Source organism: Eumetopias jubatus, unplaced genomic scaffold (assembly GCF_037043125.1).
Source record: "Eumetopias jubatus isolate StellerSeaLion01/CBP00866 unplaced genomic scaffold, mEumJub1_p1.0 scaffold_4, whole genome shotgun sequence".
Lineage (NCBI taxonomy): Eukaryota > Metazoa > Chordata > Mammalia > Carnivora > Otariidae > Eumetopias > Eumetopias jubatus.
The window spans coordinates 52,022,338-52,083,285 of NW_028274810.1; the positions used below are offsets into that span (position 1 = coordinate 52,022,338).

A 60,948-nucleotide genomic window follows, 5' to 3' on the forward strand; every position below is an offset into this window, starting at 1 on the left:
TGTCTGTCTCTGTTCAATCAAATGCAATCTCCAAAGTAGCACATTGAAGGGAATGTGCAATGAATACTAAAAAAGGAAACCTGAACCTGCAAATACGTGGCAAGCTGGCAGCTTCTTAAAATCCTAATCTCCTCATTTAATGAAATACAAGTGATTTTCAATTTCAACAACTAAGACAAAATAAATCTTCTACATTGACTACCAAAGTAAAATGGGGGCCGAACTTCATTTAAATCCAGATAAGAAGAGGTTTGTGATAAGTATCACATCATCTAGTATCCAGTGAATATCAAATTTTGCATGTTTACTAGGAAGTCCTGAACACAAGCAAGAGTAGGGTGGGAATTGAGGGTCAGTCCTATTTACTAGGTGGACAAGACTGGTCCTGCACTACCTAACAGTGCATCTTTGCAGGTTCTCTAGTGCTCTTTCCTCACCTCCTCTTTACTCCATACATCTACTGCCTACCAACATTCCCTGATTCTCTCTCCTCTCGCGTACCTCATATTCCCATACTTGCCGCATCCATTTAGGCATCTATCCCTCCCCCCACCATTCTTATATGTGTGTAAGGATCATCTATACAAAAGGAATTATTACAGGAATGGGCTTAATAGTGAAAAATTGTAAACAATCTAAATGTCCGTAAACAAAATAGGAAAATATATTAAAACACGTTTATTCTATGAAATACTATTTAACTGCTGAAAGGAATAAGATAAAAGCTATATATAACAACAAGTGAAGATTTCCAACATATATTGCTAGGTGAAAATAGCAAGTCACAGAGCAATACCATATGTTAACCATTTGGGTTAAAAAAAATGGGAAAGAAAAACATTAACTTGTTGAGAGTCACTACTTTAGATGATGGGGGTGGGACACAGGAAGCAGGGGTGTGAAGAAGTACTGTCACTTTTCACTCCATTTACATTGGTATTACTTAGATTTTTCAAAGTGTTTTTTCGTGAATTACTGTGTAGCTTAAAAATTAACTTTAAAATGTCGCTGTTGTATTCTTTCTCACTTCTAATAATATTCTCAAGCAGGATATGAACAGAAAGAAAACAGTCAGGTTTATTGACTTCCGTATCTCACACTTGGGCTCCAGTGTTTGACTATGATTTCCTTCCTGTGCTCTGACAGAGTCACTAATTTTAGGTATGCCTTTATGGTTAGAAACTGCATTTTGTTTTGCTTGAATTTTTGAACCAATAATCTCAGGAAAGAACTATGTTTCTGTAATACTTGTGTAGTATAGTGGTTTTTTTTCTTTTCATAAAGCTAGGCCAGAATCCTCTTACCATCCCAAATAAAAATAGACCATTTAAGAATAAGTTCCTAATTTGTTGTTAAATGCTAATTATGAGAATTAGACAATAAGTTGTTTTCCTGAATATAAGCATAAAGGAAATGCATCTTCAGAAAATTGATGGAAATACTAGATATAAAAGATGCAGTGTATCCTAAATTAAGTTGAAAAATGAAATTAGCAAAATGGCTAAAGGAGTTTTAACATGAAACATTAATTGGGATTTAATGGTATAATTTTAGCAGTGGGAAAGAGACATAATAACATTCTATCAATCCTTCGTTGGAGTTCCTTGTAATATTGCCTTAACTGTAGCTTCCAAGAATGTGTTACACAATCCACTCTATGAATCAGAATCCAATTATTTTATATTGGTTTTTCATGCTTTTACCCAAGAGAAATTCATAAATTGTTTTTAATTACTTCTTTTATTTTAAATCAATAGTGTCTGCCAAGTGGATAACATTTCCCATTAAAACATCACCTCCTATAATTGGTATAATTACTTTGTAAAAAGATAAACCGCAACACAATTTGACAATCGTTGGGTTTATAAAATCTAATTATGTTCACTACACAATATTTTATTCTCAGCGATCACAAAAAGAGCAAAATCTTGAACAAAACCCAAACATTTATGATAAAGTAATTGGAAAGAAACAAGTTAATTGTTGCATATAGAACTGCCTCTATGAGCAGTCTTTGAGAGAGAGATCCTTTTTATGCAGCTGTTCAGGAAGTAAGGAGGTTTGAGGGCGTTCTGGTCCCCTTCACCTGGGCTGGCAGTCTTCTGGCTGGAGATGGAGGGTTTGGTACAATCCCAGGATACAGGTTTTTCAAGGAGGGCCAGAACCCAGGTCACGCAGGTTTGGAAGAGAGAATCCCCAGCCTGGGATTTTCATCCTGCAGGCATAGGCTGATGCAGAAAAGGGTTGTTGGAGACAGGCATGACCTTCAACATCTGTTTCAGCAGTTGCTTTCATCTATTTTAAATTTTGGGCTTCTGCAACAGATTTCATTTGGAGAAAGGGTATCAGTTGCTAAAATTTATTTTTGAAAAACCTCTGCTCTATGCCACGGTCACTTGCTGCCTCTATGTCAAAGGGAGGATGACTGGAAATATAAGAAAAGAAAAAAAGCTGGGAAAATGCTTTGATTGAACCAGGAGCACATTACATGAGAACCACATGCTAAAACTCATAAGCCTTTTTATATCATCAATTGTATATCTAACTCTGGTAAGAACACATTCCTAATTTAAAAAATGATAAAACACACGCACACACACACACACACCAAGAAAACAACCTCAAACTATACTTCACTTGTACCTCCCCCTATTGCTTCTATATAAGAAAAGGGAGATAGAGTGTGAGGAGGATTCTAGAACAGGAGGAAATCAGATGTCCCTTAATCAGCTTTAATATTGTCTGGAACTGGGGTTCCATTTTGCTTCAGCATTACTGAAGATTAATCTGCTTCTCTGTATTTGTATTTCTTTCCTCTTCTTCCCTTTCAGTGGTATCTTGAGAGACTTTTTCTGCCTCTTTCTTTCTTCCTCCTGCTCCTTAACCCATACCAATAAGCGTGACATCTCCATTTAGGAAGTGGCAATTTACAAACATTGTGAGACTCAGAGAAAGAAAGTTAATACTAAGCCAGATGGAAAGATAAAAAGATATACACTTGTCCCCCAAAATCTACAGAAGGTTCTGGCTGAGAATGGGGAGGTGGCAAGGGGGTGGGATTAGGGCCAACTTGTACAGGAGACAAAGAAGTAGAGATATGAGCCACTGGAGAATTTTTCTATAGAGGGAATTTAAAGTGGCAAGCTGATTCTCACACGCTGGCTCCTACCTGTGATTCAGACGGCAACGTCAGTGTCCCTCCCTGGGAGAGAGCTTCCCTGACTGCCCAGCAAAAAGTGGCCATCAAATCACTCTCCACTTTTTTTTTTACATTTTACCTCTCTACGCCACATTTATCATTATCTGGAATTTTTCTTCTTTATTTTTTCTTCCTCTCTCCAGCCTTATCCTTATCCCCTTCCCCACTAAAATGTAAGCTCCTTGAAGGGCATATACTGTCTGTTTCTTGCCCCTAGAATATAAGCCCCAAGGCTGCAGGGACTTGGCTGGTTTTATTGACATCTGTATTGCTCAACATGCCTTGCACATTTAATACTTCAGGGGATAGTTGTTGAATAAAAGAATCATGGAAAGAAAACTGTTTCTTACTGACAAGGTTGCATTGTGATGAAACAATTGAAACTTTCCCTGAGTTGGAGCAATGGCAGGTATGTTGCCTCCATTATAGGTATAGCCTCAGTTTTTAATCTATTGGGACCAACAGAGGCTAATGGTAGAGATGGAACTAGAAGTATCTTCTCTGTGCTAAACAGTGATGTGGGTATGGAAGAGACACCATAGGAAGAGAAAGGAACCTCCTTCTCACTCCAGGGGACAAGAAAAAGTTCTAAAGGAAGCGCTCACTGCAGTGGAAGCATACATAAATCAAATAATGCTGCAGTCCCTTAAGCTTGACAAAAGCTTTTTTGATGTGTGGCAGATTACAATTATACTGAAATACACTATGAAAATATTCTTCCTATGTTAACAGATGTCTTCATCAGGTTGGTAAACATCAAAGATTTGTCTCAGTCTTTTGCTATTTTTTTTAAAAGATTTTATTTATTTGAGAGAAAGAATGAGAGAGAGAGAGAGAGAGCACATGAGAGGGGGGAGGGTCCGAGGGAGAAGCAGACTCCCCGCCGAGCAGGGAGCCCAATGTGGGACTCGATCCCGGGACTCCAGGATCATGACCTGAGCCGAAGGCAGTCGCTTAACCAACTGAGCCACCCAGGCGCCCAGTCTTTTGCTATTTCTATCCCAAGTATGACCTGCCTTTTTGCTTCATTATATTCTCCCTTCGAAGAAGAATAAAGGAAAGGCATATGATCATTTACAAGTCATGCTTAATATTAGCATTTCATTAGTGATTTAAAATATACTCCTTTTAGAATATGTAAAGTACAACAAATATACACATATTTTAGGATAAACAGAATAGAAATTCATAGCAAGGGGTATGTTTTTTACATTGTGAATAGTAATGTTCCATTTTGGAGCAAATGGCTTTAGTACATGATAAAGTAAAATAAAGATTGTCAATGCAAAAAAAAGTGAATTATAACAAATTGCTTATATGCTGGACATTAAAGTATTCATAGATAGAGCAACCATATGATTTATCTTCCAAATGGGATGCCTCTAAGAGTGAAAGAGTGCACTGGTCATAATTAACACTGGGTCAACAGACCATAAGCCAGCATAAACCAGGGAGTATGGTCATCTTCCTCATGGGGATACTTAATGACAACACAACTGCTTTTAGGGTTTTTTTTAATTAAAAAAAAAGCCAAAACAAAACAAAATAGCTTGTTCATGTGCTAAACACACAGTAGGCAACTGGTCCTTTTTTTGATTAACTACTCAATTTGTTATAATAAAATTAAACTAATCTGAATATAAATTATTATTGTTGACAACTGTTTAGAAGAAAAAGAGAAACTCAGTGGGTAGTCTACCCTATTTTCAAATTATTCTGATCATTAGAACATTTTTTCCTTGGACCACAAAAATTAATCAGAATAGAGAAGTCTGTGGGAGGCCTGGGTGTCTCAATCCGTTAAGTGACCGACTCTTGACTTTGGCTCAGGTCATGAGCTCAGCATCTTGAGATTGAGCCCCATACTGGGCTCCTCACTAAGTGTGGAGCCTGCTTGTGATTGTCTCTCTCCCTCTGCCCCTCCCCACCCTGCTCACGCACTCTCTCTTAAAAAAAAAAAAAAGGAAAAGTCTGCTGAGTACCATTTTCAACTGAAAAATATGCATTTCATATTTTAAGATCACCTATCTCTCAGTATTGACCTGGGTGGCAGATACAGTTCACCTCCAGTCCTAGACCTTATTGAGTGTAGCTGTCAGGAGCACCATGTTGAGAGGACTCTGAGGTTACCTTAAGGCTTAGCAGAAAGGCTTGTGGTAATCAGTTAGTGATGTCTGCAGGAGACACGGGCTATAGGGCAATGGTAGTTGTGGCAAGAATTGCCATCCCAGATTTGGACAAATACTTGTTTTAACAATAATTTTCTGACATATATCTAATATATAGTCGATTACAAAAGGAATAATTACAACTTGCTGATACTGCATCTGCTACTTCAGTTCTGCCATAGTGTAATTAATACACCAACTACACCACAGGACGACAATGCCATCACGCTTAACTTGAATGAAGACAGCAGTTTCATCATGTCATCACATCATTGTTTTATAACTCTCTTAGTCCAAAATCAAAATAAAGAAAAATCAAATCCCTAATACCTGAAAAGAAAGTAGTAGAAAAAAATAATACAACCAACATGCCAATTAATGCTCTCTGATTCTATTCTTATTTTGTTGTTGGGGACTATATTTTTACCTACCCAAGAGAATTTTAAGCCATAAAATGAAAATTAAATTTGCTTCTCCCATTGCAAACAAACATTAATGTCTCAATTTTTTTTTTTAAGATTTTATTTATTTGACAGAGAGAGACATAGCAAGAGAGGGAACACAGGCAGGGGGAGTGGGAGAGGGAGAAGCAGGCTTCCCGCCAAGCAGGGAGCCCGATGTGGGGCTCGATCCCAGGACCCTGGGATCATGACCTGAGCTGAAGGCAGACGCTTAATGACTGAGCCACCCAGGCACCCCATAATGTCTCAATTTTTAAGAACTATTTTCAACGTTTATTTCACCACCACATATCTTGTATTATTTATCCTTCATACAACAGAGAGATCTGTTCTGTGCCTTGCAATGAGCGGAAATAAAAAGGATATAATTGTTGATACTTTTTAAAAAATACAGAAGCTGTACCTAATATCGGTGCTTCCTTTGTGACTATGAAGTATGTTCCATCTTTGGATCTTAACTCTCTAACTTTAAAAAATAGGGCAGAATTAAACTAAAGAGGAGATCCAACTTCAGATTACAAGGCAGCTTTCCTATATTGACTTTGACTATGCAGCTCTATTTTTCCAAGAGTGAAATCGTATTGAAGTGGTTTTCGAAAATATTTTGTGGAAAATAAGAATTAATAGATGGCAACTCCTCATTCATGACCCCCAAACAGGAAACAAATTCGTCGGGCAACAGGGTCTGTTCTGGAATAGTTTCATTGGGTGAAGCATTTTCCAAAAGCATGGCAGTTTCTCCCTCAACTGAGTTTTGTATGTCCAGAGGATTGCATTCTCCTTGATTTAAAATGAGGCTTAATTCTTCAAGAAATAGTGTGTTGCTTAGCGAATTCCTACTTGAGACAGAAAAAGCAAAATTAGGGTATCTTTTAAACCTGGCATTTTCCCCCAGGTCTAAGGAATCAGCCGGTGGTTTGAGAGTTGAGGAAGATGTGTCATCATTTTTGCTGAGATGGTTTCCTCCAGTGAGAAAATTTGAAATCTGGGGTTTATACCCAGTGCTGAGACCAGGAATATACACAACTGTAGTGTTGGTGAGTAGTGACTTCTGCAGGCAGTCTCTTGTCTCCAGGGATCCCGTATTCTTTTCTGTCTTGTAGTCTATGGGCTTCTGTTCTTCTGGGATTTCTATCTCTGTAATCACCGGATCAACATATAGGACCTGTTCGCTGGAATTATTATTCATAAATTCACTTTTTTCCTAGGAAGAAAGATTTTATTTTTATTTTACAAAAGGCATTTAAAGGAGCTAACTGGATAATTAAATAAGGACTGGAATCCTGCTTTCCCTCAGCTTTCCTTTGCCCTCCCTCTTCTGATATTGTTTCTCTTCCCATACAGTTTCCTCCTTTTGTTATCCTCCTCTATTCCAAGTCTTTATTAAATTCTCCCACGAGGAGACTGAAGAAAGGAATAATAAAAATAATCCCTGTTTTGCACACGTCTTGGTTTAAAAATTTTAAAGAGAAAGATGTATCTTGCATATTAACTCGCATACGATTTCAGGGCCTTTTAATATTTGGAAGTTCAATGTGTTGGAATATTTCTTAATATCATGGAGCATTACTACAAGAAAATATCTCATTGCTTAAATAAAAGAAAGGAAGGTGGGAGAATCCTGTTTTGCTTCTATTTTCAAATAAGGTAATAATAAATGCTTTGTGCTGAGGTTCTAAAGGTGTGCAGCTACTTACAATTCAGACAGGAACAGGAGGGTCAGTGAAGAAGGTTTTCATTTGTGTAAAAGCCTGATGACTCTTCTGGGTAAGAAAATGACTCGAGGCCTCACAACTGATGGCTGGCTTCTGAAGGCAAATAACTCCCACCCAATGCTGTTATAAAATGATAGCCACTTGGTATCAACTGAATGTTCGTGTTCCTACAGAATTCATATGTTGAAGCCCTAATCCCTAGTGTGATGATATTAAGTGGTGGGGCCTTTGGTGGGTAATTAGGTCGTGAGTATGGAGCTTTCATAAATAGAATCAGTGCCCTTATAAGGCACTCTCTCCTTCTACCCTGTGAGGATACTGCAAGATGGTGGCTATCTTCAGGAGAGCTCTTACCAGGAACTCAGCCTGCTGGTGTCTTAATCTTGGACTTACCAGCCTCCAGGGCTGTGAGAAATAATGTTTGTTGTTTAAGCCATACAGTCTATGGTATTCTGTGATAGCATTGCAAGCTGAGTAGAAGACTGCCCCTTAGTCTTTGGGCAGAAAACAAAACTTCATCTGAAGGTTTGTTTCTAATTCCAGGAGCCCAGAATGGGAAGGAACTCTGGCAAAAAGAAAGACCTTGAATAAAGCAGCATGAAGTGTCTTTCAAATTTTCTTCAGCCTCAGCCTTCTTAGGGAACATGCCAGGTTTGGGTTGGGAAGGGCAGACATGTAGTCAAAGGTCAGATGAAAGTCAAAGAAACTAGACTTGCAATAAGAAACGAAGATTGCAAGGTGGCTGTGTTCTGTAGAGGGAGGTATTTTCCTTACTTCAGGCTGGCAACTGAATGATGTGGGTGGGAGTCAGACTGCAGTGAAGGACACAGAAGAGCAACAGGGACCATTCCAGAATGAAGGCAATAAAGGAAGAAGAGGACCTGACCACAACAAGGTCAGGGACAATTATCTGAGCCACAGAAAGTCCCCAGTCCCCTTGGATAATAATTAGTGGAGGAACAAGATAGAACTAGCAAGTGGAAGGGATATAAGATTACAGTATTTATTATCTGTAGTTTGATGAACATATGCTTGTCCTTCAGTTACTTGTTAACTATGTACTTCGTCACATATGTGGGTTCAATTGTTCTAAATCACCCCTCCACTATTAGGCAACATTACCTCCTTCAAAATCAGCCATGTGCACACCCTTTCTCACCTTCAAGTATCCAGAGACAGGAATCCTCCCTTCTGCCTAAGGCGAACCTTTCCATCTCACCCCTTTAGACCATCCCCTCCCCTCTTCTTCACAGTCTTGTTGGATCAATATTCCCTCTTTCTCTGTAATAGTCCCTCTTAAGCCTGTCAAATTTAGTATAAACATGCTTCTGACTCACATCCCTCCGAAGCTACTGTTGTTCATTCACTGCACGAGGATATGAGAGCTGACCACGTATCAGCATAGCTCCTTTCTCTACTCCCTTTTAGAAGAATGTCTTCATTCTCAACCTCTGCTTCTTCACTTCCTAATCACTTCTCAACTCACCAGTGACCTCCCCCTTGCCACATTCCATGGAATGTTACAGACCCTCTACAAAGTGGTCAGCACCATGGGTCCTTGCTTCTTGACACTTTGCTCTTAACCTCATGATGTTCATTCTCTGACCTTCCTCTTCTGCCTCTCTCCTAGGACCTTGTCTATTCCAATGGAAAAGCCCTTAGTTACTCCTCATTGTCTTTAGCAGTAGTTTTCAACCACTTAACAGTGTTCTCAACCTCAGCTGCAGAGTGGAATCACTTGGGAAGCTTTGGATAATACTGATGCCTGGGTCTCTCCATGCCCTCCCTCCCTCAGAGATCCTGGGATGTGGCCCAGGCATCAGGATTCCAATATGTAACCAAGGCTGAGAACTACTACCTTAGGGATTTCTCTGGGGTTGGGTAAGGAGTTGATTAATGGGTTCATAAGAGTTCCAAACAAAGCCACTTTTATTTGTTTTATAAATACTTGTCTTCCTCACATCTTTAGAACAAAGTGTTTCTAGGGGTGTCTGGGTGGCTCAGTCATTTAAGTGTCCAACTCTTGGTTTCTGCTCAGGTCATGATCTCAGGGTCGTGAGATCAAGCCCCGTGTTGGGATCTGTGCTGAGCATGGAGCCTGCTTAAGATTCTCTCCCTCTCTCTCTCAATCTCTCTCTCTCTCTCTCTCTCTGCTCCTCCCCCTCCACTCGTAAAAAAAAAAAAAAGAAAGAAAAGAACAAAGGATTTAGAGGGCAAAATTAATTTTTTTTAAAGTTTGAACATTGTTGTCAACAGAATGAAGTCTGAGTTCTGTAAAGTTCTGTAACAGGACCTTTTATGATCTGATCCCAGTCACCATTCCAGCAATATACCAACCACTCCTCACATCAAGCTTTTCAATAAAGCAACACCTAACAAGCTCTTCTCACTCTGTGCTTTTGCTCATGCTGTCCTCTCTATTTTGAATGTTTTCTGTTTCTCCTAAGCAACTCCTTCTCATCTTTCCATATGCTTCCCGTATACCCCCATCATGTTTGGTCTCATTTCTGTCACTGCACTTACATTAATGCACTGCAATGCTTGGATGATATGTCTGTCCCATCAGCTGGGTTTTGAGCCCCTTAATGGTGAAACCAGACTACCAAAAAGTAGAAGGAGCACACATAGCAGAATCTTTTCCCTTCTCCATAATCAGCAGCAGTTCCTCCATACTTGGCAAAGTCCCCTATAGTCTCCGGGTCTTCCCAGCACACCTTTCTCTTCTTTTTGAGATGGAAACCTGGCCCAGCCCTGGTGACACCATCTCCCACAGTCCTCTCACATCTATTTTCTCAAATCCACTGGACCTCAGGAGTGAAGCAGATCTCACCTGCTTCTCCAATCTCATGTAAAACACAAGCCTCTTTGTGTCTTTGAGCTGCATTTTATTGAGCTTTTCTACCCGTCTCCTTTTGTCCCCAAAGTCATCTATCAACTATTGGCCACCAGGTGACTGATACCTGGCCCACAAGCTTCCTCTTCTCTTTTCTCTTTTGAATAGCATTGTTTCTTTCTTCCTTCTCTCTTTCCTTCCCCTAACTTCATGCCCTCATCTCTAAGTATAACTTGAAATATGTGTAATTCTGTCTTGACATATGTTTATACAGTTATGCTAAAATGTACACACATTTATGTATTTGAACAGAAATTCTATTCTAATTATTGGATTGCACTTTTACTCTTAGCTGCCACTTAGTTTTTATTTGATGGTGTTTGGTTACCTGTAGCATTTTTACAACATTACTGTTTTCCATATTAGGAATATCTTCATGAAGCCACTTTGGTATTAGCAATAAGATTCTTCTTTTAATTCTAGGAAATAAAAATGACACATTTAGAAGAAGCATTTTACTTAAAGATTGGTGCAAGCCATCACATAGGAGGCCAGGAAATCAACTGGAATGGAATGCATAAAACTTCCTGATGCAGATTTCCATCTCCTACTTTAGAAAGTTAAGTGGGAAGTTGATTCACTATCTTTTCAGATTTCCTCCTCCCTCTATTGCTCCGCTTTTCTCTAATGAGCCAGAACATTTCAAAACACTCACACTAGATTCAAGGTAAGTGGGAGAACCACCCTGGAAGTAAAACTGTACGCATGTTAAATATGGCTAACCATTATAAGCAGATATCAGTGTGGAAAGGTTTGGAAAATGTAAGGGATATTTTGCAGAGCTTTCCAAGTCAACCATAGCCACAGAAAAATATTGAAGAAGAGAATGCTATATAATAAAAAGGTATAATTCTAGCTCCTCTAATTCTGAATTTGTACTGATTTCATACAGGGTTGAGGTGATAGGGATGGCTCCAAATGTTGTTTATGTGGATAGAGTAGGAGGCTGCAGAAGTTGTCTTGCAGTTGTATGGCACAGTGAGAATACTGGTTTTTCCCTGGGCTGTGTGCTTATTAAGGAACACTAGGGTGGGGTGATGGAAAGAAAAGGGAGAAACTGTGAACACCCCGCTTCTTCCCCAAGCTACCCTTGGCACTGCCACTGTGTCAGAAGCACTTTCTGTATTTATAATACAAATTGACTTGAGCAAAGGTTGCAACAGGAACTTAGACTAAACTGGTCTCTGGCACATTTTTACCTGTAAACAAGTACCTGTTAGCAACAGGTCAAACTTGTTTATCTGTTTAAGCAGGTTTTCTAAGGACTTTTACTGAGTAACAACCAATATCCTGAATGAACTTTGCTCGCTCAATTTGACCTTCAACTGTAGGGTAAAAATAATTTCTTTACACATATTTATATAATGTTTTATGATTCAGCTTTTTTACTAATTCACACTCTCTTTCTATACTTAAAATTGGACCAAATTAGTAAGTTCATGTTATTACAGAAAAGTTTTTATACAGCATGCTGATAACAGTGAGAATATCTATATATATGTGTGTGTGTATATATATATATACACACACACACACACACACATACATATATATACATATATATATATTTACCCATTTTTGGTTTCAGTTTAGAATGTTTTCCAGTTTTGTTTCTGAAGTAAGGCTTTTATAAGTAATGTATAGTTATAGTAAATAACAGTGTCTGTTTATATATAAAATAGTTGTATTGAAATGGTCTCGTTTCATTTATCTTTTTAAAAGGAATACTTATTTAAATAATTAAATTAGCAAAGAATTGTCCTATTTTCTTATTTGTCATTGCCAACTGGAAATTAATTTTTAGGTTATTGTAACAAGCTTAATGCTATTTAAAATTTCACAGTATCTTTGGACAATAACATAAATACTAATATTTTTATGTCATACAAGTTCAAACATTAAGAGGGGCTTTATAATCAAGTATGTTTTTAAAACTACCTGAAACAAAGTTTTATATTAGTTTGCCCACCTCATAATGATATCAGGGATATATTTATTAATGGGTAATTTAAATTTTGAAATATCACTAACTTCTGAAGGAAAAAGCCTACTTTGTAAATTTAAAAAATCACAAGTGTACCTTACTTAGAATAGCTCATTCTAAATCTTCCTACTGCCTTTTGATTATAAATTTAAAAGAAAGAAAAATAATGTCATGAAGCAAGTGATGGCAAGAAAAACTCAGTGCCATCAGTTAAAGAACATTTGTACAGTTAAAATTTGTGAGTTGTTAGCTGTACAAGGAGACTGCCACATCAAACAACTGTGTATTCACAGATTAGAAATACTCAACACATCTAGTAAAATTTAGAAAATTGAAGGCTTTGCTTTCCTCAAAGCCTCATTTATCCATCACTAGGCATTGATCTTTACTAATTCCATACTGGAAAACAGTGATCGAAGGCCAAGGAGAATGGTCATGGGAGCTGGTTGCTAACACACCAACACAACTTGTATCAAAGTGATGAATTCAGATGTTGCCACACTTCTCTTCACACTGATTCAGAGGATTTGTTTGGGTAGGATTCGAGGCAGGTTATGACCTAACCGCTTTAAAGAATCCAGGCACAGTGAGCAGGCTGTGTAGCCTGAGAATGTGGGTTGTGATGTCAGCCAGGTCTGGGCTCCTGACTTAATGCTTAGTGACCTTGGGCCAACCACTTAACCTCTTGAAGCCTAAAGTAAGTGATCTGTAAAATAAGCCTTTGGGTTTTCCCAGCAGGGTCATCATGAGGTCATCATGAGGATTACATGAGCGACATGTGTCAAGAGTTTGGCATGGGTTGGTAATCATTAAACACTACTCATTTTATTTTTTTCTTTCTCTGACTAAAAATGTTGATGGGTTTTCCTAGTAAATAACTGAATTGACTAGGTTTACTATATATGGTCTAAATCAGAAAATAGAAATTCTACAGAAACCTACCCCGTTCGGAGTGATTTGTTAAATATCCCAATCAAAGAAAGAATTGACAACATAACAGCAAAGAGGACCATTCCTGATAAAAGTCCAATGTCTTGTTGCCTGTTGTCTGAAAGAAAGAAAAAATAACTTTAGCTAAGCATTAGTGTCCGTGGGATGTCAGAATCATTGTTCTCTCTACTCTGTGCAAAGCAAAATTCATTGAGCTCAAAGGAAAAAGGGAAGGGGAGAACAAAATTAACTTTTACCTTGGGCTGCGTGTATAGTGACTGTCCTTCCAAAATGCACAACAGTACCTTTCTTTTCTGAGAAAATTGGGCTGCACGTATCTGGTATCAGTGGGTTTCTAGAAGTGCATCTCTGGCAAATGTGGTCAGCATTAGACATTTTTTTCTGAGCTTGTGCATGCATATTTTATATAAAAGGGTTTAGTGATGAACCTCGTTTGTTTTGTCTGACACAAGTGAGAATTCCCAATTGCTGGTAACAGAGTCTAAAGCTGGCCACAATCACAACTGAGGTTTATTAGGTTTTCTTTTTAACCTTTCGAGCAAGACAGAAGTTATGTAGAACTTGTCACCATTCTTCAAAATGTATTGTTCATGAATTTTTTCTGCCGAGAAAGGACATTTGCTCTACTTAAAACAATATATAAGAAAGAAATTCAAGTTGCTATATATCTTGCACTCACATTTTATCTTAAAAACAATGCTTTTCTTGTGTTTTGAAGCATCAGTTAATCACCCCAAATCTTTAAGTAATTAATATGATATATTCAACATACATTACCTACTGGGCTCATCACATTTTCTCCCTAGTTTATAAAAAAAATCCTGTTTTCTATTTTCAAATATAAACTATGCATTGAGACATGACTATCACGCTCGAGTTCTGAGTGACGATGGATATTGGCCTCCTTTCGATCTCTCATTCCTTCCTTCCTCATTCCCTTTAGCAAATATTTATCAGATACTTACTATGTGGCAGACACTTCACTGGCCCTTGCCCTCATTATCTCCCAGCTGCACCTGACATGCACCTGGGTGTCTCCAGGCTGCCTGGTCCCTCTCCTAAAGCCAACTGGTGAGCAGGGGCCAGGCCAGTGTAGCTTAGCTTACTCCAAAGTCCTGGGGGTGGGGGTGGGGGACTCTGGGTGGCTCAGTTGGTTAAGCATCCGACTTTGGCTCAGGTCATGATCCCAGGGTCCTGGGATTGAGCACTGGGACCATCCCATGTGGGGCCCTGTACAGTGGGCTCCCTGCTCAGTGGGGAGTCGGCTTGAGGATTCTCTCTCTCCCTCTGCTCCTCCCCCAGCTTGCATGTGCGTGTGCTCTCTCTTTCTCTCTCTCTCTCTCTCTCAAATAAATAAGTCTTAAAACAAACAAACAAACACACAAACACGCCCCTCCCCCCCGTGCCAAATCCCAAGGGAGATATGGAATTAGTAGTGTTTTTCTGGGAAAACTCTATTGCTGAAGATTTCATACCACCTAATGGTGCCACATACCTTTGGGCGTTAGTGCCTGGGAGAGAATAGAGAAGTCCCACAATAACTGGGGCCAGGCTGCCAGGCATAGGGGTCTAAGGATACAGCAGAGTGATCGAGAGACAACCGTAGGTATGTGGGTTCACATTGGGCTCTGCCCCTTACCAGCCCTGTAACCTCAAGGCATAATTATAAACTCACTGAAACTCAAGTGTTCTGTAACATAACTTCTGTAAAATGGGGATCATAACGCCTATCTAATAGGGCTGCTGTGAGCTCCTGGCCTCCCCAGTTCCCACAGAAATGTCAAGGTGCAGACCTGGGTAGGTGTCTGTATGGGGCCTAAGCACTTGGCTCATTGATTTACATGTACACATTCAGAGTGGCCTCACTTGCTTCATGTTTCTTTATAATACTTAACTGCCACCTGACTCTTCTCTTGTTGTTGTTCTGTTTATTGTTTTTCTCCCCATCTGTCCAAAATGGAAGCTCCGTGAAGACAGGGCCTTTGTTCATTTTTTTTACTGCTGACTCCTGACCCAGAACAGTGCCTGGCACATAGTAGTTGCTTAATGAATATTTGTTGACTAAGTGAATGAAAGTCCCAAGAATGTCAATGTAACCTGCAAAAATTCTCATACTATTCCTGCCAGATTTTTATGCAGGGAGATAAGTGGTCTACCAGTGGTCAGAGGTGAAATAGTTATACCTAAAGTTTTTCAATTTGAAATTTCTGTTTAGAGTTATATTTGTCCATTGCACAACCTGATCTCATAACTTTTTATGCCTAAAACATTTAGGTAACCTCATCAAAGGAAAATACTGAGTCATACTAATGAAACAGGAGCTGGTTTATACAAGAGAAAGAGCACAGATTTCAGGATTTGAAAAATAGGATTTGAATTTTAGTCTGTCACTTAGTGTGACCTTGGACAAGTTCCTTAGCCTCTCTGAGCTCCAGTTTTCCCACCTATAAAATAGATATATGACACTTGTCTCATCTGGTTGTTTTGAAGATTGAATAAATGATGTATACAACCTCCTAGCACATGGTAGACACTCAAATAATGTTTTTTTTTAAGAAGAAGTTTAGGGGTCTTGAACCCCAGCACCCATTGAAATGAAAATGTATCCAACCCATAGCAAAAGCTGGTGCAGTCCACCTAAATCATTCTTTAAATTCAGTTTTAAGTGGATCTTTATTGATTATTTTCCTATAGAAAGCATATAGCATATCTTATTATTAAGAAATTTATGCCTGACACATGATTTTTCATTTGGAGGATTCAAATGGATGATTAGTAAAGACTACCCAAAAAACCCAAGTAGTATTTTCTTACCAGAAGTAAGGTGTCCTTTAAAGATGGACGCAATTAGATGCCCAGAATTCTGAGTATCATGTTGGAATGATTTCCGTGTGACCTGGGGAACTTCAACAAAATGAAAATAGGGTGAGCTTCTTACATTTTGCATTCACGTTACCCACATTCTTTTAAGAGTTTCTTCACTTGTTTGGAGATGATTAAAGTACACTTAAATAGGCTTGAAAGTTGAATAAAAGCAAAGGCCTTCAAGTATGTGTGTCTTTTCTTCTCCTTCTTATTTAATTGGGCAAATCCTAAAGAAGGAAACACTGAAAGGACAATAAAAACTACCTAGGGTTTGTAAAACTTCAAGGTGTGTCCTCTAATTTCATGAGGCTTCTAGGCAACAAATACCAAGGAGCTTTATTTAGTTCACTGACCAAAAAATGCACAATAACTGGTCTCTACTTGATTCCTTCCAACAGATGATGCAATAAAGTTTAGGTTTCCTGAAGAGCCTCCAAGATGTGTCACTTTTGTCTTTGCACAATCTTTGACACACTGTTGGTGAACAGTATCTTGGCTCCATAGAAGAAGCCCAATTTTGATTAGCAGACACTTTGAGGTTATAACACAGGGGTGGAATGCTATTAATGACTTCCCTCTGCTCCTTTCCCACTGGCTAAGATCCTGGCCAGTCCTGTCTAGTCATAAAGACTGTCAGGACATGCTTCTGACTGGGGTGTGGTGAGCAGCCTTGGCAGCTAACTCTCTTTCACGCTGAACCCAAAAGAGTCCTGGAGCTTTCTTACTCATCTCCTCCCTCCTGAGAATTAAAAGCTTCCAGAGGTGACTTCAAGGACACTATTCTTCCAGCTGACAGAGACATTCCTGAAAACGGTTCTAAGCTCTGGATTCCCAAGAGTGCCTCAAGCCCTATTTATTCAGCTATTGTGATTTTAGTGTTCAGATTTTTCTTTTTGAAGAATTACTTGTGGGGCCAGGGAGAAATCACGACTTGAGGCAGCTTTAACTGCCACCATGATATCACAGGCTTGTATAACAAGCTAAGTGGCACAGACAGCTCTCTTTGAGAAAAATATCATGGAGTTGCAATAAAAAGATTCCTATGGTCTTTGGAAATTTTTGAAAAAGGTCGACTGGGTGCAGGCACAGGCTCAGTAGTTTTCTAAGAACAATGGGTAGGGAATTTTAGAAGGTGAAAACATCAGAAGAGCCAAAAGTTCTTTTCTGTGTTTTTATTCTGTCTTCTCTATAGTGAGAGGAAAATGTTGCACTGTGAATTGTGACAAATCAGAAATTCTTTTTGGCTTCTCAGTGCTTCACTAAGTCTCTTTTGTTTCAAAGTATGCAGTTCCATCAAACTCTGGGAGCAAGGTTATGCCCCAATGGTCACCAGCCAGGTTTATTCATCTAAATTAGTATTTTGTAGGCTGATGTTCAGTCTTTGGGAGCCAAGCAGGAGTCTGCATCTACATTATTTTGAAATTTTAAGACTAGACATATTACATTAAAATATAACGCAATTTTCAACTTGGCAAGATCATGGGTTTATAGCATATGTTGCTAGATTATTTTTGTTTTCACTTTCATTATTTTATAATTAGCATTTTTATTTAAAAGTAATATGTGGTGCTGTGGGGCTTTTAATGCAGGTTAACTTAATTCTGTTGTATAAAGTACAGGTGATTATTTAGCAGTGAAACTTCAGTTATTAACTTGTTTCACATAAAAATAATGTTCATATCTAACTAGGGCTTTATTAGCCCTAATAGGGAGAATAAACACAATCATCCTTTAGGGTCTTTTTGTTATCATAGTTTCAAATCAACCAGGTGCCTTAATTTGAATTAGATTAAAGTCATTTAAAAGAGATGATTAATTATCAGAGGGTAATTTCACAAAGAATCAGCTATCTGAAGTAAGACAGTTTACAAACAAGATTGTCAGAGAAGAAATCAAGCCAATGACAAAATTTTTAAGCATAGGACTGAAATGAAGTTATATATTGTATATTTTTCATGGTCTACTGCCACCAAGTGGCTAGGTCATTTCTTTTAAATCATACCTAATATTTACATTATAAAAGCAGTAACCTTAATAAAGAAAAGAATTTTAAGAGGAAAAATAAAAGGGAGAGAAAAAGAACCATCCCGAATCTTGTCCCCTTAATTCACTTGCTGTTAGTATTTTATAGTATTTCCAAGTGTTTTGACACAGAAAAGCATTCACAAACGCAGAATGATGTGCACACACACAGAAACTTTATAACTAAAAAACATTTATGTCTTTCAGCTCTAATCATCAGTATGTTGCCTAATGTGCTAGAAAAATCTCATGATATTTTCATTATTAATTTAATATCTATGTTGCTATATCCATAATGAGACAATTCTGTCCCTGCTTGTTTCCCTCACAGCACATACCTGAGTATACTCAGAAACTCAAATTATCTCTAATTTGGTAAGAATTTTTATACATCTTATACAAACTGGTATTAGACTTTAGAATTAGTCTTGCCAAAGACAGTGCATTTAAACGAAGTTAGTTTTTAAACAAAAAAATGTAGTCTCCTATTCTTGAACAAGACTAGAAACATATAACATAACTACATTCTGTACCCTATCAAATGCCAGCCTATTTTAATCAAATCTGCTCAAAAGTGCTTGGTTTTAGTCATAATGTATTTCATCTGTTTCTGAGGGATGATACCAAATCCGTTTCCTGAGTCTTTCACTCTATGCCTATACCATGGGGCAAAGTGTATTTTATTATTCTTTTTAAGTGACCATTCATTGAGTACTGAATATTCTCCAGGTAATATACTAGACTTTACATGCTTTCTCTCAATTAATCCTTACAACAACCTAATCAGGCAGAAAATATTATTGTCCTCATTTCACGGATGAAGAAACAAAGGTGTAAAAAGGATAGATGACTTAACCGAAGTCACCTAGGTAGCGGTCAAAGAGTGAAAATTCCCATCCAGTCCTGATGCATAGTTTGTGCTGGTCACTGGCTCCATTAATTAATAACCTCACTTCCACAGCAGGATGGCTCTGGATGGGGCAGCTCAGTCAGTCCTGCAACAGCTGCCCCCATGCTGAGACTTACCCATCGCTCCTCTGGGGGCTGGCCACGGTTTGTTAGAGCTGCTTGGCCTTTTAAGACTCCAGCCCACACCACAATGGGCTCTGGTTGGGCTGACCCAGGCAGCACGGATTCCTAGAATCTTCCAGCCTACAGTTATTTCCCTTCTGAAAGCCAACTATTTTCTTTGATTATACAAGCAAGGCACACTAATTGTAGGATGCTTTTGAAAAGTATGGAAGAGTATGGAGAAGAAAGTACAATTTTATATTTGTCCACAGACTAGAAGCAATCATTTTTAAAAAAATATTTAACAGTCTTTTGTGTATCTCTGTACCCTAGTGAAGATCATTCTCTTTACTAAGTGTTGTGTCTTGTTTTTTCTTTCTTTCAATATTGTCATGAACATTTCCTCATTTTATTAAAAATTGTTCAAAACTGTCACACTAGTAACGATATGATATTTCATCATGTTTGTACTGTATTTATTCAGTCATTGCCCTGTTGAGAAACTGTCTGGCTTGGTGGTTTCAAACGCCATCTTTGGATTCAGACAAAACTCACTTCAAATCCTGGCTCCACCACCTGGAGTTGCATGGTTCTGGGTAAGTTGATTAACCCCTCTGTGACCAGTGTCTTCATTTGTAAAACGGGATAATAACAGTACTTCACCCCTGAGATCTATGGGATAGTTCATATCAAGCACTTAGTACCATGCCTTACACAATTTGGAAGCTTAATAAGCATTAGCTATTGCTATTATTGGACTTTTAGATTGTTTCCAAATTCTTATTATATAATTAGTTTTTGGATAAATATCATTGTACATAAATCTTTTTCCCATATCTCTCCTTATTTCCTTTTTTTTTTAAAGATTTTATTTATTTGTCAGAGAGAGAGAGAGAGAGCACAAGCGGGGCAAGCTGCAGGCAGAGGGAGAAGCATCCCCACTGAGCAAGGAGCCCGATGTGGGACTCAATCCCAGGACCCTGAGATCATGACCTGAGTGGAAGGCGATGCTTAACCGACTAAGCCATCCAGGCGTCTCTCTTTTTATTTCCTAAGGCTAGATTTCTGTTAGTGGAATTACTGGTCCAAAGGGTATGGACATTTATAAGTCTTCTTGACTTATTTTTGCCTTTGCCAATCTTGGTGTCAAAGCCATGCTACCTGAGGCCTATATCTTAAAGGCTTTGACCAGAGCTGACACAAGAAACTTTCTAGACCCTTCTTTCAGTAGGTTCTAGATATAAGAGGTATCATATTAATAGAGACAATGGGTGTTTTTCAAATTATTTTTCTTAAAACACAAACATCTCCTTTTGTGTTCTCGCTTTCTAATCTTCTTCTTCTAATAATCTCAGCTGTTTCACAGTGTTTACATGCTATTTCCCCAGGCCAGTTTAGGTCTAGGGTTGGAATTCAGCATTATTGGGCTAAGGGTAAGGATAAGGATTTGACACTAGTCTGAGTCAGTTGACAAAGCAGAAGACCTATCAGAAGACCTATTTGATAGGCAGACCTAACAAATAGGCACCAGAAGCCCAAGGCAGGGAAAATCATATGTCAGAGCAAACTCATTACCACACCTAGAAAAATAAGTCAAACGATGAATCATTTAATGAGTTACAGTCTCATCCTTGTGTATTAAGGATAGGAGAATGTGCTTAGATGTATTCAAGGGATTATCTTCATGCTAATGTTCCTAGGCTCTAAGTACTTGGTATGTATAGGGAGCAGAAGGTAAGAAAGAGAAATATATGTATTGTGATCACATGTTTAAAGAAAAAGATTAAGAAGAGGAAAAAGTAAAAAGCAGCGGCAAACACAGGAAATTTTCCTAAGTGACATGGAATACACAGAGGCAGGGGTCTGATGTCAACGTGTAACAGAACTCTATGTGCAGGAATGGGCAGCTTCCAAGTCTTACTCAGTAGCTTAAGATTCTTCAAAAGTGCAACCTTGCTCTCAAGCATAGATTGTGCCTATTCCTGAGTCTGAATAGTCTAGTGGACATTTATCCTTTTTTAGTTGCCCAGCACCAGGATGTACTTCTTTGCGGGCATCCTAAAATAGGTAAGAAGCAGGTAAGGCTTCCCACTGTGGAAGCCTCAATGGAACAAAGACTCCCTCTCCCCATTGCCAGCAAGTAGCTATAAGCAGATGATCTAAACCTACCCGATCAGATGCTTTCCTCCCTGCACTGGCACAGAACACTCAGCTCCAGGAAATTTCTTATAGCAGCATCTATGTTCAGGGTCTGGTAACAGTAACACCATGGGGAGTTCAGGCAGGGCACAGCTCAGGCAATGGCCATGTGCCAGCTGCAGGGTCCTCACCAGATTTTTCATGTGCTGCAGTTTTGGCTGTGGTTCTGGCTCCTGCTCTCCCTTGTATCCTATTTAGTACCATTTGCCCACCCTCCTACTGATTTCTAGCTATCTTTCCAACAATTCCTTTTCTGTTAAGAGAATCAATTTATTTATTATTATTATTACTTATTTATTTATTTTGGCTGGCATCAAATCACGATGACTAGTAAAAATTGCAGTAATAGGTGGTGGAGTTAGATAGGTGAGGAGATGTGGTAGGACAAATAGTGATCTTCCCACCTCCCCCAAAATGTCCATGTCCCAACCTTGGAACCTTTGAGTTTATATATATATTTATATAATTTATATAGCAAATATTTGTTATATTTATATTTAGCTATATTTATAATTATTTTCTGTGGTATATTAAATATAAGTAAATATATAAATTATATAATTTATATAGCAAATATACATTTATATATATTTATATAATTTATATAGCAAAAGGGACTTGAGATTGGGAAATTATCCTAGATTGTAGGGGTGGGTCCAAATGAAGTCACAAGAGTCCTTACAAGAAGAAGGCAGGAGGGTCAGAGAGAACGAGATTGGAAGACACTATGCTTCTGGCTTTGAAGACGAAAAATGGGGCCACAAGCCAAGAAATGAGGGCAGCCTTTAGAATCTGGAAAAGACGGTGAAACTGATTCTCTCCTAGAGCCTCCAGAAAGAATATAGCCTTGCTGATATCTTGACTTTAGCCCAATGATACAGATTTTAGATTTCTCACCTCCAGAATTATAAAATAGTAAATTTGTATTGTTTTAAGCCACATAGCATGTGGCTTATGTTTGTAATAACTTGCTAAAGCAGCAATAGGAAACTGATACAGAAGATTATTACTTCCTCATAGCAAAGCATAATCTTTATTCTTTATTAGTGGATATTGTGAACCTCAGAGAGATTGTAAAACTCTTATGCATCTTTTTTTTATTCTACAGAACTCTGATTCTTTATTAGGAATAGGACATGAAGAAGATTAAATAAATCCAGACGATTAAACTGATAGTATTTCAGGGAACACTGTGTGTCTGTTTAACCTGGTTTTAATAATCATGAATCTATACATTTATAATCCATCTCAATGTGAATGAATCAGAAACCCCTAATTACAAGTAACGGAATTTTTGAAAAAGTACAGTTCTGTGTACCAGCCTCTAATCTGCGTTCTATTTAATATCACTTATATTTAGTTCCATTGACATAACTTTTGTTTTTTTTTCCTCTTGTAGTCCCTAAAAGTTCTGAAAAATTAATGAGACTCTTTAAGGAGTCATTAGTAATGCACCAACCAATGGTGTTGTGTGAGAACAAAACACGGTGTGGTTTAATATCTTGCTCATACTTGCTTTCCTCTGGAGAATTGTCAAAAAAAGAATAATATGATTTCTCTGGGAAACTTTCCTACTTCAAGTAGCAATTCAAGCAAGTTAATTAATCATTATGAAATATGACTGCCCTTCCCTCAGGCCTCTGACTTGTCATTAAAGGGATTATGGAGGCTGTGCCTTTCCTTCATTGCGAAGAGACTTTATACAGCAGAGTTGGACAACACTCTTGCTCAAAAGTCATCTGTTCACCTTTTTTTTTTTTTAATCAGTATTATTGAATTTAGGGAACTGACTTTCACATTTTCAGTGTTGGCTTTCTACACTCACAGATTATCTTTTCCCCTTTGGGGCTCTTTCTGTACTGCTTAAAGACCCCAGGAATTTTTTATAGTGACTTTCCAGGTTGGTGGTCTAGAACCTCCAACTTCAGCAGCCCTCAGTGGTTCTCAGAGCTTCAACCGAAGCTTCACATCCAGAGGCAGGGCAGGGTCTGGGCAGAGGGGATAACGTGGGACATGATGGTTCACCGGCGCAATGGTCCTGCATCCTGTGCTTCTGGGGATCCTGGGCTGCCCAGGTGGGCTGGGGTGCTCAGTAACTCAGGAAGCAGTGGGCAGGAGGAAGAGGAAGCAGAGAGGTGACCAGATAGTACTAGAGATAATGGCCTGAAATTCTCATGTACCCACTCTGCTCTGACCCCCAAAACCACTATTACTAAGGCAATAGCTTGGGCCATCAGGTCTCCCCGTTTCTGTCCACGTTTCCTGCCCACACCCTACGTCATTTTTCATGACGCTTCTCTCTCTTAAAGGGTGTGTCTAAGCCCTAGAGCGGTGGTCCTTACAGTTTACTGCAGAAGTATCACTTGGCTAGAGGCTCAGCAATCTGCATTTTAAACTCATACCCAAGCATTTCCAGTGCAGATCGTCCACAGACTCCACTCTAAGAAGCACTGCCTTCTAGACACTTTATTGGACCAGGACCAGCTGGAAAAACACATGATGAATTGCCTGTGGAGGTCCTGTCTTTAAGAGAACCACTTTTTCCACCTGTACTTTGTCTTTATCTCAGGCTGCTCCACCCTAGTCCCTGTTCTCCAGGTTCCTGGAGTCCTGTGGCTTCATTTTCATTGCCATAACACAAACCTACTTCCCCATCTTGTATTCAGGCCAGTATAGAATTAGCCAATAGCATCCTGTGGTTCCCTCTTTTCTCATGTATTTGCATTTTCATAACAAACGTTACATTAAAAGTGAACTTCTCCTGGCATTGTCTTATTTTTAGCTAACGTGTAGAGGAGGATTTGGTTCAGTGGCTGAGGGGAGGAGTTTGGCACAGGACCCTCTTAGGTCTCTTAGGAAGACCAGCAAAGCTATAGTGCAGGTGCTGGAATTGTACAGGATGAATTACGCCCTGGCTTCACTGTTACCAGCTTTATAATGTTTGGCAAAACTGCTTAACCTCCCTGGGCCTCATCTTCATCTGTACAATTGGAATAAAACTTTTATAGGGCTTTGGTGCTGAGTAAAGGACAATTCATATGTAAAATGCTTACCACAGTACCAAACACATGGTAAGCATCCAATAAATGTTACCTATTATCTATTTATATTATATTATTTATATTTATATATTTTATAGATAATAAAGTATATGTATTATATATGATTTATATTTATATCTTATAATTCACATATACTATATATATGAATTATATAATATATGTTATATTATACTATTTTATTTTCTATTATTTGCATACACAATTTATTACCAGGACAAAAAATATGCATCTCCAATCTAGAGAAACTTCTCCTGTGTGTTTGCTAAAGCCTGATATTATATTCTGAGGTTTATTTATTTCTTTTTTAGTATAAGACTTTGCTTTCCATTGAAGTCCAAATACTCAGGGTGCCTGGGTGGCTCAGTTGGTTAAGTGTCTGCCTTCAGCTCAGGTCATGATCCCGGGGTCCTGGGATGGAGCCCCACATGGAGCCCTCGCATACGGCTCCTTGCTCAGCAGGGAGCCTGCTTCTCCCTCTCCCTCTGTCTGCTGCTCCCCCTGCTTGTGCTCTCTCCCTCTGTCAAATAAATAAATAAAATCTTAAAAAAAAATAAAGTCCAAATACTCTAAGGAAGGAAAAGAAAATAAGGCTAATAAATCATTTAACTCTTACTATAAATGAGTTTTTTTTTTTTTTTTTTTGGAGACTAGGTTTTTAAAGACCAAGGAAAGCGATATAGAAGAATGCTGGGGGGTTTGCAGGACAAGCCATATCTACTGCATGATTTGCCCTGCAGTACCATCTCAGCATAATTTTGAAAACACATTGGTTTGAGATAAATAGCCTCAGTGATAACATACATAAGGATTTTAGAAAGTAAAATAGCAAATTCCTGCATGGAAGGATCATTATTGCCTAAGCTGTCTTTCTTCATAAATAAATGAACCTTTAATTAGTGGGAAAATTGGCTGGTCAAAAAGCCCCATTATCAAACAGGTTCGTTAATTAAAGTATTATAGAAATTGTATCGTTTAATTTTTTCAATTGTGAAGCAATTCAAACTTCAGTTGTGAGGTTTGATTCTTACTGCTTTTATTTGTAAGGTATTTGTAGTGCTGTGTAATTTATTTTTTTATGATTATTTTTGCTGTCTTCTCTAGAAGTCAGAGATCTTTGTCTCCTTTGTTCACGGAGATTCTGCAAGTACATAGCAAGTGGCTGGTGCATCGTAGAGGTTATTTGAATATTTCATGAATGACTAAACGAACGACTGTCTTTTCTTAGATATCTTTTTAAAAAGCAATTAATATTAAAGATTTATTAAAAAGCAATTTGGCAACTTGCATCAAGCATCTTAAAATGTGTTTAAGTCTTGATTCAATAAAATCTAAACACGTAAGGAGAGTTTATATAAAGAGCTATTCCAAGAAGATTATTGATAATGGAAAAAATGGAATAACCTAGATATTGTTGAAATAGGGAAAGGAGTCAATGTATTATAGTACATCCATACACTGTGTGGCCATTAAATAGATTTTTTAACTTAACAAGGGAGACTAAGTAAGAAAATCAGGATATAAAACAATATATACACCACAACACCAATCATTTAAAAAATGACAAGAGAAAGACACATACCTATGATTTTACTTATATGTGGAATATAAAAAACACAACAAATGAACAAACAAACGTCTCTCTTAAATACAAAGAATTGGTGGTTGCCAGAGGGGAGATGGGGGGGGCGGTGGGTAAAATAGATAAAGGAATTAAGAGGTACAAACTTCCAGTTATACAGTAAATAAGTCATGGAGATGAAATTACAGCATAGGGAATATAGTAAATAATATTCTAAGGATGTTGTATGATGACAGATGGTGACTACACTTAGCATGGTGATTAATGTGTAGAATTGTTGAATCAATGCCATACGCCTGAAATTAATATATCATTGTATGTTAATTATACTTCAATAATAAAAAATATGTGCACAGGAAAAAACATTAGCTAAAAAATGTAAACAGCAGTTATTTCTAGGTTGTAGATTACAATAAATTTGCATTGCTTTTACTAACAAAAAAAGAAATTTTGAAAATATTTAATATTAGCACTTTCCCTACACATAGTCACCGTTTTTCATTTAATGTGTCTTGGAAGAAATTTGTACCAGAAGAAGTTTATGGTTCCTCTTAGCTACATATTAAATTGGATAGATGCAGGTTTTCAGGGATATTTAATTTTAACTAGCATTTTTGCCTCTTAAGTGATTTTTTTTTCCCATTAGGAAACAAAAGACTTTACATTTAGACTCATTGTACGGTGGCTGTGGTTTCTATTTTCTTCCACCTGAGATTTAGGACCTTTGCCTTTAAAGGAGAACATTTGTGGTCCTATATTTAACTTGTAGAGTATTTAATAAGCTGTTCCTTTACTTTGATGTAATGAGTTAAAGAAAGAAATTGATGAAATTGCTGAGAGCTGGTGATGACTAAGAAAACGTATGTTCTTGCTTAGGCACTATTAGTCACTAGCAATGTGCTATTTAGCAAGTCATGCCTCAGTTTTCTTATTTGTGAAATGGTGCCAAATTGACTACCAAATATGGCTGGTGTAAAGATCAGACAAGCTTATACATAGTTGTACTTTGCAAGTGGTAAGTAAATATTAGTTATGAATTTGAATCGTCTTGATAGACAATTCTAAATTTCATTTAAAAATAACTGAGTTATCAACTAAATTCTCACTGTTACAAAATGGCACCTAAAGTCCTAAGAACTTTTAGCAATATAAATTTAAGAAAGAATGTTTAATTTAAAAACTAACTTTTAAAAAGGAACTGATAGGGCGCCTGGGTGGCTCAGTCAGTTAAGCATCTGTCTTTAGCTCAGCTCATGATTCCTGGGTCCTGGGATCGAGTCCCACATCAGGCTCCCTGCTCATCAGAGAGACTCCTTCCTCCCCCTCTGCCGCTCCCCCCTTGCTTGTACTCCCTTTCTCTTGCTCTCTCTCTCAAATAAGTAAATAAAATCTTCAATAAAAAATAAAAATAAAAAGGAACTGATGGCATTGCAAATTATTCCCTTGCTGATGCATTTCTAAGATTTGGGCATTAGGGGGCGCCAAAAGAACTGTTTAGTTAGTCTGCCATTTCACTCCCTCTGTTGATGTGGCAGCCATCAACGTTTATAATGTATACCAAAGTGCTTAAAAAAAAAACTCAGTTCCCAGATGCTATATTATTATAATAAAGATGGTATTAACAATCCTGTGATTATAATTAAGTGCTTCAGCTCTGAAAAGAAAAATTTCAATCTAAGATATAAGCTCCCTACAATAGGGAGACATCATAAGGTTAATGGGAGCCATTACGGAGTATTATGATACTTATAATAGATTCACTTTGTTTGCTTACTATTGAAGTCGATTTAGCCAAGATTTTATTGAATGACATGTGTAAATGGATAGAAAATTAAACTAATCATGTTAAGAGCAGGGAAATATCTAAACAATAGGTCAGCTAGCTTTTGCTGAGAAGAGAGTTAAATAATCCCATTAACTTTCAGATTACTTTGCACACAGTAGGTTATCAATATTTATTGATATGATTTGATTTGTGTCTCTCTTAGGAGAATATATTTCATCAGAGTGGTCTAAAGAGTTTAACATAACCCTAATAATGTGTTTCAAAAGAAAGTCTTAGATAATTATATGCCTCACAGTCAGTCCAGATGCTTGTAAGAAATGCTTACTCTTGAGCACCCCCACCCACCCACTCCCTTAGGCAGGTGGACACAGACCGTCTGGGAGCTGGGACAATGAACATTCATACCAGGTGGTTTTAATTGGGTTTTATGCCCAAGAATGTTTGAGAACCATTACATAAATTGTAGTCAGCCTTAACAAAATCAAAACAAAATGACAATTTAAATGTAACCACCTGCCCAACAGTAGTTTTGTCAGTATTGTTACAAGTCAAGAAGAAAGAATATATACATATTTAGAAAAGACAGAGGTCAAAAGAAAAGCCTAAGAGATTAAATATATAAATACACTCACCTGTTTCAGCTGTTTTATGAGAAAAGGGTGAACTCCAGGGCTGCCAATACTTTTTACCTGTTTCTTGGCATCTCACTTGAAATATATAATTAATGTTTGACTCCAAGAAGAATTCTGACTGTTGCTCATATGTAAAATTGGTGTCAAATTCTTTAACCTAAAATGAATGAATAAGAACGATGAAAAATACAGTGTGCTTTGAAAACAAACAATTATTGCATTTAGACAGAAATGTATGGAGCACCTATTATGTTCCAGGCACTCCTTTGGACCCTGGGAAAACAAAGAATAGGGCACTTTATATAAAACATGACCATAAATAATCAAATACATGTTATTTAACATTAAAAGTGAAATACACATTGCTTTGTGTTTGACAGTGCTCTCAAGCTTTTAAATCTCAAGTCAAGTCCAAAATGTAATATATTCTTAATTCTGAAGTAGCTGATTTTAATGGGATGGAAGAAGTGGGGGACCTAAGAGCAATCGTTTGAATCTAGAATTTCTTTCACCCTACCCCTTCAATCTCTCTCTCTCATTCCCTCTGCAGTTGGATATTTACATCAATAATTGTTCATGAATGATGAAATAATTTCACTTTCTAGTGATGACTTTTGGAAAAAATTATTCATAAACTAAGCTGTTAAATTGGTCCTTATTGTAGACTTTTGTTGATTCTATAGAACCTATTATATATATATATATATATATATATATATATATATGTTTGTGTGAGAGAGAAAATAAAATATTTAAGAATGTTGAGCTATGAAAACCCAGTGGAAGATAGTCATGCACATAACTGAGGTCTAAACTTACAAATCCTTTTTTGGGGCACTATGATTTGCTATAAAACGTAATGAAAGACGACCCCTTAACAAGCTGGTTCAAATAGGAGAGAGAAACCAGGGTATTTACATACCTTCCGTATGTTGTGATAAGTGGATTGACTGAAAAAAAGTGAAGCACGATTGAAAATAACCACAAAATATGTCTAGAATAATGCACTTAGGCAACAACCAGGAGGAAACAGTTACTAGACACTCATGAAAAAGAAAGTTGAAACTGTAAAGATTAAAAAAAAAAAGAGCAAACTATCAACCCTACTGAGGGATTCTTCTGTGAAAACCCAATCTTAACATAAATCTTTAAAACTTTAATGTATTGAAAATGTAAAATTCATGAAAATATCTGTTTGGGGGATGTCATGCTCCATCTAAAGTACCCAGAGTTTCCATAAGCTGTGTCTCCACCCTTTGTCCTTGGAATTTTCTGCCATGTAAGTATGACGGGCAGGCATCTAGGGTCTCCTGGGATCCAGGAAAGATTTTTACTTGTAGCTGAAGTTTGACTTTCAAATGCACTCTGCTTCTGTTTGCTTCTCTTGGAAGGGAGTTGTTATTCTCTAATATGTCTCTTGCCATTACATTTATAGATCAGTCCCCTTGAAGAAGAGAAGTACACTAAAGCACAGCCAGAATTCTAAAATGGAAGAATTTTATAGAACTGTTAACAGATTTGTTTCTACCATGAGGCAAGCCAGGTGACTGATGAGGGTCTTGTAGGCACAAGATGATACCTCAAGGTATTTTCAGAGGCTAAAAAGAAACATTGAGAGAGGTAATTGAGTGCCTGTGTAGAGGGTATGATCTTGAGTACAAGAATGACTTTATTTTTTATAGCAGTTAATTTCTACTTAAAGCCTCAATTCTGAATGGAGATGAGGCATAGAAACTTATTCTCCATCAGTTTGAGATACCCTCTTCTCTTAGGGTTACATTAAGTTTCTGGGAGCATCATTGGGTGGAGGGAAGGAGAATCTCTGACTGAGTCAGGCAGTTCTCTAATCCCCACTTCCTCCAGCCCCCTACCTGGGGCAAGGCCCAGGGTGAAGGGGTCCTTCTCAGGGACCTACCACTGTCTAAACTCTTCTGGTTCCTTTTCCTAACTCCCTCTAGCCTTCCAACTTCCCCCCGCTCTCTGCCCAGTTAATCTTTACTTAGTGTTTGGTGGAGGAGGGAGGGGGGTGTTGATTGAGACACTTAGTCGTGACTAACCACAGTTCTTCCAAGTCTTGGTCTTACACCAGCATTTACACTTTTGAAATGTGAAGGTCAAAGATTTGACCCTTTGCTATCTGTGTACTGTTCTATTAGCCTTACCTGGAAAAGAAGGAATGCTTGGTTTAATGCACTCCATAAACTAAGAATCATTTTTACATTTTTAAATGGCTGTATGAGAATCATAAGAATATTTTGGGATGCATGGAAATTATATGAAATTCAAATTTCCGTTTCCAAACTTAAAATTTTACCATGCCCATTCATTTGTATATTGCCTATGGCTGCTTTCACACTACAAATGCAAAGTTGAGGAGTTGGATCAGAGACCTTATGGCCTGCAAAGCCTAAAATGTTTACTCTCTGGCCCTTGAATAAAAAGTTTGCCACTTTCTGTGCTGATAGTGCTCTTGCAAACATGGTGAATGTTTCTAAAACCCACTGAATTTTCGGTAAGAAGTATAACAAGCATCTACCCCACAAAGTGATACGGTACAAGAAGGGCAATGATTCTCTCTAGGCCCAGGGAAAGTGGCTTTATGACAGGAAATAGAGTGGCAATGGTGGGCAGATGAAGCTGATTTTTTTGGAAAACACTGAAAAGTACAAAGAAGATTGTGCGGAGACTTGAATGTGTTGAGCCCAACTGCAGATCTAAGAGAATGCTGGCTATCAAGAGATGCAAGCATTTTGAACTGGGAGGAAGGACCAAGTTCCATTTCTAAGTTTCACATTTTGTTTTATTATGAAGACAATAAAATCTTGAGGTTATGTTAAAAAAACCAAACAGGTTGCCAATACCCTAGTCGAGTTTAATTAGAGAAATGAGCCACCATTAATCCACTTACTTGAATGTGCTGCAAAGACTTTTCTGCCTTACCATCACTACTGTTGGGCACTTATTAAAGGCAAACAATAATATCAATAGCTAAGGTTTCAAATGTTATCTACATGAACTACACATTATAAAAATCAATGGAGATACAAAAAATGATTATGGAACAGCCTGCCTTTCGGGGGCTTATAGTTAAAGGATGGGGAAATAGAAGAGTGAGCCGGTAAATAGATACACAACGTGGTAATGCTCCTGAGATGGGATACACGGAAGTGGGCAAGGATTGCTGGTGAAGATTGTGAGCTTTATTTTTAACACAAGTTTGAGGTGCCAAAGAGAAAGTCCATGAAGATAAGCAACAAGTAGATGAATATTTTCCCTGTGGTGTCAGCCTTGCAGAATCACCTGAAGGACTGGCTGGTTCCCGTTAATACCTCAAAGTCTATGTAGCTTAGTTAAAGGGGGATGAAAAGCAACCTCAATTCAGTTATTTTAATTTTTCGGGAGGGCTTCCTTTGCTCTATCAAACTTGTTGCATGGCTCTCCTGGAGGTTAAGATAAACAGTAACAACAGCTAGTATTTACTAAACTTGAACTCTATTCCAGACTCTGAGCTAACTTCTTAGATTATTTGATCGTCCCCACAACCATATGAGGTAAGTTACTGTCTTATTCCTACTTTAGATATGGGAATAATGAGGCACAGAGAAGATAAGGAACTTGCCCAAGGTTGCATAACTAGAAAGTGGCAGAACCAGGCCTTAAATTCTAGAACCCGTGCTCTTAGCCACATGGCTTTCCTGCATGGCTGCCTGTCTCTTTGAAGTAAAGAACCTCCCTCAAGTAATATCTGACGGAGGCACAGGTGAAGTAGAAGATCAAACCTGGCTTGAGGTCTTTCGAGCTATACATCCTCATTTGTGTAACGGAGCTGATACTTACCTGTCCCAAAGGATTGTTATGAACATTAGATGAAATAACAAATACTCTTCCAGCTCTTTGATTTGCCTGCTTCTGCGTTACCAAGTCTCACAATGGCCTAGTAGCACCAGCAGGGGGAGCAGAGAACAAGAGTTTGAACCAGTAAACGGTTTCTGAAAACCTATTCAGAGTTACTGATAGTGTAATTACTTTCTATTTTCTAAACATTCTCATAGCCTATAATCTCCGCCTAATTATGCCAAATAAGGGAGTTTTGTATTATTAATATCTTCCTATGATCATGACACTAAACAAAAGGCCCCAGGTGTCCTATTAGAATAAAATCCTATTGACTCAGTATCTGAGACTCAGAGGATTTCAGTTGGGTTGTTTTCAAATTTACCTAAATTCCACATTTGCAAGAAGATTGACTGTGGAGTTGTGTTTTGTTTTTATCCTGCTTGTCCCAAGCTTTAAGCACGGGCTTGCTAGGCACACAGATGCCACAACTGTTTAGTCAGTGAGTCCAGCAGTATCTTCACTTGGTAATTGACCAAATGATACAGAACATGGGCTCACATCTAAACGTAATCTAAACTGTAAAGTTCATATCACATTTCTGATTTATAAATGAATGGTGGTAAATAAACAAGTTGATGTCAGGGATTTATTTTTAGAGAACAATCTTTAAAGTATGTCATGAAATCAGTATAGTTTTACCCTCACCTTCTTGACACTCTAAACACATTGCTCTGCAGCAAAACTGATGGTTAGCATGACTCCAAAGATAAGTATTAAATATATACCATTTTTTTAACTTCCTGAAAACAGATAAAGTCAAATATGTTACATAACTCTTAATTAAACAAAGCTAGAAACTCCACTCCTTAATTAGTTTGACTAAATGGCAGTTTATTGTACTTAAAAATAATAAAATGGCATTTCTTTTAAAATACACCAAAATTGGAACTTTTTCCTCAGACTAGTGTTCTTCCATAGTTCAAATTAGTTTTTATTATAATGTTCACGGGTGCTGTCACGTGACGTGATTTCATTAATGAATCTTGTACCTATGCTTCTCCTAAGTCAATTGGTAACTTACCATTGGTATTTAAGGTTAGTTTGTCTAGACATTCACTTTTTACCTTAGCCTCATGTAAGACTGAGGCCTATATTAGTAACAAACCTTATATTTTGAGTTGCATTTTTAATTTAAAAAGAGGCTCCCATAAATCTGAAGTCCTTTTTTTTTGAAGTTATTGCTGGAAATGCATTTAAATTTCAGCATGGAATGCTTACATCTTATATATCATCACTGATGTAAATTTCACTCTAGGAGGCACAGAATTACAGGGAGCCTAATAGATCACTCTTAGTTGAACACTTGTCTACTTAGCAACTTAAAAAAGGTAAGAGGACATTTTCAAGAGACATCTCTCCGTTTGGAAGCATATGGTAATGATTATTAAAACTAGAGTGGTTTAGGGCCCCTGAGTGGTTCATTCGGTTGAGCCTTGGCTCTTGGTTTTGGCTCAGGTCATGATCTCGGAGTCGTGGGATTTAGCCCCGAGTCAGGCTCGCACTCAGCGCAGAGTCGGCTTCAGAGTCTCTCTCTCCCTCTGCCCCTCCCCCTCTTCCTCTCTCTCTCAAATAAATAAAAAAATAAAATTTAAAAAAATGAACCTAGAGTGGTTTAAGGAGCGCCTGGCTGGCTGTCAGTAGAGCATGCAACTCTTGATCTTGGGGCCATGAGTTCGAGCCCCATGTTGGACGTAGAGATTACTGAAAAAAAAAAAAAAAAACCCAACAAGCTAGAGTGGTTTGAGTATCAGACAAACAGATAAAAACATGTAAAATAGATCATGTGGGTTGGCTTTTCTTTCATTCACTTACGTGCTAAAGAACAGTGGAAGTTAGCTTACCTTCCAAGTTTGGTTTGTTGTAGTCCTGTATCTCATTTCACAGGAAACCTTTTCAATTTTTGTTTGACTATGCCAGTGAATTATAGTCTTGGGCACTGTAGTATTTATATCCTCAGCCTTGGAAATGCTGGATACAGAAGGTATCACTAGAAAAATAAATAAATAAATAAATACTCAGCAGTTTAAAACTTGCCTTGGGAGAGATCAGTATCTTTTCATCAATATATAGACATGTTAAAACTAAACAATTGCATGATCTAATTAACAATGAATTTTTTCTTGTTTTCTAAGCTATTATGTAGGAGAAAACTGCTGCTGTTAAGTGAAATTCCATTCAACCTATTTTCCATTTCTTTTAAGTGGGACTCTTATAGTTCACTTTCCCCCACCCCCTATTCCCTTCTAATCCTAACTAATGAAATTCCAAAGCCTGGCTTTATTAACAAAAGAGAGTGAAAAAGAGATAAAGGAGATATCTCTTTCTTCCTGCATCTGTTTGGGAAAAATGATGTTTTGCCTTCTAAATTTAGTTCAGAGAATCTGATTTGATAAGATATTAAATTGAGACCTTTCACAATAACATTTTTATTCTCTTGTGTCATAGGGAAACTTATATGAATAATTAAATCTATTGCTAACTTATTTTGTTATCTATTAAAATAAATCTGTACTTGAAAGTATGATTTGAACAAAGCAAGTCTCATAAGACTCTAAGGCTTTACAAATTATTGCCATGCTCTGTGATAATAATTTTCAAAAGGAAACTGAAATTCTGTTGGGTTATATTACTATCGTTTTGTTGTACTAGGAGTAATGGTGTAACTGGAATCTCTGTATTTCTAAACTGTATTAATTCTTGTACACTTGTTCTGTCTGAATAGAATGAAATCACTGGCATTTCCTATTTCTCCTATGTGCACCACAGAATGATGAAAACCTATGATTTTGTTAGATGTATTATTCAACAAAGAACTGAAGAGCCTACATATGTGTTTTTAAGAACCATTATTATAGTTTAATATTCTCTATGGATTAGTTTCCTTTTCATTTATTCTAGATGTATAAAGTATTCTTTGGGAATATGATTGTTTTATTATTAATGATTTATTATCTAAAATTATATGCCCTGGTATATGATTTATAGAGAAATTTAAAATTAAAGATTTGCTGTTTAGTAGCACAGTGCTATAATAAAATCCTTGGGCTAAAGCTAACATAGAAAGGAAGTAGTAACAAAATCTGTCTAATTAAAAAGCTTACTGTACTTAACTTTTATTATCTGAATGCCACAGTTGATTTCCTTTTGGTAGTGTAGGCTTCTTGTAATAAGGATCAGTATTCGCAGATTTCTATAGTCAGGGAAGTGTTTCCCAGGGCTCTGAGACCACTTGGGACCATTTAAGCACCCTCAGGCTAAATTACCCACCCACTCTTCTCTCTCATTCTCTGAGTCTGGCCTGCTCTTGGTAGAGTAGCACAAGCATTCCTGAGACCCTTCTGCAGAAAGAAATACTCTGGGGACGAAGCAAGTCTGTTTAGTCCTATGAGAAATGCAGATGGAATAGTAAGTCCTGTTTAGGATAGAGTCTTAGCACAGGGCAGGTCAATGCAATAGAGAGCTAAGCTTTTAGGTTTGCATGACCTCATATGTTTTCAAATAAACATGCTACATAATAAATACTTGACTATGTACTTTGTTAAATGACTCAAATGTTGAATGTTTGCTCTCATTGCTTAGGTTTCAAATGTTCCCATCATATCTTAGGTTTTTAAAAAACTGTCAAATCCATCATAGATGCCATGTGTTTAGTTTTCACTTGTATTGAAATGAAGAACCAGATTTATAGTTGTTTGGTATCTTCCCAACAACATATATTTACCTACGTGAGAATTAACATTCAAAAATGGCAACTGGAAGACACTACGGGGCATTTATTTCTCCACAGGAGAAGCTGAAGCATCCCTCTCACAGTCACTTAGGCACAGTGTTACTGTACTATGAGCCCGGGACTGCCTTTCAGCACAGCCTCCCTAACTTAATTAAAGCCCAATCCTGTAGCTGTTATGTGAAAATTGTTCTCTGGAGAGTCCACTGTCCCCAGCTTCATAAAACAGTTCATTTATCTAACATGCAATGTCTCATTCTTAAAAGTGTCATAAATGAGTATAGCTCATTTATTATATAGCATGTTTATTTATCTGGTGGCTTTATTGGGTGGAACATCCTACACAATCAACCTATGTTTTTCCACCTGAGTTTCGAAGAGTCTGTTTTGAGGTTTAGAAAAGAAAAAAAAGCAGGTGGAAGAACAACTCCAAACAAGAGGCTTCCTGGTTCGCAGTGTGAGAAGTCAGATTTGGAGGTGGTGGCCAGATGAGATTTTCCCTTTGTGGGAGGCGGGGTGGTGATTAACCTTATTCGCAAGTCAGCAAGTCTGCAAGGAAATCTGGCTGTCCTCCTTACTAGCTGTGGGACCTTGAGCAAATTATTTTATCTCTTTATCTGTAAAATGGGCACAGTAGTACCCAGTATGATTGTTTCCAGAATTAAGTGTGATTTGCATGCTAATTGTCTGGAACATTGTAGGTGTTTAATAAATTGATTGATGTTAGTAAGATCATAAGATCACAACGATATTAATAGCAGTAATACCACTACCAATAATTTAGTTCTAAAAAATGATATTGCCAAAATGATACAGGACACGGTAGCCTTTAAACATCATTAATCCACTGAGGGGAACCTGTTTTAAGAAAAGGACTTTTTATGGCATCCTACCTCAAATGGTAAATTTACAAAAACATGTGCACCATGGTCAAGAGAATTATACATGGAGGAATATATCATCATAGTCAGCAGTGTTTGTTTTCAAATCCAATATTCAGAGCATAAGGACAGACTTTTAGGCCAATCCTGTTAGCTGGAATAGTTGAGTTTGGTTGAGGCAGAAGTTGAGAAGTTGAGATATTAGTTCCAATGAAAGACTCCAGTGGTCCCCAAAGGATACCCAAGAAGGTGTCACATCCCCTAGATCACTAATCAGCAGAGAAGTTGTCAGACACATAGCATGCTTTTACATAAAGATTGAGGGTAGAAGATGAGGATATTGGAATTAGAGCTACCTAGCTCCACACTCTCAAAATTTTTAATGTCATCTAGCCTTGGTTCCCTCAAGTAGAAATTACAATCTCTTCTACTAGGGTTGTTGTGGGAGATTAAATGAGGTAATTTATGTAAAAGCAGTTAGCACTGAAAAAGTGCTCCATAAACGTGAGCTTAACTGAAATCATCCTTAATAATAAAAACAGAAATAGTTGGTACTAGGATGTCCAAACAGAGGGTGATTCACTTGGTGCTCTTTGGCTGAACTTTGGCTTTAGGACTGGGATGTAGCTGTAAAAGGCTCAGGGGCAATTACATTTTGGAATTTATCTTAAGGAAAAAGAAAACAAGGGTGCCTGGGTGGCTCAATTGGTTGAGCATTTGCCTTTGGCTCGGGTCATGATTTTAGGGTCCTGGGATGGAGCTGCGTTGGGCTTCCTGCTCAGTGGGGAGTCTGCTCCTCCCTCTCCCTCTGCCCCTCCCCCCATGCTCGCAGGCACTCTCCCTCTCTCTCTCTCAAATAAATAAAATCTGTTTAAAAAAAAAAGGAAAAGGAAAACAGCTACTATGAAAAAATTTATCCAAAAGGTTGTTCATGGCAGTATAGTTTATAATGGTGAAAATTTGAAAACAGCCTAAATCTCCAACAATAAGGGACCAAGTAAAGACGTGCATTAAAAATTATACTGTAGATTAAATCAATAGAAGTATTTATTCTATATTATAAGTTTTAGAAGGCAAGGTCTAAAATATCTGAAGCAAAACGTTAACATTTGTAAAATCTGGCTGGTAAAAACAGAGATGACCACATAATTCACCATTTTTTATGTTTTTTGTAAAACTTAAAAAAAAAAGCCCATAACCTCCAAAATAGTATGTTCAGTAGAATCATTTATTATGCTGTACTTCTCACAATGTAAGACTCATCACAGTTTATTATAATCCTTGTTTCTTTCTATCTTCCCTGGTAGATTTGCAAGATATTTAGGGCAGCAGATACCTTGCTTATCTTACTCTCCCTAGCCCTTAGAACAATGCTTGAACATATGAACTTCTTGATAAATATGTGTAAAACTGCATGCACCCCTGTAGAAATAAGACTGGAAGGATATACAACAAAATGGTAGCAGTACTTATCTTTGAGTTGTCTCGGGCTGGTCAATTGTGGGTAATTCTTGTTTTCTATATCATGACCTGCAGGAACTTCAGGGGAACTCCTTTCAGATCTAGACTTCATTCGTCTAGGTCAGCACAAATAAATTGTTTAGTTGTAAAGACATACTATTTCTCATCCTTTACCTATATCATCCAGATTAATTTGCAGTTGTTTTGACTTCTCTGTGCCCAATGCATTTGCAGCTTGGACCCAAACCAAATATTTCTTGCCACCTTGCAATGAATCAGTGGAGATGTTAATATAACTTGAAGAAAGATATTGTTGCTCTTCTTCTGTCTCTAAACTTAAAAAAAAAAAATTATGATGACCAGTTACATTTGGTTTGAATGAGTTATTCCTCAATTTTTTATGCTACTTTTTTAGCCTGCTTTCAGAATACAAAAATGATTTCAATTTGAAAATTTTTAAAAATAAATTCAAGACTATTGAGAGTCACACTATGACTTTCATGGGCCCTAAGTCGTTTTGCCTTTATGGACTCATTCTTCCATCAAGAAAAAAATAGTATATATGTGTGTGTGTGTGTGTTTATATAGATACATATATATGTTCATATAGATTATGTTTTACAACATTGATATAAAAGCAAATATATTAATATTACATCTTAAACATATTCTTTGACCTAATGGTTTATTTTTTCTTCTGATTTTATTTTATTTATTTTTTAAGATTTTATTTATTTACTTGACACAGGGGAGGGGAGAGAGCAAGCACAAGCAGGGGGAGTGGCAGAGGGAGAGGCAGGCTCCCTGCTGAGCAAGAACCCGATGTGGGGCTTGATCCCAGGACCCTGGGATCACGACTCGAGCTGAAGGCAGCCTCTTAGCCAACTGAGCCACCCAGGTGCCCCTTTTCTTCTGATTTTAAATTAAATTAAGCATTTTCATGGACTCCTCAAAGTATCGTGGGCCCTGGGGACTGTGCCCACTATGCCTACTGGATAAGTCGACTCTAGACAGAGCTTGAAATAAATGTGTACCCTCTGGGAATGCATAGGAGCTCAGTACAAGGGCTTTGAGTCAGACATTTCTACCAGGTGTAGAGTGAGGGGTAAGAATGGCAGGAAGGATCAGGATAGGGTGAGAGATATGGATGGGGTAGAGAAAGACCTATCTTCCAGGGGAAAACAACAACAACAACAACCCCCCCCCCCCCACCAGGGCATGTTCTAAAGTGAATAAATGAAGTGTCATGCCATTTTCAAGGAAGTTCAGAAAGTTCATTCTCTGGAGCATGAATGTGCAAGAAGTAACTTGAAGTAGAGCAGACAAGATCAAAAAAGACTTCCTGTGGACTTTGACACGAGAACTGACCAGATCTGGGGGCTGGTTAGGTAAGGGGAAAGGAAGTCATTTGCTGCCAAAGAGGATGGAGGAGATAGAGGGGAGAGGCACGGTTTGGAGTGAAACACAGAGCTTCTAAATCATCACTTCAAATTATGTTCTTTTAAGTTTTTATCATTGAATGAGTGAGGATCTCTAATCAGCCAATTTAGCTTAGTGAAATTTCAAATGTTATTGTTAAGGCTAAAATTTTAAATTTTATTAATTTCCATTGGCTTTGGTTAGCAAGTTTGAGCCTCTGTTATATCTGTTAAAAATTTCTGGGGCACCTGGCTGGCTCAGTCAGTAGAGCATGCAACTCTTGATCTGGGGGTCCTGAGTTGGAGCCCCATATTGGGTGGAGAGATTACTTAATCTGTCTTAAAAATTTCTACTCCACAATATCTTTAGGGGGTAGGGGCTGGATGTAGTGGTGAGGGGAGTATTGGGAAATGTTTCTTCCATCCTTTTCTGGTTTCTGGTTTTTGTGAGGAGAAACTGTCCTCAAAACTCCCCTGTTCTGTCTTGTCCCTCCCTCCCTCATCGCTCTTGAAGGTGGGCATGATTCTACTTATGAAGAACTGGCCTGCATACCTCACAGTCCCTTCCTCTCTCCCGTTTTCCCTTGGGAGTCAGAAGACCACAGAAATGACCTTTTCTGGTCTTCTCCAATAAGCTGTAAGATTTAGAGGAGTTGGCCCCCAAGTGGGGATGTGCAGCTGTCTAATACTGGCTGTGGTTCAGGGCAAGGGTAGTAAATCTGTTTATTCTGGGAAGATCAGTATTAGAAAGTTCACTGTTGCCACATACCAAAACCATGCTCTCCATTAACAAGCTTCTTCAGTAATAAATATTATAAAGTATTTTAAATGTTTAGTTATTTAAATATATATTTTAAAATATTTAAACATAACTATTTTTATATTTCTATTTTCACCTATTGGCTTTTTGATTTCTCTCAGTTGGTTTAGAACTCATGAGGAAAATCTACAGAGATAAATATTGAGCCACCTCAGACTCTTATACACCATTACCTATAGTCAGATCCATTCATAACATGAAAGTGGTTTTCACTAGACTTCACTAAGTTTGCATTTCTTGAACCCTTTGAACTACCAACTCTTTTTATTTCCTTTTCTTAAGCTTCTCAGTCAGATTTTCTACATCCCTGGTAACTACATCCAAATTACCATTTCCACTTGTTCTTTAAGCTTTTTGTTGTGCTTTCTGCCTTCACTTTTCCCATGAAACTACTCTTCTAAAATGGCATCCTTTCCAAGGTGAAGTCCTCTGAATCCTCTTTGTAGCATCCGTCCCTCTTGATAACTTACAAGTCTTCCTTCCCTTGGCTACCCAAACCGTGTCTTCTGGGTGAGAGAGCCTACATCTTTTTCTCACACCTGCTTGGTGATGTCTTTCCTCCTCCAACCCTCCACTTAGGTTGCCCTCCCTACTCCTCTAACCCCACCACACAGTGAGGGTCAGCTCTTAGTGCTTGCCTTTTCCCTCAGCTCACTCATCTTCCTGGTTTCAATCACAACAATGGACAAAACATTCCACACATAGAGCTTCTGGGTATCTGCACTCTCACTGGGAGCTGCATTTGGAGATCTGCCTGAGACCAGAACTGTAGCATATTTACAACTTGTAATTCTTCTTGCCCATTTCTCTGTTGTTGTCAATAGCGTGCTGACTTTCTGATGTCCTCAGTTTGCCATTTTTAACAACTTTTCCTCCATCACTTAAGAGCCAACCAAAGAAGGTGAAGTATTTCCTTAGCTATTATTTTCTTATCTTTTGTTTCTGTTTTGATAGCTGTGGCCATGGTCTAAGCCCTAGCTCTGTATTATCTGTTTGATATATTACTTGTAGATTCCTGCATTAATTGTATTACATTGTGAAACCTAACTTTATATACATCTACTAACTTGGAGGGAAATAACCTTGGAATTTGAACAAAAGTGAAAAGACAAGTCCCCAAAATTTTTACATTTAACAAACAGAAACGCTTCACGAATTTGTATGTCATCTTTGATTATGGGTCATGTTCATTTTCTCTGCACTGTTCCAATTATATACAGTATTTGTGCTGCTGAGGCGAGCACTGCTCGGTTTCTTTATCTAATACCATCAACTTTTTTCTGTCCTGGGGGACTGACTTGATACGATTTATGGGAAAGGAAGAGTTGAAAAATCACAATCATTTCATCTCTACAGCTGCACTTCAGGTCCTATTACTACTATGCATCTATTCAGCAATACCCCGAATTTCTCCAGCCCCACAATACCCCAGCCCAGATTATAACTTGCCGGCCACTATGATCTGTTAGAATCCAAAGTGGCATGCTTGCTGAGACACAGAACTCCAGGGGGGAAAAGAGGAACCAGCCTCACTCTACCAAGCAATAAATGCATTTATGAATCAAAATACTACAGAATTTACATATCTGTATTTTAAACTTATTGCCACCATCAGAGCAGGATAATCTCAGCAGGCAACCAAGGAATCTAAGGCTGACATTGCTACGTGGATGGGGGTGAGGGGTCTACCTGGAATGAAGGTGGCAGCGGCTACTCTAGTTCAGCTTAGGTTTTTAACCCTCAGTGCATATTTTCTGTTGCTGCCTCTTTCCTCTCAACAGCAGGGAGATCACTATGAACACCAGGAGAAGACAAGGACATATCATAGTGATGAAAAGCAGAGGGCTTGGGTTTTAGAAAAAAAACCTAGGTTCAAATCCCAGTTCTTCCCCTCAATAAAATGTGGGAGTTGGAGCCAGTTTCTTAACCTCTATGTACTTCAGTTGACTCATCTGTACAACAGAAAGAATAACATTGATGTAATCATGAGTAAATAAGTGAGTGAGATAAGGAAGCATGGAGCAGATGGCTTAACAACAATAAAGGGCTTATTAAACACACATTTATTACTGTGAATTAAAAGGTATTTATGATAAGACTTTTACACATTCTAAAGAATACAAATGAAACCTTAAAAGTTGTTTTATTTCAACAAGCAAAATTTCTTTTATATTACTTGTATCTGAAATCAAATCCTTCCATTAAATTCAGGTGTTTGCATAGTTCCCTTATATATTTTTTTGAAATAAGATGGAATGCAAATAAATTACAGAGAGTTTGTTTTAAGGTATGCTAAACTCATGCTCAATAAGATTTCAAATGTGAAAATAAGAAAATGGCAAATATGGTTAAGTAGCAAGTAGGGCATCTCTGAGTATTTTCCAGTTAGAGAAAACCACATGCATGTCCTTGGTTTGTGGCTAATTCTTTTATCTTTTATATTGAGACCACAGTCAAAATGGAAATATATTCTTAAACCAACATTAACTATAGTTATTAGGTAATTTAATTCTGCTTTTAAAGTCTAACTTCATGTTAGCACCTAGATCACAAACACTGTTTTAGATGAAGAATCAGTAATAACGAATGAATGACTATAACTTTGGGGCTATTTTTACATAAAACCATATATTACAAAGTTTTCAAATTTCTTATTTCTATTTCTGGTTTCGGTATGCTTACTAATACATACCAGATTATTTTTTGAAGGGAGTCAGCATGATTTATATGTCTCTGAAGTTTCCCATGCACCTCACCCTAGTTGTTTTTAATAAATTTTCAATGAACACTGACAATTTATGATGAAAATGATGAATAGTGTTTTCCATTTATTTAGCCACTCATTCAACAGATATTTATTTAACATCCACTATGGTCCAAGCACTACTTTAGACACTGGGAATACAACAATGGACAAAACAGATAAAAGTCCCACTTTTTCTTTCTGAGCCCATAGCGCTCTTAGAAATATGGTAAATGACGAGAACATTCACCATTCAAAACATGGTGAATGTTCCTAAAACCCACCGGACTTTCTGCAAGTGTGGCAAGGACCAACCCCACAAAGTGACACAGTACAAGAAAGGCAAAGATTCTCTTTATGCCCAGGGAAAGCAGTGTTATGACAGGAAGCAGAGTGGCTATGGTGGGCAGACTAAGCCGATTTTCTGGAAAAAGCCTAGAACTACAAAGAAGATTGTGCTGAGGCTTGAATGTGTTGAGCCCAACTGCAGATCTAAGAGAATGCTGGCTATTAAGAGATGCAAGCATTTTGAATTGGGAGGATATGAGAAAAGAAAGGGCCAAGTGATCCAGTTCTAAGCTTCATATTTTGTTATATCATGAAGACAATAAAATCTTGAGGTTATTTTTACTTCATTTGGTTGGAGTTGGTCTTTTAAGAGGGAAATAAACTAGTGCCATCAATAAAATTCCCCTTGTGGGGCAGTTTATACTTGAAAAAAAAAAAAAAACAGATAAAGTCCCAACCTTCATGGAGCATACATTCTGGTGGAAACAAATAAATATATGATATACCATGTGGTGATAGATGTTTAGAAGAAAAATAAAGCAAAAAAGGGTTAGGAAGTGCTAGAAGTAGGAGTGGGGATTTTTTTTTTTTTTGAAGGAAGTTGAAGATGAGGAAGGCCTGTCTGTCTAAGAAGGTGACTTTCCTTCTCTCTGGAGGAAGAGCTTTCTAGAGATATGCAAAGACCCTAAAGCAGAATCTTGCTTGTCTTGTTCAAAAGAACAGCAAGGACATCAGTGATGTTTGGTGTAGGTGAGGCAGATAGAAAGGGATTAAAGATGAGATCAGAGAGTCTGGAAGAGGGAGGGATTTCAAAGTTATTATAAGGTCACACCATTGAAGGACTCTGGCTTTGATCTGTGAGAGAAATGGGAGGTTTTGAGCAGAGGAGTGACACAATCTGAGCTGCATGTGAAAAGAATTACTCTGGCTACTTGCATATAATAATAACTATAGGAAGGCAAAAGTGGAGGCTAGGGTACCAGTTAGGAAGTTTTTACTAACCCAGATGAGAAATGATATGGTTTGGCTCAGCATTGCAAAGTGGATAGTGAGAAGAGGTCACATACAATAGGTTTTGCTGATTAATTTTGTTAAGGGCATGGTAGGGAGGAATCTAGGAGGACTCCAGTGATTTTGACCTAAATAATACGAAGATGGAGTTGCCATTTACTGAGAAGGGGAATGCAGTGTGGGTAAAAGAAACAGGGTGTTTGGTTTTGAACATGTTAGCTTTGAGATATCTTTTGGATGTCTAAGAGAGAGTGCTGAATAAGATGTTAGATATATAGTAGCTGTGGACAGGGGAGATGTCTAGACTCAAGGTAGATAAATTAGGAATTTACACTATAAATTTGCATTATGTCTTTTAGGTAATGAGTATAGATAGAGATGAAAGGAGATCCCATGAATAAAGCTATGGGTACGTATTACTTTACTAGAAATGAAGAGGAATCAGCTGAAGAGTCTGAGAAAAAAGCATCCAGGAAAGTTGGAGGAGTGGTGTCCTCCAAGCCAAAAGAAGGAAGTGAAAAGCTTAATTAAATGCTCCTGATAGGAAGATAAGGACTGAGAGAAACCACTGAATTTGCTAATGCAGAAGTCATCAGTGACACTGATAAGACCTGTCTCAGTGTACAGCAAAAAATTGACTAAACTAGATTCAAGAAAAGATGAGAGAGAAAGTAGACAAAAAGCACAGACAACTGTTGAGTTTTGCCATAAAGAGGAGCAGAGAAACAGGGTAGTGGAGAGAGGAAGGACCAAGGGATTTTGCATTTTTCAAGAGGGCAGATGCTGCAGGTTGTTTGAAAGCTGGTGGGAATGATCCAGTAAAGATAGAAGAGGTGATCATGCAGAAAAGAGAGGAGCATTGTTGGAGCAATTTTCTCCAGGAGACAGGAGGGGTAAGATCTAGCACACAAAGTGGAGAGTTGGCCTCAGGGCAACTGTAGTTCATCCACAGTAGTAGAAAGGAAGACCAAGTATATGGGTACAGATATCAATGCATCAGTAGATGGGGGAGGCTTATGGTATTTCTCATTGCTCATATTTTCTCAGTGAAATTATAAAGTAGGTCATCAATAGAGAATGAGGAGGGAGAAAAGCCGCAGGAGACCAGAAATGAGAGAACAAGTAATGAAATAATTATTGGCTTAGTGGAGGAATGAGTTGGCCAGTGATAGGTAGCAGGATACTGGGTGGCTATCTGGGCCCCACTGAGATTAATGGTCATGAATATAAGTCGCATCAGTCAGTAAGTCTATGTTTGTCCCCATCCAGAATTAGCTTTCCTAGTATAGGTGCAGAATCAGTGAGGACATGGATTTAAAAATATGAACTGCTTAAGTCCTAGAAGAATTATTGAAATATAACATCACAGCCTTAAAAATATTTGGAATCATGCCAAAGAACTCTTTCTGATTATTAGGAATATGCATATAGAGGAGAAGAAGAAATGGCAAAAACAGGCCATATGAATTGACAGAATAGGCAATTGACCCTAGGGGGTCTAAAATAATATCTCATCTAGAAATTATTGCCCTACCGGTCTTTCACAGTGCCTGGAATTCCATCATTGGTGTTATTCTAATAACTTTATGACCTTGTCATGCACAGAGATGGTGCCTATCCACAAAAAAATCTCTAGAGTTTAACATAGTAACAAGAAGGCACAAAATGTTAAATAAATATTTGCTAAATTGGCTTGAATGGAATAGAATGAAGGGCCATCATGCATTCATTTTTATTCAACAAGTATTTATTGAGTAGAAGACACTACAACAGACATTGCAAGAATTTCTAAGAAAGCACATATTTTCATGAAGCTGTTGAGGGTAATAGACAGTAGTCAGTAGATGTTTATTAGCAGAGTTTCTTCTTTGGTTTCTCCTATCACCACTTATTGATATAAATATCTATCTATCTATCTATCTATCTATCTATCTATCTATCTATCTAGCAAAATACAGAGCAGTAGAGGAAGGTATGTGAATGGCCATGCAACTCTGCTGGTGGGGTCACCACAAAGATACTAGGGGGAAAGAAAGCTCTTGAAGCAACACAGATAAATTCCTCTGTTTTACAACTTCAACCCAACACCAGAAGGGAAGCCCTGATGACCTATAGGCTGCAATAGAGGGAATGCCACCTTTCTGCCACTAGTGGAACAAGTGGGTGGACTGAGGTAAAATACCTCTCCTGTATATGTGATTTTACTGGAAAACAGAACCACATGGGTTGGAAGTGAAATCTTGCAAATGCTGATCTCTATACCTATCTGCCAAAGTGGAAAATAACCTAAGAACCAAGGATCCAGAATAACCTTTTTAAACTACCTCAACCACAGACTTTTTCCTGGGGGGAAAGACCTTTCTGATAGTTAGAAAAATTAGCTTTCTTTTCTCTAGTTTTTTCAACTCATTGGTGTGTTTTTAATTAATTGTAAGATGAACAGATGTTTATTCCCTTTTCCAGTTTGTGCCTCTACGAGCTCATTCTTTGAATTTGCTACAGGAGAACATTCGTTTTTATGCTAATCCTTCACATCTTTTAGGTCCTTTTTAAAATATGATAAAATTCCATTAATCTGGACTTAATTTAGAATTTGAGTTAGGTTTGTCTGAGTTTGACTATAATTTACTGTTGGATTTTAGAAAATACGGTGAAAAAGCTTTTCTAATAGGTAAGACTTTGTATCATTATTATTTAACTAAACTGTGAAGGGATAATGCGGGAAATGTCTATTTCTACTTATCGGAGTAATCACTCAATAAATATTAATTGAGCAGTTACAATGCACCAGGCGTCATTCTAGGCTCAAGTGATACAGCAGTGAACAAAACAAAAATTCTTGCCCATATTGAGTTTACATTTCTAGTCTGAATGAATGAGTGAGTTTACTATTGACATATACACAACTGCTAAAAAATTAGTCTTATTTGTATTTTTTTTAGTTTTATTTATTTTTCTCCAGGAAAGTCTTGATTTTAGAGCACATTTAACATCTCTTTCTAGATAGTCATCTGCTTAAAGTTACTGTTACTTGAAAATAATGTAGTAAAATTATTGTTTATAATATCCTGTAAATGATCATTTTTAATGGCCTTATGTTAATCTCCTCACCCAAATCAGTCAGGTTTTGATGTAAGAAAAAATCAAAATCAAACAAGCCTAGGATGTCAGCCTTGAGTGTCACCATAACACTCTGCCTTTTTGTTGTTGTTTTTAAGCATTTCTATTTGCAAGTCATTTTTTATAGCTTGTGTCTTATAAACTTAGGAATAGCCAGTATGGTATTATCCTCATTTCTCAGGAAGCTACTGCTTGGCAAAGCTAAATAACTTTTCCAAGATCACACAGATAGAAATTATGCCAGATACTGTTAGATGACAGTGCTAGATTCTATCAACAATGCCCTTCTCCTAGGTTCCCATCCAGATAGAGTAAACATGTAACCCAGTTCTGGCCAATGAGATGCCGGTGGAAGTCCATGGGGGGACGTTCTTTTTCCTTCACCACTTTTCCTGCCTGGGACTTGGATGAGAAGCCTAGAGGTGCAGCTTCTGAGGATTAAGGCCAACACACTAAAGCTTACAGAGGAGAAAGGTGGAAAAAGCCTTTGGGATATCAGTGAGTAATCATGCCAGCTCTGTAATTCCTACCACTATGGCTTGATATAAGTAAAGCCCCATCTGTTTAAGTCATTGCACTTGGGTTTTCTGATATTTGCATGATAAAAAACACCTAACGGATAAATTTCAGAACTGGAAATCAAAAGTAAAACTCAACACCCCCCCATTCTTTCCAATGGATAGTTCTGAAAGCATGCTCTTTTATAAATGTATTCTTAATACTTTCAAGGTGACTTTTTGAGTACTGAGAAAATCTCAACACTCATAACTATATACAGGTATTTCTCACTTTATAAGATAGATGTATTTCTCAAAAAAGCCATGTGTAAATAATTTAAACATGTAACTGAATGCATTAATGGATTTTAAGAAAAATCTATAATAAATAGTCAAAATACTTGGAGAACATTTTTTTTTTATGATACTAAATAGGAAATTAGGTGGTGGTTGGCAAGTTTTTGTTCAACAAATATATCTTCTCAAATTGTGGTATGCCTGTTCCAAATTTATAATGCAATTTTATTGTCAGGAACCTGAGACAGCAAGTAAGTGGGACCTGAAAGAATTAATTCATACCCACTAGGTTGGCAATAACCAGTAAGATAATAATAAGTGTTGCAAGAATGTGGAGAAGTTGGAATCTTCATATAGTTCTGGTAGGAATGTAAAATAGTGCAGTTGTTTTAGCAAACAGTATGGTAGTTCCTCAGAAGGTTAAACAGAATTAACATATGACCCAGCAATTCTATTCCTAAGTATATGCCCAAGAGAAATGAAAACCTGTGTCTACCGAAAATCTTGTACATGAATATCTCAGAAGCATTACTCATAATAACCAAAAAGTGGAAACAACCCGAATGTCCATCAGCTAATGAATGGATAAAGTAAATGTGATATATTCATACATTATTTGGCCATAAAAAGGAATGAAGTACTTATACATGCTAGACTAAGGATGAAACTTGAAATCCTTGTGCTAAGTGAAAGAGCCAGTCACAAGAGACCACATATTATATGACTCCTTTTATATGAAGTGTCCAGAGCAGGCAAATCCCCAGAGGATGCCTCAGGATGGGAAAGTTGAGGGAAATGGAGTTATTCCTAATGGATACAATTTACTTTTGGCATAAGAAAATGTTCTAAAATTGTGGTGATGGTTGCACAACTCTGTGAATATACTAAAATCATTGAATGCTATACTTTAAATAAGGTGAATCGTATGGTATGTGAATTATACTCTATAAAGCTGTTATATTAGAAAGAAAGAAAAAAACCAACCAGTGAAGATCAGTGGGCCCATGAGGTAGTAAAATTTCCACGAGATAGTAAAATCCTCAAGGCACCATGCTTTCTCTGTCAATCTGGCACTATCTAGCTTTTCTGTGAGCTTCCATTGTGGGAGTTGCTTCCATACTGCTTTCATTTTCAAAACTAAAGTTGACTGTATAAGGAGACTCTTAAGTTTTCTTGTCCTCTTTTCATCTCGAAAGGACTACTTTACCCTAGAAGCAGAGGGTAAAGGTTAAGTCTCTGACCTGTGTTAGAACCCTGGCTTCCTTACCATCTTAGCTAAGTGACTTTGGAGAGGCAATATGAGCACTGTGAAATGGGTACAGTAACGATCGTTATTTCACAAGGTGGAGTTGAGGACTGAAGATGTAGTACACATGACAACATAGCCTATGCCTAATCTCCATGTTTCCATCATCTCTTTGATACCCGACCTTGCCTCTGTGTAACCCCTGCTTAGAATGAAAAGTGTGAGCGTCTTGCCCATGGCATATACATGGTGACTGCAGGCTTAGCAATGTATTCATAAAATCTGCCCAGTTTTTACACAGAATTTCTTGAATGGAGAAGTGTTACCTTTTATATTTCAATCAAAATTATTCTGAGTATGTCACAGGTGGAGAGAGAGAGCAAGACTGGAAGATTATTCTCTTCTACTGTGATGAGACCTGGTTATCATCTTTCAAACATGGTCTGTGATCTGGTTCCCATGCTACATCAGCAGAAAATAACTAAATTGGGAAGAAGGCAGTAAGGCCAGCCCAAGTTAAAATCCCACCTCTCCCTCTCTGTAGCTATGTGGCCCTGGATGTATCGCCTAACCCCATTGAGCCTCAGTCACTTTGTCTACAAAAATCAGAAAAATAATCATATGTACCCCACAAGATTGCATAAGGGATTAAATGAAGTAACACATATAAAGCTTTTGGCTGAATGCTTGGCAAATAGTAAGGGTCCCATAAATGCTTTTTAAAAAATAAGTAGTTCGGGAAATTTTTTGAGAGTTACAAACAGGAAAAAGTATACTTCAAATACACCACTGAAAGCATTCTTAAAAAAAATAATAATAAACTAAACAAAATGAGAAACATGGATGGGTGACACCTTAACCTTTTTTTTTAAATTAATGGTTTTATTTCCAACTTTAACACTAACAGAGGATTCCAAAACAGACTAATATATGTGAGAATAGTTTAAATGTAACAAAGAAAGAATTCAGCTATGTACATTGGAGGGAAGGGGATTTTTTCATATCAACCTCTTTCGATTTTGCTGTTTCTGAACAAGTATACATGTTTTCCCAATTTAATTTAGTACAAAGTAGAACAACTTTGATAACCAACGATTTTTCTGTAAGCATAAAACTTAAGAGATTTTGGCTGTGTGGTCATCTTGGCTCTGGTTATTTTAAGAACGTGACAAAAGAGTATTTCCACAAAGCCCTTCTGGACTCCAAGTAGAAAATTATCATTTTCACTCAGTTATCACTTTCACTTTTAAAACTGAAACTCCTGTGTCCTGGGAACTTCCTTTAGTCTCAGACAAACCAGAAGAGATGGTCAGCCTGTACAGACACCAAATTTAAGATTTCGAGATCATTATTGATAACTAATGGCTTCCATGAATTTAGTGCTAATGGTGGACATGGCGCTGTGCTACATGCTTTAAAAGCCAAATTCCACTGAAATAATTAGAATAAATCTGTGCATTAGGTTCTATTCTTATGCCCATTTTCAAGATAAAAGAAAGGCAGTTTGGAGAGGTTGACTAAGTTACCTAAACCCTAGAAAGAGGATACAACTGAGATGAAAGCAAAGGTCCTTTTAAAACTATTCTGTGGTATATTCCCATCAGGTCTCTGCCCCCAGTTACATACCAATGAATTAAAGGACAGAAAGTTTATAGAACACATTGTCCCAGAGAGTGAAAATATGAGTGGCCCTAAAAGCGTTTGGGTAGCTTCACTGATGATAATTAGGGAATTGGGGGAAATCAGTGTGTACATTTACTGTTTATGGTTCATTTTTTTTGGAACCCTGGTGGAAGCAGAACACTGGCTGGACTGGAGTGGAATTGTTCATAAAACTGTTGTAGGAACCTACCTCTTCACATACACCACATACTTTGTGTCTATGTAGGTGGGCTTCCCGGAATTCCAGGTACAAGTCATGTTGCCTGAATATTCATAAATGACACAGGTTACCTTGTCAGGAACATCTGGTGGATCTGCAACAAAATGTATCACTTAGAAGCCACCCTAGAGACATAAAGTTCTTTATCAAGTAGTTAGTTGATAAACTTTCCATTTTATTTAGGAAACCAGACCAATCAGCACTCAGCACCTCCCTCATTCCATCCTGATCACCTCACCTTACTACCTACTTTGACATCAGGCATCGCTACTCTCCTTTGTAATACTTTACTATATTCTCCACGCTGCTGGGGATACTAATATGATCAAATTTCTCCCATCCCCCCCCAAAAAAATCACTCCTCAAATCCCCTATCCTCATCTATCACTGTATCTCCTTTTCTTAACAGGTAAAGTAAGGGTCCTATATTATGCTGGTCTTTTACTTCATCTCCCATTTGCTCTTGAACCCTAGACAATCAAGATTCAGACCCACAATTCCATCAAAACCCTGTTGCTAAGGTCATTAATGACTTTCTAATCAACGAATTCCGAGATATCTGTGCAATCACCATTGAGCTTGACTTCTGTGGCATATGTAAGTAAACTATAATATGCTCCTAAAATACATCCCAAAACAAAGTTGTAGATGATAATTTAAGTATCTAGTCTCTGGAAAGCACTAGAAATATGTTTAATTAAAGGAAGTTCTGGCCATATGATAAAGTGAAAAATGCAGGTTGCAAAATAGTGTAATATAGTGATCTCATTCAAGAGAGAGACACAGAGAGAGGGGTTGGGAAGGAGGAGAGAGTGAGAAAGGGAAGAGAGAAACTAAAACTTGAAAGACATATTTCAAATTATTAAAGCGGGGTTGTTAGTAGTGAGATTATGGGATTATAGAGATAATGGGTATTTCCTTTCTGCTGGTCTAAATTTTTAAAAACTTTCTATGTTGTATGCAATTTGATTTTATAATTAAAAAACAATTTCAAGCAGTAAGAACATACTAAAGTACTTTAAAACATTTTGATGAATTGTAGCATTGAGTTACAATGGGGAGAAACTGGACTCCAAATAAGTGAAAAGAAATATTTAAGTTTTATTTGAGTCTTAAAGGAGGTAGGTCTGGAAACATAAATTTAAGTCATTTTGAATATTGATTGAGTTGTGGTCCCTTACTGATTACAGTGATTTGTGCTAAAGTTATTTTTCCCTTCTGGTTTTAGATAGAGTACGATTGATTTGGCCATCATAAAAGACAATGGTCAATATTTTGGGCTATGTTATTCCACAGCATTCTATATAAAGTGAATGCTCAGGGTTATAAATGACTCGTGGTTAATTAATTTTGCAAAAGATCAAATAGATTATATACACACATGCGAATAAGTGCAATATTTGTTAATGTGAAATATATAAAGATGGGAGTATGATTAGTTATGAGAGTAAAACCGGGTTGTTGTTAATCTCATTGCCAGTTTATCCAACATCAAGGAGAAAAACCTGCTATCCAGCCAGGTATCAGAGTATACTCTGACATATACAAGGATGAGGCTTATGTGTTTGTTTTTGTCTACCAATCCCATCCCTCTCCTATTATTGGAGCACTTACTAATCACAGGCCAGATTTCTTGTCAGAGTCTAGCCAAGGATCATTTTCTACTAAGAGTTTCTTGAAGGTAGAATCCCTCTTCTTTGGATTTCTAGCATTTAAAACATTTTTGGTGCATGGCAACCACTCAGTAAAGTTTATCTCATAATTTGATTGGCTTGATTAATAAAATGATAATGAGGAGAATTTAAAATGAACAGAGGCACAGTGCTTCTGGCAAAGATCACTGCAATTCCTTTCCCAAGGAGAGCACAGGCCAGCCTAATTGTGCCAGGAATGATACTAGATAGCAATGTTAAAGACAAATATTCAGGGACTTTTATTGGATAAAAAGTGTGCTTTCCTCACAATAAGTAGAAATCAAAGATGGTCAAAATTTAAGTCAAAGATATTTAAACGTTTAAATAAATGATTAAGTGGAAACAGATTGTTCCGTGTCTGGTTTACTTTAATTTGGTATTTTTAAATGAATAAAGACATCTTATAATATTTTATCCCATGATTGATGTGAAACTGATAGAACAAAATTCCCATAGTATGTGTGCATTTAATCACAGATGAGATTCTTGGAAGTGTTTAAAATGATGACTAAAAATGGAAATTGTGATAATAATAGTTTATATTTCACAGATTACATATTAAAGTACAGAGCTTTTAAATATATTTGGATTTCTTTTCAGGGAAAGCACTGACTCATTTATTTTCTCTTTCTTTTATGATTTGTTTCCAGTCTAAAAAAAATACACATAATCATTTTATTCAAAACAGTGATGATAAGTTAACATAGTAAAGCTCACAGGACAAATATCCTGTGATCAGAGTAACCCAGTGAAAGCAATGTGATTTCTAGAGTACCACAAAAACCCTCAAAAAACTTTTTTTGACCTACTTAAATAGGAAGTTTTGTTTGCTAAGAATGCAGAGCCCAAGAACATAGGGGTGCTTGGGTCCAAGAGTTAGAGTAAATTCTTACCTGGCAGTTACAATGTCACACTCATAACCAGAGCCCTATGTAAAAAGTTACAACTCACAAAGTTAAATAAATGGAAAGAATAATGTTCTTTCTAAGCAGCCAGCAGCAGAGAATCTAAATTCTTCTATGATATCGTCCCAGAAGAGGAGCAAAGTCTGTTCCCTGACCCTAAACATGGCCTGGTGGTTGTGTTTGGGGGCAACACTAGAAGAAGCTGTTGGGGATAATTTGTCACTCAAATTGTAATTCAAGGAAGGAGGCCATACTTCTTTTGCCTCCTTTCTTCCTCTGGCTCAAATTAAAAGCTAACCTTTCCCCATAACTGTGAAAATTGCTTTGCCCTCCAAAGAAATTGTATCTTCTCTCAACACCCCACCTCCACCCACAAAGGATAAATAGTAAAATATTTAAGCATTAAGTGTTATGTTTCCTGAGGATGTAGACAAGCTAAGGACTCCTCATATATCAGATAAGATGTCCACCTATGTCTTCAATTCCCATAATTTAGGGCAAGTTTAGTTTGCTTTTATCAGTTTAAGTCATGAGTTGGCCAACTTTATTCTTTGACCCCAGAAGCTACTGCGGTCCTTCCTCAGTTCACCTCTACCACCTCCCATAGCTCTTCTTTCTTTTTGAAAATCATGCAAGATCAGGTTCCCAGAATTAAGTACGACAATGGCCTTATTTAAAACAAGGCAGCCTCTTGCTTCTCAGGTGTCCACTCTAGGGGCAAGTGGTGACCACCAGGTGGTCTTGTTCTTGCTAGTTAAGGTCTGGAGATGAGGAAGAATAAGAACTCATATTTGATTGTCAAAATTATGGATGAAGGGAACATGACAAAGTCCCCAAAGCCCTCTATCGTTCTTCACTGAAATTGGGTCCAGATGCTCTGGGGAATGAATCTCTGGGTTAAAACAGTGCTGAATTTATTGACCTATTTCTCATAATACTAGAACCAAGAATTAAGTATATAATTATACAAGTGAGCTCATATTACTATGATAACTTACACATCTTCAGAATACTATAAATACAAATTGAATTTAGCAATTATTTTTGAGATGAACGTGATTTTTTTCTTTTTTTATAAGATTTTATTTATTTATTTGAGAAAGAAAGAGAAAGCCTGTACGCATATACATACTGGAGCAGGGAGAGGGGCAGAAGGAGAGGGAGAAGCAGATTCCCCGCCGAGCAGGGAGTCTGATGCAAGGGCTCTATCCCAGGACCCTGAGATCATGACCTGAGCCGAAGGCAGCAGCTTAACCGACTGAACCACCCAGGCACTCCTAATTTTTTTTTTTAATAATTACAGTTACAAAAAATGATTCACATTTGAGGCAGTGGGACTAGGAGCAGGGAATTATATCAGAATCTCTTCATGTTTTATCAAAAGCATGCAATTTTAAGTGCATTTAACACACTGGTGTTGTACTTTAAAATGTATAATATGCTTTCAAATAGTTTATTAAAATTTGGTGCTCACTACAGCTGGAATAATTGGCCTCATTTTACAGACATGGAATCAAGGCTCAGACAGATTAACCGGCCCAAGGTCACACAGCTCATAAGAAGTATAGCAGGAACACAAAGCTAGTTTTGCAACTATTTTTTTCTCCCTAAATCTTAGCCTCAAAATTTCTTGATGGGATCTGCTTCAAGGCAGATGATATTAGTTTGGAAAGCAAATAAACAAAAAATATAAGTGTAGAGCCAATGAAAAATACAACACTTAAAATCATGTATGCTGTTTGGACATGACAGTTAAAATTTTGTTTTTTGAATGCATCAGCAACATTTAAAAATTTGTAGAGTTGATATTGAAAGTTTATATTTCTGTCTTCTTTTAGAGTCAAAAGATTTAGGATTACAAGATCCTCATAAATGATGGAGTTGGGCAGTGACTGTCCGCAGTAGACCATCTATGTGCTTTCCTCTCTGCACAGATCCCATTAGCCTCCTTGACTCATATTTTACCAACCTGGCCCCTGGAAGCATTTGGGTTTGCAATTCCTATATTAAACTCATAAAAGAAGTAAACTATATTAATTTGTCTCTAATTTTAGACAAGATTTTATTTTTTATTATTTTTTAAGATTTTATTTGTTTATTTATTTATTTAACAGAGAGAGTGTGCACAAGCAGGTGGAGAGGCAGGCAGGGGAAGAGGAAGAAGCAGGCCCCCCACTGAGCAGGGAACCTAACCTCCCCGCTGAACAGGGAGCCCAGCTGAGCAGGGAGCCTGATGAGGGCTTGATCCCAGGACCCTGGGATAATGACCTGAGCCAAAGGCAGACACCCAACCAACCAACTGAGCCACCCAGGCACCCCAACCAGATTTTAGACTAGTTTGCTAGATGAGCTTTCATTTGAATTTTGAATGCACCCCAACACTTACATCCAGAAGAAATGTCTTTTCCACATATCAGTGTCTCTTGAAAATATCCAGGACATTCAGCAGTGCAGTACATAGAGGCATGTGGCTCCAGAAAGTTGTTATACCAAAGCCGAGCTGTTGTTTTATTAATTCTTGTGATTTGAAATCTTTCTTTAATGCCATTTTTATAAAAATAAAGTTTCCTTGGTTGGCAGTTCTTAATTGCTGCTTGACAATATATAGAGATATTCATACCCATCTTAAAAATTGTGGCTGGTTCTACCCAGATGTGGCCAGAGCAGTTTATATTTGTAATTCCTGGAAACAAATAGATAAAATTTTAAAAATTCCATGTAAAACATTAAAACAAGAGATTCAAAAGAATATACTGTTGCATTTAAATTTTATTCTTTTCTATTAACTAAATGATTTTCATTGGAAAAAAGTTTTAAGGTTAACCGTATCTTTTAACTGATTAGGTTATTATAATGTGCTTTTTACTGTGCTTCTGTTGATGCTCAGCAACATGATACAAAACTAGAGTCAGCCTTTAAATTACTCTGTCTAAAGAGCAAATATAATTAGCTCTCCTATTTTAAAATAGAGAACTGAGGCATTATGAGGCTATGCCATTTTTCAAAGGTAAGATTAGAAACAACACTTGGCACTGCAGAATCCAAACCCCTTTCTCAAGCTACTCAATCAGTCTTTCATTGTTCTGTAGATAATGGCTACTTTCTCAGAAAATTAGGAGTTTAGGGGCACCTGGGTGGTTCAACTGGTTAAGTGTCTGCCTTCAGCTCAGGTCATGATCTATCCTGGGATAGATTCCCCAGTGGGGCTCCCTGCTCAGTGGGGAGCCTGCTTCTCCCTCTCCCTCTGCTGCTACCCCTGCCTGTGCTCTCCCTCTCTCAAATAAGTAAAATCTTAAAAAAAAGAAAATTATGAGTTTAATGAATAAAATCATACTCTTACTAATGACAAAAATCTATTGCTTGATAACCATTAATTCATCATTAATTTAATAATATGGGAAAATTCAGAATATATTTTGTTAAAAAGCAAATTGCAGAACAACATATTTAAGACAGGCTCAATATCAGATATAGATAAGTGAATGAAGAGAAATACACTAAGATATTAACAATGATAATCTCTGTATGTTAGACTAATTTTTTCATTTTTAATTTCATTTTTCTGTGTTTTAAAAATTATATAGTGAATGTAATTACTTTTATAACCCAAAATAATAATTTAAAGTCATTTTCATAAACTCAAATGATAGTGCAATGTAGTATCAGTTAAATTAAATTCACATCAAGGAAAATTTATTATTGTGTTTTTCTGGAAATACTTGCATTAAAATATCTTAAAATCTTATCAAAATAGTGATAAAGGTAAGTATTTGATTTTAAAAGGTCCTATCTTTAGACTTCAGTGCTTAAAGAATTAACTTGTATAATACAAATGTAATTGAATATTTCCATTTACATAATGAACATTATGTAAAAATTATAAGTATTTAAATATTGAAGTACTGATAAAATAATTCCATCATTATTAAGAAGATATTTAAGCCAAAGACATGAAAAGGAAGTTTTAAGAAAGCATCCGACTGCTTTAAATAAGGTCAACAATTCAAGTTTAAACAAACTGAATCCCCAGGACTTTAAAAAAATATGTGAATACTATCATGGAATTATTATGAATAGTGTTTGAAAAAAATATGAAAAATGTCAGAAGACTTCAGATTTGGACAAATGTCCTGGTTTTCAAAAATAGAATAAAGAACTTTGGACCACTGAGCTTTACTACATTCAGGAATAAATTAGTAAGTCAATGATTTCTCAGTACCTAAAAAATCAGTAGTCAGTGGGAATCAACACAGATTGTATAAGAATAAGTTATACAAATATGTTAATTTCTTTTTTTAATAGGGTTAGATTGATCAGAGGAATGTTAAACTTTTTTTAAATTTTTTTTTTTAAATTTCAGCAGAGCTATTGAAAAGGGGGAACTTGAAAAAAATGTAGTCTGGATGATATTAAAACTATTCATAGATTGAACAATAATACATAAAATAATTTCTTTTATCTTTTTTAAAGATTTTTGTTTGTTTGTTTATTTGAGAGAGAGCGAGCGCACGAGCAGGGTGAAGGGCAGAAGGAGAAGCAGACTCCCTCCTGAGCGGGGAGCCCGATGCAGGGCTCAATCCCAGGACTCCGGGATCATGATCTGAGCTGAAGGCAGATGCTTAACTAACTGAGCCACCCAGGTGTCCCTATAAAATAATTTCTAAGGGACAGCTTGAGGGTCTAAAGCCATGTCAGAGGGGATTGACTCATTTCTCTACATTCTATATTAATTACTTGAATGTATAAACACAAGTCCTACTTATCATTTGCATATTTCAAGAAGCTGGAAAAAGTTGGTTAGTGACCTATTTCTTCTAAATCTTCTTGGATAGCTGTGGTCTGACTCTGGGAGTGTCTGATACCTGCTGCAGGGATTCTAGTTCTGATGATAGGGCTACCTCTACATCTCCAATATAATCGTGTTCCAACCTGGAGAAGACAGTTTCCTTTTGTCATTAATCTGAGTAACTTGCACGATTTGCAAAGCTTTCTTCAAGGTGTAGAAACCTACCTTGGTGTTGCTTGTCTCCCAGTAAATGAATTTCTGCCACCTTCCCAGGACACAAAACCCTCAGTCGAAACTCTCAAATGCCAACAGCTATCCTGCCTGAATTTCTGATGATCCCCCTCCTGGATTCCTCAAAGCTGCTTATGCCTGTATCTGTAATAGTGCCAGATGTTTGTGTGAATTATAAGATGGGAATAATAGCACAATACCATTGCACAAAGTTGTGAAGAATAAAAGGCTTAGCACAGTGCCTGATACATAGTAACTGTCAACAAATGGTTTGTGGAGTTGAATTACATTCAAATGTTTGACAGATTATCATGTAACAGTTATAACAGTTCAAAGATAGAATATGCCAACTCAGAATAATTAGCTTCTTCATGGAAATGTTCATATATGAGTTAGAGGTTTGTTCCTTAGGGATGCTTGAGAAAGGAATCCTGCCATTAAGAGGGAGGTTGGATTCTTTTATTTCATTCACGCATATAATTTTTATGTGCATATAGTTTTTCCCAAACTAATAATTTTTTATTCTTCGGGGATCTTAGAATAATGCCTTGAAAATAATAAACACTCAACATTTTTTTGAATAAAAGATAACAATAGGTACTAAAAATACTATACCTCCATGACACCAGTTGAAGAATATGTAAAGAGCTATTACCACATCCCATTGAATTGTGACCTGATTCATTCCTGAAAGCAAGCAAAAGCTCTTTGTTGCCCTCTAGGAAAGAAAAAATATGAAAATTGTTTAAATTATAATATTTTAATAAAATAACAATAATAAAAGGCATTCCTTTTTTTCCTAACAGTTATTATTGCCTTTAATGAGACCATTTCAGTATGAAGAAACTAAGGAAGGAGGGAAGGAAAAAAAGAAGAAGGGGAGAACAGAAAGGAAGAGGAAACAGGGCAAAGAAAAGTCAGTGGTGTGTGAAGAGGTATAATACAGATGGAGGAATAAAGCGAAAGAATGGTCTTTTATACCCTTCAAATCACTATGAATTACCTTAGTAGGACATTGTGACCCTTGATAAAATACACTTTCTTCTAATCTTGTCTCTCTCATCAGAAACCTCTGCTCTAACTCCTGATGATAAATTCTCCTGGCCAGATTTCTGTGCCTAAGAAGCTCCAGAACTATCAGTCTTTGATGGGTTAAACTTGGGAAAAGCCAAAAATTGCAGAATTTCCAGAAAGTAAGCATTCAAAATGACGAAAGATGAAGTGAGACAAAGTCATAGGTGCTCTCACCAGTTAAATTTATAAAAAAGCCTTTTCAGTAGACAGTTCAAAAGAAACACATTATATAAATTCCAAACAGTATTGCCATATGTTTACAATTAGAGTTGCGTTATTTAATTGGTTACCTACGTTATTGAGTAATCAGTTACTCAATAACCAACATTATCTAGTTATTTTTATCTGTTTAATAAAACCTGAGCTTTCCATATAAAAGAGCAAAACAAAATCGTGACTTGTCTTATAGCATAAAATATCTGATAACTTTTTTTTCTTAAAGA

The 60,948-nt window shown here is 37.2% G+C and overlaps 2 protein-coding genes and 1 non-coding gene across 3 annotated transcripts; 1 reads left to right on the forward strand and 2 right to left on the reverse strand.

The window, feature by feature from the left end:
- Window positions 1-6,042: 6,042 nt before the first annotated feature.
- Window positions 6,043-60,142, reverse strand: IL23R (interleukin 23 receptor). Its single transcript, XM_028102501.2, has 10 exons — window positions 60,047-60,142; window positions 56,801-57,097; window positions 51,786-51,909; window positions 38,668-38,828; window positions 34,266-34,411; window positions 28,528-28,684; window positions 16,186-16,275; window positions 13,363-13,468; window positions 10,765-10,855; window positions 6,043-7,032 (listed from the first exon to the last, which is right to left on the reverse strand). The coding sequence occupies exons 1-10, from the start codon at window positions 60,114-60,116 to the stop codon at window positions 6,385-6,387; spliced, it is 1,890 nt and encodes a 629-aa protein (XP_027958302.1). The 5' UTR covers window positions 60,117-60,142; the 3' UTR covers window positions 6,043-6,384.
- Window positions 41,865-41,975, reverse strand: LOC114208544 (U6 spliceosomal RNA). Its single transcript, XR_003609051.1, has one exon. It is a non-coding gene; the product is annotated as a U6 spliceosomal RNA (small nuclear RNA).
- On the forward strand, window positions 43,735-44,052 carry LOC114208434 (large ribosomal subunit protein eL42-like). Its single transcript, XM_028102502.1, has one exon. The coding sequence runs from the start codon at window positions 43,735-43,737 to the stop codon at window positions 44,050-44,052; it is 318 nt and encodes a 105-aa protein (XP_027958303.1).
- Window positions 60,143-60,948: the final 806 nt, after the last annotated feature.

Bases quoted from the DNA above. Each gene is read 5' to 3' on its own strand.
- LOC114208434 (XM_028102502.1), top strand. From the start codon at position 43,735: ATGGTGAATGTTCCTAAAACCCACCGGACTTTCTGCAAGTGTGGCAAG.
- IL23R (XM_028102501.2), bottom strand. From the start codon at position 60,116: ATGAATCAGGTCACAATTCAATGGGATGTGGTAATAGCTCTTTACATA. The intron at 38,829-51,785 runs GTAGGTTCCTAC...TTTTTTTTTAAG, and splicing joins TATGTGGTGTATGTGAAGAG to TTTAGAGACAGAAGAAGAGC. The intron at 13,469-16,185 runs GTAAGAAAATAC...TCTTTCTTTCAG, and splicing joins TAAAGGACACCTTACTTCTG to ACAACAGGCAACAAGACATT.